The following is a 72,089-nucleotide window of genomic DNA, read 5'->3' as shown; positions in this document are numbered from 1 at the left end:
TGTGACTGGATGCGTCACTGTTCAGACAACCCCGACTTGATCCCAGGTTCTCAATTTCTTGAATTGTTTTTTTTTAATTCTAGTATTGAGCTATATTGCTATACCTCTTGTTGCTTTAATTTTTTTACTGCATGTCGATTATTTTTGTTTTTGTTTTTGTGGTTGTACTCTTACTTAGTTACTTGTTTTTGTGCGATTGAGTAGCATCCTTGATCTGTTATTCATCGTTTATACTGGTTATTCGGAGTCTAATCGCTTTGACTTGTTCCCTATTCTTGCTGTGTCGTTTGATTTTAGGAATTTTTCCCCTAGTGTTTTCCTAATGTAGCACTTCCGATTTTGTTGCCTTGTGTTGTGACTAGGAATAATGAATTAATTTGAATTGATTATTATCCCTTATAATATAGTGGCTATAGTGAGCAATGATAGAGTAAGGTCATGTCCTCGGGTTTGATGGGGGTAGGGGCCAAGGGTAGTAAGGGGGTAAGGAAACCTCTAGGTTGCGATTTGGATTATGAAATATAGGGACATTGACGAGAAAGTCCATAGAATTACCGAAGATTCTCCATAAGACGAAGATCAACATAGCCTATGTCCAGGAGACTAGATGCGTAGGGACTAAGGCACGTGATGCTCATAGATATAAGTTGTGGTACTCGGGGGGATGAAGGGGAAGAACGAGGTAGCAGCTTAGTCAATAGGGAAGTTAGAGAGCTAGTGGTAGAGGTTAAGAGAGTGAATGAAAGATTGATGTCTATTAAGATAGTTGTGGGAGGATGTACCTTTAACATAATTAGCACCTATGCGCCTTAGGTGGGTTTGGACGAGGAGGTTAAAAGGAGCTTCTAGGATGACTTAGATGAGTTGGTGCGGGGAATACCGCACACCAAGAAACTTATCATAGGAGGATATTTCAATGGTCATATTGAGACGCCATCTGGGGTTTATTACGGGGTACATGACAACTTCGATTTTTATGTCTGAAACGAAGGAGGTACTTCACTATTAGATTATGCTAAAGCATTTGATTTGGTGATTGCTAAATCATGTCTTCAGAATAAAGAGGAGCATTTGGTCACCTTTCAAAGTATAGTGGCCTTGATTACTACTACTCAGGAGGTGCAATAGTATTTTATTCACGAATTGTTAGGTCATCCCGAGCGAGATTCTTACGACCCAACATAGGCTATTGGTTATGGAATTAGCGATCATGCGGATAAGGAAAAAAAGGGTTGTGGTTGGTCTACCTAGGATCTGGTAGGGTGCCTTGACTAAGGACAAAACCCAGTAGTTGGGGAGAAGCTACTGGCTATAGGGGCCTAGAGGAGCAGGGGGGACGCGAGTTGTATGCGGACCATGATTATGAATTGTATTAGAGAAGCTACGAGAAAGGTGTTAGGGGTCTCGAAGGGATTCATTGGTGGACATAAGAGGACTAATGGTGGAATGAAGAAGTATAAAAAAAGGTGAAAGTCAAGAAAACGGCGTATTTGAAGCTATTAGAGAGCGTAAATTAAGTGGAGATGAGGGCTAACAGGGAGTGGTATAAGAAGACTAAGAAGGGGGCGAAGTTAGCGATTACTGAGGCTAAGACTGCGGCTTTTGGATGTTTGTATGAGGAGATCAGGGGATATAAGCGAGGATAAGAAGCTTAACAGGCTATCCAAAGTGAGAGAAATAAAGGACTGTGATTTGGATCAAGTGAAGTTCATAAAAGCCGAGGAATGTAGAGTTTTGATGGATGAAACATAGATCAGGCAGAAATGACAGTCATACTTCTATGAACTCTTGAATGAAAGAGGAGGTAGGAACATTGTGTTGGGGGATTTGGAGCACTCCGGGAGTCATCTATATTTTGGGTTCTATGGGCACATTAGAGTAGAAGAAATCGAGGGGGCGATGCATATGATGAGCAGGGGCAGGCTTGGAATGACTCTCTAGGTTATTTCACATAATTTTAGGACGATGAAGATGCCTGAGGAGTGGAGGTGGAGTACAATAATTTTGTTGTACAAGAACAAGGGTAATATCCAGAATTGCAATAATTACAAGGGTATGAAGCTACTTAGTCATACGATGAAAGTTTAGGAGAGGGTAGTGGAAGGGAGGGTGAGGAGGAGTGTGTCTATTTTCGAGAACCAGTTCGATTTCATGCCGGATCGTTCGACTACGGAAGCCATTCATCTAGTGAGTAGACTGGAGGAGCAATATAGAGCAATGAAGAAGGACTTGCATACGGTGTTCATTGATCTAGAGAAAGCATACGACAATGTCCTGAAAGAGGTCCTGTAGAGGTGTTTGGAGGCTAAAGATGTGCATGTAGCTTAAATTATGGTGATTAAGTACATGTATGATGGATCTAAGACACGAGTGAGGACAACAAGAGGTTTCTCAGAACGCTTTTCGGTTGTGATGGGGTTACATTAGGGATCGACCATTAGCCCGTTCATATTTTCTATGGCAATGGATGCATTAACAGGACATATTCAGGGGACGTGCCTGGTGTATGTTATTTGCAGATGATATTTTGATTAACGAACGCGGTGTGGTATTAATGAGAGGCTGGAGGTTTAGACACAGACTCTTGAGTCTAAAGGTTTCAAATTGAGTAAGACTAAGACGGAGTACTTGGAGTACAAGTTCAGCAATGTTACCTAGGAAGCGAACATGGATATGAGGCATGATACACAAGTCATCCCTAGGATAGAGAGTTTCAAGTATCTTGGGTCTATAATACAAGGTGATGGGGAGATTGATGAGGATGTCACGCACCCTATCGAAGCAGGGTGAATGAAATGGCGGCTCGGTTTTGCTGTCTTGTGTGATAAGAATGTACCACTGAGACTTAAGGGTAAGTTCTACAAAGTAGTGGTTAAACCGACCATGTTGTATAGGGTAGAGTTCTGGCTGGTCAAGAACTCGCATGTCCAGAAAATAAAAGTAGCTGAAATGAGGATGTTGAGATGAATGTCTGGGCATACCAAGTTGGATAAGATTAGGAATGAAGTTATTCGAGATAAGGTGGGAGTTGACCCCTTGAAGGATAAGATGGGGGAGGCGAGGTTGAGATAGTTTAGGCATGTTAAGAGGAGAAGCTGTTACACCCCATATTTTCATACATGAAAGTACGCCATAAGTAAATTGATGAAAGCTTGGAAATAAGATGTTACATCCCGTAATTTTGTACGTTAGAGTTTCGTCGTAAGTTAATCAACGTGAGTTCGGGAATGAGGTTATTTTGAAATTATAAGCATTATGCTATTTCAAACAAGTGATAAGTAAATTCGTGAAGGGGAGAGGGTAAGCGAATCGAAGGAAATGAATTTCGTCGAAGTTTGACATTTTGGATAAAATACAGCCCGAGCTATAATACCCCGTATATGTTGACTAGTGCCAGACAAGGTACCACATGACCATAATAGTAATGTGTACAAAGTGCGTTAAAAGTGAATAGTATTTTAAGTAATTTGAGATAATTATTAATTATGTGGATAATTGGGTAATTTAAATTTTTTAGTGAGAGGTTAATTAAGTGATTAAGCTAATTGAATAATTAGGCATAAAATGGATAAGACTAAGTGCCCTAACGTGGCAACAAAGTCTTTAGACCATTATGACTCATATTTCATGAAAGTAACGACATGTTTAGAGGAGATGTTTGGCCAAGTCATCTTACAAAAGGGGCCCACACCTATAATAAAAAACATCCCAAATTTATTAAGAGAAAATTAAATAAGTTTGTTAAAAGCTTACGGATGAAGCTCTAAATTTCAAAAATCTCTAGGACTTCTAATTCACAAAGAAACATGAATTAGAATTAAGCAAAGTAACAGATTTTGGGCTAAATTTTCATACAAAGTTACATTGAGTAATAGCAACGGGATTTGCAATTCTAAGAGAGTACGATACAATCTTTCTCAAGAATATCATACAGATTTTTCCCTACTTCGATCCGTTGTAACGTGTTTTGTCGCAATTGACGTGTATTAGATGGATTGTCAAGAGAATCGGCTCAGGTATGTTAAGGCTAAAACTTTCTTCCTTTTGGCATGATCCAGTAACTATATGTGTTTGATAACGAGGCATAAAGAAAAATTCATATTCCGGAATTTCTGTACATTTTTCTAGTCTCATAAGTTACAGTATTCTCCCTTATCGGGACTTCACATTCAATTGAGTATTGTCTTCTTCCAGTCAAGAGAGCAGTGAGCCTATATATATAGTATTACAGTATTTTCATTACCATCAAGCTATAATCGATGGGCAGGCCCCTATTGGGCAACCTCTGATCAGATGGTAAGTTATACCGAGCCTGCTGTGGCCGAGCGCCTATGAGCGAGCCCAGTTAGCGGAGATACATAGCCTAGTATGGTCGAGCGCCTATGAGCGAGCCTACTACGACAGAGCAGTTATATCTATACCGAGCCTTATAAGGCCTAACAACTATTTTACTTACTATATTGAGAGAGTTGAGTCAGTATCAACAGGTGAGCATATCCTCAGATTATCTTTGACTCCTGGTTATTTTCAGTTATTATATTATCAGTTCAGTTTTAGCTTTCAGTATATTGTCTTACATATTCGGTACATTATTTCGTACTGACGCCCCTTTTCTGGGGGCGCTGCATTTCATGCGTGCAGGTTCAGACAGACAGGCGGGTAGACCTCCTCATTAGGTATTGCCCGAGTTCAGCTTGATCGGTAAGCTCCATGCCCTTCGGAGTTGCCGGGTCTAGAACTTTATGTACATCTTGTGTGTATATATATGTATATTTGTATATATGTTATGGGTAGGTCGGGGCCTTGTTCCGATCACAGTATATCTATCAGTAGAGGCTTGTAGGCATATCCTGTTGGTTAGTGCAGTATGTTGGGCTTGTAGGCCTTATATGTATGTTTGGTTGGTTTGTCAGTTGTAGTAATTATGACGGCCTTGTCGGCCCAGCTTTATATTGATATTTAGTCAGCATTAGCAGTTGTCTTGCAATATGGCCCATGGCCAAAGTATGACATCATATGTTCAAATCCCTTAGTCGCAAATCGGTATGCAAGGATAGGTAAGGCACCGGGTGCCGGTCTCGCCCCCAGGTCCGGGGCGTGACAGAAGCATAGAATCCGTAATGAGGAGGTGTGAGATATTAACATTGGTGGGTATGAGGAGCGGTAGAGGTAGGCCAAAGAAGTTTTTGGGAGAGGTGATTAGGCGGGATATGGCGCAGCTGGAGCTTATTGAGGACACAACTCTTGATAGGAAGGTGTGAAGGTCGAGGATTAGGATAGAAAATTAATAGGTAGCGTTTTAGTTTATTATCCAATTATTCTTAGATTGCTATTAGTACCATTTATTTGTTAACTTGGTTTCGACCCTCTTTTTATCTTATTGTTGTTTATACTTGTTGTCGTTACTTCTTTTTATTTTTTCTTTAGCCGATGGTCTTCCAAAACAGTTTTGCTGTCTTCCTGGGTAAGGGTAAGGCTACGTACAACTCACCCTTCCCAGACCCTATTTGGGAGAATTTGCTGGATTTATTATTATTGTTGTTGTTGTTGTTGTTTCATTATTTCTTGTTTAATATAATTGATACCTGAGTCTTTACAAACTTCTAAATTATAAAATAAATATTTTAAGACATAAAATTAAACTTTTAAAGTTTTAAATTTGAAATTTGAAATTAAGTGATAATATTTATTAATATATTGATGATTTCTCGATTTAGTAGTAACTTATACTATTTAGTAAGTTGGGTTAGGTGTCATCACGACTTGATGGGTTTCGGATAGTGACATAGACTTAATCGTTTAGCATTCCCGTCATGACGTCAAAGAGGGAGTTATTTTTGGTAACAATATATTAGAAGATATTCGTAGGAAGTTAGCCAAACTTGGCTACTTGAATGTGCCATTAAAGGCATTTCTGTGTCCTGCAATATATATTTTTAGTTTACAATATCCCGAACCTGAATAGTTTTTAATAAATAAAATTATTCACTTTTATCAAATGCTAATGTTTATGGGTGTAATTACCTCAAAATGCCAAAATAATTACCTTGTCTAGTGGAATAATCTCTTGGCTCGAAATAACCTCAAAAGGCCATAGCCCTAACTCCCCAAGCTCAAAATAATCTCTTCCCCTATCCCCCAGTCTTGTCAGGTAGTAATTATAAGCCTAGGAATCTGAACCCTCGCTCGCAACGCGAACCTCATTGTGCAAATTGTTTCTTGTACCTAGCAGCTTTTTCGCAATGCAAGGTCATTGAGCCAAGGGGTTGGCACGCCTAGGCCCCATATCGTGAGGGGCCTGACAACAACAAGAGTTTGCTGCACCAAACATTTGGCTCATGAACAGCTCTTGCGACTAATTTTGTAATTTCTTGAATCTGACCAGGTGAGCTTTTCGTGATTAGGCTCACAGTGCTCAAGAATTTGTTCTAGCAGAGCTGGCATTTACTTTCCAAATATCAGGTCCCTTGCGGCATGAGACCCTTGGAAGCTTGGCCTGATAGCCCTCGCACTTGAGACGCGAGCACAACAAGGAGCACCAGATGCTTGACTGAGTTTTGTTTTAGCTTTTTATCAATGTATACGATCAAAACCGGGCTAGCCCCTTATGTGACTAATCGAGACCAGAATATGATAGGTTAAGGTTCGACCTAGTATTATATCGAACCATGGTGCAAAATTAGATCGTCGAGTTCGTGACCCAGAGATCGATCAAAATCAAGATCGAGCAAGATCGAGACCGAGCAAGATAGAGATCGAGCAAGATCGAGGAAAACTTACCAAGCCAAATAACGAAAGACCGAAATATCTGCAATCGGTCGAGGATCACGGCGGAGATCCCGGCACGTATCAAGAAGAGGTCGATTAATTAGCTAATCATGAGATTTCTTACCTCATATAGAACTATATTAAGAGTAGGATTCCCCTACTATATAAAAGGGGTCTCATCATTTGTAAATCACATCATTTTTATGCAACACAAAGCAATATACTGTCTTTTTCTAGCTTTTATTATCTTGTTACTATGTTCATACGTCAATTGAAACATCTCTGGTTCAAGGGTGACTAAACTCGAGGGCCAAGGCTATTCGATTCGTGTGGTTTGCATTTATTCTTTTATCGTCAATTTCAATATTAATCTATTCTCTTAATTTGTACCAAGTTATATCATGTATCATTAAAATCACGTATAAATTCAATTGTTATCCGTTTTTAGGGTAAACAGTTTGGCACCCACCGTGGGGCTAAGTATAATAGTCATTACCTGGTACAAACTTTCGTAATACACGCTATTTTACACTTATTCTTTGAAGTATCTTTGATTCCAGGACTAAAATGTCAAACTCTTAGTCAGTACCTCTACGCGTTGACAATGATTTCGACCACCACGGCGAAAATGGTAACATAGAACCGGGAACGATGTACCCCCGGTTGGCCTTGATGGAGTTCCCGCTGTAGATCCAATCAACGTCAGCTTATATGTAGCTATCAACGAAAATTTGTCGTCGATCCTAAAGGCAGCGTCCGTGGAAATGTTCGATCAACCGCTCAAAGCGCACGTGGCGGTGAAGATAGCGGGATCAGCCTGCGGCCGATCTTCGAAATATTGCAGGCTCAGAAGGCAGCAATAGTCAAGCTCCAAAACCAGAATCACCCACCGAGTAGGGTCGAGCTCGAGCCGTCCCAGGAAGTTGTACACAGGGTCGAATCGGTTTTAAGAAAATCGAACGAGAGAGAATCAAAGGCTAATCCTGCAATCATGAAGATGCTCGAAGAACTGATAAAGCGAATTGAGTCGGGGAAAAAAAAGATCGATGCAAAAGACAAAAAGGTGGAAACTTACAACTCCAGGGTCGATCAAATCCCGGGGGCACCACCAATATTGAAGGGACTGAATTCCAAAAAGTTCGTACAAAAACTTTTTCCCCCGAGCGCGGCTCCGAAGCCAATCCCCAAGAAGTTTCGCATGCCCGAGATTCCTAAATATAATAGAATGACTGATCCGAACGAGCACATCACCTCTTACACGTGTGCTATCAAAGGGAACGATCTAGAGATGACGAGATTGAATCTATCATGCTAAAGAAATTTGGGGAAACCCTGTCAAAGGGAGCTATGATATGGTACCATAATTTACTACCTAATTCTATTGACTCAGTTGCTATTCTTGCAGATTATTTCGCAAAGGCACACGCTGGGTCCATCAAGATCGAAACCAGGAAGTCAGACCTTTTCAAGGTAAGGCAGAAGGATAACGAAATACTCAGAGAATTCGTGTCTCGATTCCAAATGGAACGGATGGACTTGCCAACGGTCGCTGATGATTGGGTTGTTCAAGGTTTCACTAAAGGACTCAATGTTCGAAGCTTAGTGGCTTCACAAAAGTTGAAGCAAAATTTGATAGAATACCCAGCTATTACTTGGGCCGATGTGCATAATCGATATCAATCAAAGATCAGTGTCGAGGACGATCAACTTGGGGCTCCTTCTATATCCGTTTATCCTATCAGACCCATCGATAGAATCAAGAGGGATATTGACCGAGAACCGAGATCGAACAGTATAACTGAGATCGTAGGAGCAACAGATCTAGGCAAAATTCTGCACGAAATGAAAGGAGAAGTGATCGAGGTTAAAGATCTCGAGGGCTCATGAGCAAGAATGGCTTTGATAGACCTATCAGACCCAAAGAGGCACCACGATTATCAGAGTATAACGATGTGGCTGCCATCGTATCGTCTATCGGATGCATAAAAGGTACCAATGGCCTCGAACTTTACAAACCAATCCAACACAAAGGTATCCCAACCAAATATGCAAATATCATGGCACACAAGGCCACAAAATGGAGGATTGCCGACAATTGAGAGAAGAAATAGTCTGGTTATTCAACAACGGGCACCTTCGAGGATTTTTGAGTGACCGAGCTAAGAATCATTTTAGAAATAGGGATTCCAATAAAAAAAATGAACAAGATGAGCCCCAACACATCATTCATATAATCATCGGAGGGGTCGATATTCCTCAAGGTCTGATGATAAAGCGCATCAAAGTATCAATCATAAGGGAAAAATGGACTCGAGATTTTATACCAGAAGGAACATTATCTTTCAACGAGTAGGATGCAGAAGGAATCATGCATCCCCATAATGATGCATTGGTAATTTCTGTACTCATAAATAAAACTCGAGTTAAACATGTGCTAATTGATCCAGGTAGCTCGCCCAACATCATTCAATCGAGGGTCGTAGATCAACTTAGCCTACCTAACCAAATCGTACCTATGGCCCGAGTGCTAAACGGATTCAACATGGCTTGCGAAACTACTAAGTGAGAAATAACGTTGCCGATAAACATAGCCGGTACCACCTAGGAGACCAAATTTTATGCAATCTAAGGGGACATGAGATACAACGTCCTGTTCAGGAGGCCATGGACCTACAACATGTGGGTCGTGCCCTCGACCCTTCACTAGGTATTAAAATTTCCAACACCAGAAGGGATTAAGACGGTCTACGGGGAACAACTGATCGGTGTCAACCCTGCACTACTACAAAGTAGCGAGAGTGGTCGAAGTAGCTTTTACCCGAGAAGGTCGGGATCGATTTTCACAGGGAGCTAGAAATAGGAATTGGGTTCCTATCTAAATTGGAGATGCGTAATTGCTCTTAATTGCACTTCTAATCGTAGTTGGTCTTTTGATTACTTCTAATATTATGCTAATAAGATGCTAAATTAAGCTAACAGTAAGATACTTGAAAGGTTGTCTAAATAGTTAAGAAGGCACTAGGGAAGTGACTTTCTCCTAGGTGGATACTTGACGGGTTCTCGAGGCTAAGGCTAGGTTGTCATGTTGGGGATTACGATATAACCAATGCACTGAACTTCTCACTCTATACCTCTTGGTAGTTTGAGTGATTTTGCCCTAATTGACTTTCTCAAGACCCATTGGGTATGATAATTTGTGCAAGCAATTTAGGTTCACGTCGGGTATTACTATCTCTAGGTTTAATCCTTTAATTGGGGCTATCAGTCTCTTGAATACACCCCAATTCCTTGTTGGACTAATTTTCCTAGACTCAAGTTCTCATTCTCAAGAAGAACCCAAGTCAAATAGGCACAAATTAGTGTTTGCAACCACTAATTCAACATTGAAACCATAAATTAGTCCAAATATCAAACACACATAGACATTCAAGCCTTAAAACACAAGACCCATCAAATACCCACACGAGGGTTGAGCCACAACCCTAGCTAATGGGTCTAGCTACTCATGATAATAGAAGAAAACAAAGAAATAGATGAAGATAAACCCATAATATTTAATTACAATCTAATACTAGAAGATTCAATGATAAAACTACTCTAAAATTACTCAAAATGGGTAAGGAACACTATTCACGAGCGCAACTGAGCGATAAATTACAATCGATGACCTAAAAATGGGAAAAGAAACTATTTATACTAGGCCAAATTTTCTAGACAAAAATACCCCTGCGGGGTAGTGCGGTCCGCACAAAATTGAGTGCGGACGCCATGAGGCTTCTTGGTTTTAATATCTGTTCTCTGAACTTGGCCACCGCGGGCCGCACAAAATGCACCGCTGCCGCGGTGGCTTCTGTTGCAGTCCGCACAAAAAGGACCGCGGACCGCATTGGTGTCAACCTCAAAATCCCCAACTCTTTGAACTCCAGCTTTGCGGACCGCTCAATATCAAGTGTGGCCGCGATGAAGCCAATGCGATCTGCATAAAATGCATTGCAGCCGCATTGCTTGAGTGTCTGAAATGAGCACCTCTCTGAACTTCCTCACTACGGACCGCACAGAATGGAGTGCGACCGCATTGGATCTGTTGCACTGTGCTTGGACTTGTTCTTGGTACTTGTGCATGTTTCACTCGTTTTTGAGCTAATTTTGACTAATTGTCACCTTGTTGACCAAACCTTGCAAACAAGTACAACATGTAAGCGTTTGGGACTATTTTGTACACATTTTAATTAAAACTCAAGTAAGAAGGAGTGTAAAATGCACCATAATCCCTAGTTATCAACTCCCCCAAACTTAAGTTTTTGTTTGTCCTCAAGCAAACAAAATAAGACTCACCCCTTAAGAGTAAATCCAAGAAAATTCAGCTGACCTAAAGTGACCTTATCTAGCATCAATTGGGACTAACAATTGCCTTCAATTCAAATGAATCATTAACAACATTCACTCTTTCAAGCATCATGGTTTTAGTGCGACACAAGAGCATCCAGAGTTGACTCAACCCACAAAAGAAACTCTTTCTACTATTTTGGTCATTGTGGAACCCAAACTCATACATCCTCAACTCTCCCTAAGCAAACCTCACCTTTAAGATTGAGGCACTCAGAACGAGGATAGTGGAAACACGCTCATCTCTCTCAAAGAAAGGTCACAAATCCGGATCTAAGTACCATAAGCTTGTCCCTTATGTGAGTCACCACTAATGTAAGCTTCATTCAACTCAAGATCATAGAGGGTTTTTGTGGAGATATAGTGAAAGTTTTTGGTTAGGGTAGGAAATGTTTGATCTAAGTAAGTTCCATCTCTCCTTTAGCACTTCATTTGCTTCATTTTGGCACACATTCACTTGACTTTTGAAGTCATTTGCTTCTTTCTTAGGGGTTAGAGAGACACACTGTCACTCTTTCTTGTTCATTTCAAACTTTTTCTCCTTTCTCAACTTTCCACACCTTTCATCTCTTTGCTTTTATTGAATCTCTTCATTGTTTTCTACATTGAACATTCTTTTTGTTTTTTTTTATTTTCTTTCTCTTTTATTGCCTTTCCTTTTCTTCATTTTGTACCTTTTACCACTTTGTTGCATTCCTCATCTCTCTCCCCAAACTTATGTTTTTGCCTTGTGCTAAGGAAAGATCAGGTGCCAGGAGAGGATATTTTTAGAATGGGTAAAGGCTTGTATATGGTTCTTAAAAGAAAAAGGTCTATGGCTCAAAAGGGTTGACTAAGGATATTATCATTGGTAGGCTACGGAAGTGTTCAAGATAACATTCGGATCAAGGAGAGCCTATAATCACATCTCAAGTCAAATTACACTTAGAATTTTGCCTAGACAAATATTTAGGGCATGTTCTAGACTAATGGCTAGGGACTTGGACTTGCAATTCAAATTCTCACCATGCAAGCCATGGGATTGCTAAAGAAACATAGTCGGGGGCCCACAACAACCTCAACTAAGATTTGAGCAACATAATGGTCCCGAAAAATCACTTGATGATTATCGGCCAATACAAGAGTCTCAAGGTCACCACTTTCACCATCCTATACACAACAATTTGATTTTGATCATATGATCAAAGGCAAATGTGTTAGGCCCAAGTGAAGCTTTGCATGAGGCACCCTTACCAACTAACTACTAAAAAGCAAAAAGAAAAAAGACTCAAACCATTAAGAAGGTTGTCATGCCATCCATCATTAGGAAGAGCCACCTGATTCACACAAATTCCACCTTTGGAAAGAACCATGGCATTAAGAAAACAAAAGGCTTATTGCAAAAAAACTCAAAACAAGAAGCTACGAACATAAAATAAGAAGCTATGGAAGAAAAAATGCAGAAAGTAAAATGAATATATACAAGAGGGGATTTAGTCGAATATACAATAGGGAGAATGAATATATACATAGGAACATAACTTTATAGACACACCAAAAGTAAAAGTATGAAAAGTGAAATAAAATGATAAAATTATGTACAATCCAAAGGTATAAAGAAAGCATAAAAGAAAAAATAATGTAATATATACAGTCATCCAAATAGGGCTACCCCCTCAAATGAAAGTTAGCATTGTCCTCAATGCTAACTAACCAAAATAAGCACAAAATAAGAAAGAGAGGAAAGAAAAGAAACTTCCTATTGGCCCTCCGTCTGCATAGGATCCTGAGTCTAGGTCCCTGGGTCCTCTGTATGCTCGGGAACCTGTGACTGGCTTATTGTGATCTGTGTCTCCACTAGGACCTGGGCCTGGACTGAGTCATGGGCCTGTACTGGACTATGGGGCTGGCTAGAGGAGCCTCCCTGCATGTCCTCCAACTCTATGATAGCATCATCAATACGGGGAATCACCATCTTCCTCTTGGGTGGCCTCTCTATCTCCTGCTCTGGTTGGGGATGGGCTGCTGGAGCTGGGTCATACAATAACAGATCCAGAGGCAAGTGATAAGCCTTCAACCTCTCTAACTCCACCCTTAAATCCTTCTTCGACTCCTTTGAAGCATGAGTCTTTCTCATTTTATTTGCCTCCCTAGCAAGCTCATTCAATACCTTTCCATGAGAATCAACAACATCCATGAGCTTCTTCTGGTTGTCCAGAAGCTCCTTTAGAGTGTCCTCCACTGACTGTGGGACCTATGGCGGAGGAGGTGTTGACTGGACTACCACCGAAGTAGATAGTACAGACAGCTTAGAAGTGGTTGTCTGCATCCAGTTGTTAATACTGGCAAGGGTCTGCTTCAAGCAGTGGGCAGTCAAAGGATATGCAGTGGATGAGGGGATCTCTGGAGCTGTAGAAGTGGAAGGTCCTACGGCCATATTTGCTGTGGCGGAAAGAGGCTGAGTAGGAGCCACTACTACTATTGGCTCTTCAGACTGGCCATTTGAAGTAGTGGCTTTGCTCTTAGGGTCCTTGGGGTTGTCGGGACCCTTGGTGTTGTACCAGGAGAACGATGCCTTTGCTTTCACTTTCACATCAAACCTCCTCTTTTCCACGTGTAGGTCCTCAAAGTACATGGTCAGGAAATTGGGGAAAGGGTAAGATCTATCACCTTCATTCATAACCTATGTAATTACCCTCGACATCACATTCCCGATATTGATTGGGTACCCCGCCATGATCGATGCCACTAATATATCCCGGGGGATAGGAAGTGAGTTGTCGTGAGTGGTGGGGTCTAGCCTGCTACACACAAATGTTTCCCACCCTTTTGCTTCGAAGTTCAGGGTCCTCCTCAGAATCTTCACTCCCGCAGTCAACCAATCTAGGGTGGTACCTGGGATTGCCAAGTACTCTGCTAACCAAGGACGAGCAGCCTCACCCAATGCCGCCTTTTCTAAGTAAAAGGTCTCATCCTCCTTCGGGAAGCCCAGGTAATCATTTATCGTCTTGCCATCAAATTTCACCTTCAAGTTCCGCACCTTACTCATTGTAGTGCCCTTTTTGATGTGGGTAACATTGGTGTAGAACTCCTTGACTAGGTGCTCATTGGCATCCTCCACATGGCCTATGAAGTAGTCTCAGCCTGCTCTTTCCCTGAATTGCCTCAACATATTGGGGTTGTGAGGCATGAGGTCCTTTGTAATGAATTTCCGCTCTGGTATTAGCTTTCTCTCGGGCTACCACTCTCTGAACTTGTGGTAGGCCACCTCACTCACAAATCTATCTTGCCATGCCTCCAAATTTCTGGTTCTCTCCACCTCTCCTACTTGGGGCTCACCCCCTCCTACTTCTTCTCTTTCTTCTTCTACGGGACCCTCCCCGGATAGTGAAGCTGTAAGTGAGGTGGAATATTTATTGCCACTGCTTGTAGCTGATCCCTCAGACGACTCAGAAGATATGCACATTGATGCTTGGGCAGTGGGAGAGCCTGGAGGTGTATCCCTCAATCTGTTCCTCTTCGGCCAGTCAGGAACATACTCTGGCACGGAGTCTGAGTCAGATGCCTCTCGGGAAGGCTCATATTCACTTCCGGATTGGTCAATAGCTCTAGCAGCAGCCTTTATGAGCCTTCTGGTGTTTTTGATGTTTTGCCGAGCTTGTGGGGTTAATCTAATCATTCTTTGTCCCCTACCCCGGGAGGACTCTCCTTTCCCTTTCTGTTTATCACCTCCGCCTCGTGATTTTATCATGATCTGCAAAGAAAATACAGTTAAACTTTGTTAGTGTTAGCAGAGTTAGTGGAGCATTGCAGAAAAATTGCAGACGTTCAGAAGTTGCAGATCACGGACTGCACAAAATGAAGTGCGGTCGCAAAGAAGCTACTGTGGACCGCACAAAATGCACTACGGTCCATACTGAGGTGGGGTTCAGACTACCCACTCTCTGATTACAGGCACTGCGGACTGCACAAAATGAATTGCGGTCTGCATTGAGGCACCGCGGACCGCACAAAATGCATTGCGGCCGCGGTCCTCAATTGTCAACTTTTAGAACTTTTACCACCGCGTCTACATAAAATAGCATTGTGGACCGCACAGAAGCACCGCGGACCGCACAAAATCCATCGCGGTCTGCGGTGAGTACCCAACAACAATACCAACCTAGGGTTCAAGTTTTTCATGTTTTTAGTCCAATTTTTCATCTATTCTTGATCCCCTAAGTATTTAATCACTGTTTTTAACTAACTAGGCCTAATTTAAACATGATTAAACAAGCCTATGCTACATAATTGAAAGAAAAATGGGAAGAAAAAGAAGAACAACTAAGAAAAATAAAAATTAAAAGAAAATGACAAAATTAAACGACTAAGAAGGAATTAAAGTTACCAGAAGTGAGATGCAAGCTTGATTAATGAGACTTAGCAGTTAAATTCACGCAAAAATGAGTGATGAACAGTAATTTTTAAGCTGTTGAGAGTAAAAGCTCGAAAAATTTAAACTGAGGGCCGCAGGTCCTATTTATAGAAAAAGGACCTGGGGCCCATCTCACCTACCCACCGCGGCCCATGGTGCTCAGAAACAAATGGCACTGGGGAGAAGTCCACTGCGGACCGCAAGAAATGCAATGCGGCCGCAGTGGTTCACCGCGGACCACACAAAATGCATTGCGGTCGCGGTGGCAAACTTCAGAGACTCCTCATTTTTGACCAAATACTATGCAATCCACATTGAAATGTTGCCCTCGCAAAGAGGCCTTTGCGGCCGCACAAAATGCATTGCGGTCCGCACAGCAAACTTCAGAGAGTGTGCATTTTTTTCATTTGGTCATGCACTGCATCAAAACAATCCTACAACATCTCACAACCAGTCAGTTCAAAAATAAATCTTATACTAAGGAGAGAATCAAAGAAAAACAAAAAGAAAGACACATGGGTTGCCTCCCAAGAAGCGCCTGATTTAACGTCGCGGCACGACGCAAGTTAGCATCAAATCACTTCAGATAGAGCAGTGCCACCACGTGGCTGTCATCAATCTTGCCTAGGTAGTGCTTGACCCTGTGCCCATTAACTCTGAAAACCTCCCCATTTTTGTTCTTCAAGTCAAGTGCACCAAACGGAGTCACAAACACCACTTCAAAAGGTCCACTCCATTTCGACTTAGGCTTTCCCGGAAACAGACGTAACCAAGAACTGTACAAGAGAACCAAATCACCCACTTTGAACTCCTTGCCACGAGCATATTTATCATGAAGGTACTTCATCTTGTCCTTGTACAAGGATGAACTGAAGTAAGCATGGAATCAGAATTCATCAAGTTCATTAAGCTGCTCCACACGAAGATTTGCTGCCACATCCCATTCAAGATTTAGCTTCCTCAAAGCCCACATGGCCTTGTGCTCTAACTCAACCGGTATATGGCAAGCTTTCCCAAACACCAACCGATATGGAGACATACCAATCGGAGTTTTGTAAGCAGTCCTATAAGCCCATAGAGCATCATCCAACTTCTTTGACCAATCGGTCCTATTTGCATTGACCGTCTTCGACAATATACTCTTGATTTCCCTGTTTGAGACTTCAACTTGGTCACTCGCCTGAGGATGATAAGGAGTAGAAACTTTGTGATTGACACCATACTTTACAAGCAAAATGTCAAAAGCTCTATTACAAAAATGAGACCCCCATCACTTATGATTGCACGAGGAGTGCCAAACCTTGTAAAAATGCTCTTCTTGAGAAACGCAACAACACTCCGGGCCTCATTGTTGGGTAAAGCCATGGCTTCAACCCACTTTGAAACATAGTCAACCGCCACAAGAATGTAAGTGTTCCAACACGAGCTAACAAACGGACCCATAAAATCAATGCCCCATACATCAAAAATATCAACTTCAAGAATGGTATTGAGAGGCATCTCATCTTTCTTCGAAATTCCACCCGCTCCTTGACATTCATCACACCTCTTCACAAGTTCACTCGCATCTTTGTATAAAGTTGGCCAATAAAACCCACAACTAAGAACTTTTGAAGCCGTCCTCACCCCGCCATGATGGCCACTATAGGGAGAGGAATGACAAGCCTCTACGATACTCAATTTCTCCTCCTCCGGGACACACCTTCAGATCACACCATCCATGCAAATCTTGAACAAGTACGGCTCATCCCAATAGAAATTCAAGCTATCCCGTTTGAGCTTCTTCCTTTGGTTAGAATAGAGCTCACACGGGATTATACCAGTCACATGGAAATTTGCAACGTCCGCAAACCATGGCATACCATTCACCAACACTGAAAAGCATTGTTCGTCGGGAAATGAATCATTGATCTCTAGGCCATCACGAGGCCTCCCCTCCTCCCAAGCAGGACAAGTGGTCCGCCACTTGGTTTTCACTACCCTCCCGGTCCACAATCTCCAAATCAAACTCTTGAAGTAACAAGACCCATCACATCAGTCTAGCTTTGGAATCCTTTTTTGTTATCAAGTACCGTAGTGCGGCATGATCAGTATGGACTCTGACTTTGGCACCCATGAGATATGGCCGAAATTTCTCCATGGCGAACACAATAAACAAAAGCTCTTTCTCGGTCACCGTGTAGTTCACTTGAGCATCATTCATTGTTTTGCTCGCATAGTACACCGGATGAAGCATTTTGTTCACTCTTTGACCCAAAACCGCCCCAACCGCAACACCGCTCACATCACACATGAGCTCAAAAGGCAAGATCCAATTGGGTGCGGTAATAATAGGAGTGCTGGTCAACTTGTGCTTGAGAATTTCAAATGTTTGCATACATCTTTCATCGAACACGAACTTGGCATCTCTTTCCGATAACTTGCATAAGGGATTCACTACCTTCGAAAAGTCTTTGATAAATCTCCGATAAAACCTCGCATGCCCTAGAAAACTTCTAACTCCCTTGACAGAGGTAGGGGGAGGGAGCCTTGAAATCACATCAATTTTTGCTTTGTCCACCTCTATACCATGCTTTGAAATTTTATGCCCGAGAACTATGCCCTCTTCCACCATGAAGTGGCATTTCTCCCAATTACGAACAAGATTGGTTTCTTCACAATGGGTTAACACTCTATCAAGTTTTTTCAAACATTCCTCAAACGAATCACCCACAACACTAAAGTCGTCCATGAACATCTCCAAAATATCTTCCACCATATCAGTGAAAATGGCCATCATACACCACTGAAATGTAGCCGGTGCATTACACAACCCAAAAGGCATCCGAGAAAAGGCAAAGGTGCTATATGGACAAGTGAATGTTGTCTTCTCTTGATCTTTCGGAGCAATCAAGATTTGGTTGTATCCAGAATACCCATCTAAGAAATAGTAGAAGGCACACCCAGCAAGTCGAACTAACATCTGATCAAGAAAAGGCAATGGAAAGTGATCCTTGCGGGTCACTTTATTCAACTTGCGGTAGTCCATGCATACCCTCCAACCATTGACAGTCCTAGTAGAAATCAACTCATTTTGTGAATTTGTAACCACGGTCATGCCACCCTTCTTCGGTACACATTGCACCAGCGAAGGTCAAGAGCTATCAGAGATGGGGTACACAACCCCGGTATCCAATCACTTAATCACCTCCTTTTTCACAACTTCTTGCATTGCCTCATTAAACCTCCTTTAATGTTCCAAGGAGGGCTTTGCATCATCTTCCAGAATGATCTTGTACATACAGAATGCGGGGCTTATCCCCTGAATATCAGCTAAAGTCCATCCAATTACCTTTTACCACTTTTGAAGCACCACCAATGTGGCATCAACCTACATGTTAGTAAGACAAGAAAAAAGAATAATTGGCAAAGTTGAACTAGGGCCTAAGAACTCATACCTAAAGTGTGGAGGCAACAACTTCAACTCCAACACCATAGGTTCCTCAATTGAAGGTTCTGTTGATGGAGTCTTCCTATTCTCAAGATCTAAAGAGAGTCTTCTAGGCTCGTAAGAGTAAGAGCCCATTCCATGTAAAGTATTCACGCACTCCACTCGGCATTCATCCTCATTTACATCAAGATTCAACAACACGATCTCTAGAGGGTCCTCCACATTAATCATTGCACTGGTATCATCAACTATCACTACTGTGACAAGGTCCACAAAAGAGCACACCTCAGAACTATTGGGCTGCTTCATTGACTTGCACATATGAAAGACCACTTTCTCATCACCCACCCGGAAGGTGAGTTCCCCTGCTTCCACATCAACTAAGGTCTTCCCAGTAGCAAGGAAAGGTTTTCCCAATATGATTGGAACTTCATAATCTACCTTACAATACAAGATCACAAAGTCAACTGGCAAGATAAATTTGTCCACCCGAACAAGAACATCATCAATAATACCCAGTTGTCTCTTCATAGTTCTATCCGCCATTTGCAATCTCACGGAAGTCGCCCTCGGTTGCCCAATACCCAAAGTCTTGAAAACTGAGTAGGGCATCAAGTTGATACTTGCTTCCAAATCACATAGAGCTTTAGCAAAGTCCGCACTCCCAATGGTGCAAGGAATGGTGAAAGCACCGGGATCTTCTAGCTTCGGGCCATTGAGTGCACTATTGCACTCACTTGGTGGGCCATCTTGATAGTTTCACAATCCATGGATCTTTTCTTTGTCACCAAGTCCTTCATGAATTTAGCATAGCCCGGCATTTGTTCTAGAGCCTCCACCAATGGCACATTAATGGATAAGCTCTTCATCATGTCAATAAACTTTTTAAACTGATTCTAATTTTTCTGCTTCGTGAGCCTTTGAGGATAAGGTGGAGGTGGCTTGGCAAAAGAGCCTTGGCTTTAGGCACAACAGTTTCCGGTATGTCTATTACGTGTTCCCTAAACGGGTTCACGTCATTCTGAGTCTCCACCTCGGCATCTTAAATATCAATCCTCACTTCTTTATTCACATTCTCATCAACCACATTTTCAACAACCAAAGTAATTTCATCTTCTTGCAACTCAACTTCATCACTCAAAATTGCTTTTTGCTTGGAGGCATTCACATCACCGCCTCTTCCACTTCTTGTAGTCACCGCCATCACATGATTGTTCCTACCATTTGGGTTAACTACCATATCACTTGTTAGTGCCCCCTTAGGGCGAGTATTCAAGGATTGTGAGATTTGGCCAAATTGGACCTCCAAGTTTCTAATTGAAGTATTGTGGGAAGCCATCTGAGCATCAGAGTCCGCATTCTTTTTCATCATCTATTCAAACATCATTTCAATTCTCCCTATTTCGTTGTTGGAAGAATTAGGACCTTGGGATGGAAATGGGGGTGGATTTTTCGGTTGTTGGTACATTGAGGGCCTTTGAAATCCTTGTCCCCGATTTCCTTGATTGCCATTGTTCCAACCTCCCTGATTGTTGTTACCACCCCAGTTGTTGTTGTCATTCCAATTACCCTAATTATTCTGATTACCCCACACCTCTCTATCTATAGATAGAGAGAGATCCGCTGTATGAGCAACCCGACTGTGCCTTACATGTGCTCTACAGGCAGCACGTAATCTTTCTTCCCAACAAGCCTTTTTTTTTATTTGGAAGACGGGCATTACATTCGGTTCGAAAGGCATGGTTTTTAGTATGTCTCCAGATAGGGCCCCACTAGTCCGGTTAGCTAGTAAGCGGTTCTTTCGGGCGTGGAATTTTGGTTGTTGTTCCCCCAATTATTATTGCCTTGTTGTTGTTTATTACCCCAATTGCCTTGGGGTCTCCATTGTTGTTGGTTGGAAGAATTGCCCCTTTGGCCTTAATAGTTGTTCACATATTGTACCTCTTCATTCTGCCCATCATAACCATCATCTTATAATCCACCACAATCATTGTCAAATTGATCTGAACTCCCTTGGTTCTATTGAACTCTTTGTCTTCTTTTGTTCACTAGTATGTTGACACCCTCCATAGCATTTACTTGGCGTGGATTTTGAACTTGTTGCATTTGTGCCTTTGCTAATTGGTTCATTGTTGTTGTCAGCTCTACTATAGCCTACCCATGATCATCTTGCTCCTTGTGCAAGTGAGTGACCGTGGGGTCACCCTGTGGCACATTGGCTCTACTTTGCCAAGCGGAGGACATGTCAGCCATCTCATCAAGAATGTCACAAGCCTCATCATACGACAGCTTCATAAAATTGCCCACGACAAGTTGGTTCACTATGCACTGGTTTGTTGTGCTAATGCCCCGGTAGAAAGTCTATTGGATCATCGCCTCAGTCATATCATTGTTGGGATATTCCTTTACCATGGTTCTATATCGCTCCCAAATCTCATGTAATAGTTCGGTGGGCTTGAAAGCTAAGATCTCATCTCTCAATGCTGCCATGTGCCCCGGTGAGAAAAACTTTGTAATGAACTTATCTTCCAACTCATACCAAGTAGCGATGGAATGGTTGGGAAGTCACTAAAGCCAATCCAATGCCTTCCCTCTAAGTGAGAAAGGGAATAGTCTCAACCGAAGTGCATCCTCGGACACATTAGTTTGCTTGCTACCACAACAGGTATCCACGAAACCCTTGAGATGTTTGTAAGCATTTTGATTGGCAGTGCCCGTGAAATACCCACGCTGCTCCAGCAATGTCAGCATCATATTGGTAATTTGAAAATTGCCCGCCCGGATTCGGGGTGGGACAATTGCACTTGCATATCCTTGGTTGGGAAGCACTCGAGGAGCCATTCTTGGAGGTGGCGGGGAGGGTCTGGAATATTATCATTGGCCTGGCGGCCTCTCCTTGGCCTTGAGGTACAATAGGAACATCATCATCAACATTGTCATCTACCTCATCCCCCGGCGGAAGATCTCCAAAAGGTGCGTTGTTTGCTGCCATTTTGTACCTGAAGTTGTGACACACACAGATTAGTAACATAGAAGGAAAGAAGAACAATACACAAAACTATTTAAATAGATAGCCAAAACCGTTAGCTCCCCGGCAACGGTGCCAAAAAGTGATCGGTGCCAACCCTGCACTACTACAAAGTAAAGAGAGTGGTCGAAGAAGCTTTTACTCGAGAAGGCTGGGATCGATTTCCACAGGGAGCTAGAAATGGGAATTGGGTTCCTATCTAAATTGGAGATGCGTAATTACTCTTAATTTCACTTCTAATCATAGTTGGTCTTTTGATTACTTCTAATATTATACTAATAAAATGTTAAATTAAGCTAACAGTAAGATACTTGAAAGGTTGTCTAAATAGTTAAGAAGGCACTAGGGAACTGACTTTCTCCTAGGTGGATACTTGACGGGTTCTCGAGAATAAGGCTAGGTTGTCATGTTGGGGATTACGATATAACCAATGCACTGAACTTCTCATTCTATACCTCTCGGTAGTTTGAATGATTTTGCCTTAATTGACTTTCTCAAGACCAATTGGATATGATAATTTGTGCAAGCAATTTAGGTTCACGTCGGGTATTACTATCTCTAGGTTTAATCCTTTAATTGGGGCTATCAATCTCTTGAATAGGCCCCAATTCCTTGTTAGACTAATTTTCCTAGACTCAAGTTCTCTTTCTCAAGAAGAACCCAAGTCAAATAGGCACAAATTAGTGTTTGCAACCACTAATTCAACATTGAAACCATAAATTAGTCCAAATATCAAACACCCATAGATATTTAAGCCTTAAAACACAAGACCTATCAAATACCCACACTAGGGTTGAGCCATAACCCTAGCTAATAGGTCTAGCTACTCACGATAATAGAAGAAAACAAAGAATAGATTAAGATAAACCCATAATATTTAATTACAAGCTAATACTAGAAGATTCAATGATAAAACTACTCTAAAATTACTCAAAATGGGTAAGGAACACTGTTCACGAGCGTAGCTAAGCGTTAACTTACAACCGATGACCTAAAAATGGGAAAAGAAACTATTTATACTAGCCCGAATTTTTTGGACAAAAATACCCCTGTGGGGGTAGTGCGGTCCGCACAAAATCGAGTGCGGACGCTACGAGGCTTCTTGATTTTAATATCTGCTCTCTGAACTTGGCCACTGCGGGCCGCACAAAATGCACCGCGGCTGCGGTGGATTCTGTTGCAGTCCGCACAAAAAGGACCACGGACCACATTGGTGTCAACCTCAAAATCCCCAACTCTCTGAACTCCAGCTTTGCGCACCGCAAAATATCGAGTGCGGCCGCGATGAAGCCAATGCGGTCTGCACAAACTGCTTTGCGGCTGCATTGCTTGAGTGTCTGAAATTAGTACCTCTATGAACTTCCTCACTGTAGACCGCACAGAATGGAGTGCAGCCGCATTGGATCTGTTGCACTGTGCCTGGACTTGTTCTTGGTACTTGTGCATGTTTCACTCTTTTTTGAGGTGATTTTGACTAACTGTCACCTTGTTGACCAAACCCTGCAAACAAGTACAACATGTAAGCCTTTGGGACTATTTTGTACACATTTTTAATCAAAACTCAAGTAAGAAGGAGTGTAAAATGCATCATAATCCCTAATTATCATAAACCCACCGTAAAGGAGATGTTTGTCGTCGATGAAGTATTTTCGATATCAACGCTCTTGTCCGCAAAAGAGTCAGATTCGAAAACAAAGCAGGAAGCCAAATAGCAATCACTGGTGCCAGCCTCGACCCAACCGGACATAAAAGGGGACTGACGAAGATGACGATTACGGGGTGTCTCGATCCTTTATGGTCCTCGATGATTCTGATGCTACCAAATCAACGGCCAAAGAGCTGGAGATGGTCATACTTATCGAGCATCTTCCCGATCAAAAGGTATACCTGGGCACGGGGTTAACTCTCGAGCTCAGGAAAAAACTCTTTCAATTTCTTATCGCTAACATGGATTATTTTGCTTGGTCCCATCTCGATATAACAGGGATCCCACCGGAGATCACTACTCACAAACTGAGCCTGGACCCGAAATTCCATCCGGTAAAGCAGAAAAGGAGACCTTAGACCGAGGTCAAGCACGCCTTCATCAAAGACGGGCTAACTAAACTCCTTAAAATAAGGTCCATCCAGGAGGTCAAATACCCGGAATGGTTAGCAAATGTAGTAGTCCCTAAAAAGGGGGACAAACTAAGAATGTGTGTGGATTATAAAGATTTAAATAAAGCATGCCCCAAAGATTCTTTCCATTTGCCTAACATCGATCGCATGATCGATGCCACGGCCGGCCACGAGATCCTCAATTTTATCAATGCCTACTCCGGGTACAACCAAATACGGATAAACCCGGATGATCAAAAAAAGACCTCTTTCATCACTAAGTATGGCACATACTACTATAACGTAATGTTGTTTGGATTAAAAAATGTTGGTGCCACTTACCAACGACTAGTAAATTGAATGTTCGAAGAACAAATAAAAAAATCCATGGAAGTTTACATTGACGATATGTTAGTTAAGTCCCTGCGAGCATACGACCATTTAAAGCATTTGCAGGAAACCTTCAGTATATTGAAAAAGTACAACATGAAGCTGAATCCAAAAACAATGCGCATTCGGGGTCAGATCAGGTAAATTCCTCGGGTTCATGGTGTCCAACCAAGGAATCGAGATCAACCCTGAAAAGATCAAAGCTATCGAGGATATCACGGTAGTGGATAATGTCAAGGCTGTATAAAGGCTAACCGAGCGCATTGCAGCACTGGGGCGATTCATCTCAAGGTCTTCCGATAAAAGCCATCGCTTTTTCTCGTTGCTAAAGAAGAACAACTTCACATGGAGACCGAAATGCCAACGGACTTTAGAAGAACTTAAGCAATATTTATCGAGCCCGCCATTGCTTCACACGGTGAGGGAAGACGAACGACTATACTTGTATCTACCAGTATCGAAAATAGCGATAAGTCGAGTCTTAGTCCGGGAAGAACAAGGTACGTAATTTCCAATTTATTATGTCAGCAGGACCTTAGGTGAGGTCGAAACTAGATATCCTCACCTAGAAAAATTGGCACTCGCTTTGCTAAGTGCCTCTAGAAAACTGAAACCATATTTTCAGTGTCATCCTATATGTGTTGTGACAACCTACCCTTTATGAAATATAATACATAAACCCGAACTCTCGGGATGATTGGCCAAATGGGTCGTAGAAATCAGGGGGTACGATATCACATATCAACCCCGAACAACCATTAAATCTCACATTTTGGCAGATTTCGTGGCTGACTTTGCGCCGGCCCTAATACCCGAAGTCGAAAGATAGTTGTTGGTAAACTCAAAAACGTCTTCGAGAATCTAGACCCTCTTTACGGATGGTGCCTCGAACATAAAGGGGTCCGGACTTGGCATCGTACTGAAGCCATCCACAGGCAATACAGTTAGACAATCTATTAGAACTGTAAAATTAACTCACAACGAGGCCGAATATGAGGCCATGATTGTAGGTCTCGAACTAGCCAAAGGCTTGGGGCGGACATGATCGAAGCTAAGTGTGACTCCCTCCTTGTAGTAAACCAAGTTAACGGAACATTCAAAGTTAGAGAAGAACGAATGCAAAGGTACCTAGACAAGTTATAAGTAACATTACATCGGTTCAAAGAGTGGACTTTGCAACACGTGCCTCGAGATCAAAATAGTAAGGTCGATGCCCTTGCAAACTTAGGGTCATCGGTCGAAGACGATGAGCTCAACTCGGGGGCAGTCGTACATATCATAAAGTCGGTAGTATAAGAAGGTCACGTTGAAATAAACTCTACAAGCTTAACTTGGGATTGGAGAATAAATACGTAGAGTATTTGAAGATCGGGAAACTTCTCTCAGATCCAAAGGAATCAAGGGCCCTGCACACAAAGGCAACCAGATTCAGCTTGACCGAGGATGGAACCTTGTTCAGGATAATGTTCAATGGACCACTAGCAATATGTATGGGACCAGGATATACCGAATATATTCGGGAAGTTCATGAAGGCACTTGCAGAAATCATTCAGGCATCGAATCATTGATTCAAAAGGTGATCAGAGCTGGTTATTATTGGATCGACATGGAAAAGGATACGAAAGAGTTCGTACAAAAATGTGACAAGTGCCAAAGGTATTCTCCAATGATTCACCAACCCGGGGAGTTGTTGCATTCAGTCTTATCGCAATGGCCATTCATGAAGTGGGGGATAGACATCGTCGGCCCTCTTCCATGGGCACTAGGTAAGGCTCAATTTATCTTATTTATGAATGACTATTTTTCTAAGTGGGTTGAAGCAAATGCATACGAGAAGATAAGGGAGAAGGAAATCATCGACTTCATTTGGGACCATATCATATGTTGGTTCGGGATACCGTCTGAAATTGTATGTGACAACGAAAAATAGTTTATCCGCAGTAAAGTGACCAAATTTCTCGAAGATCATAAGATCAAAAGAATCTTATCAACACCTTATCACCCTAGAGAGAATGGACAAGCCGAATCAACCAATAAAACCATAATCCAAAACCTTAAGAAAAGGTTGACTGACGCTAAGGGAAAATGGAAATAGATCCTGCCCGAAGTTCTTTGGGCATACCGCACAACTTCGAAGTCCAGTACTGGGGCTACCCCATTCTCATTGGTTTATAGCGCCGAAGTTGTGATACCAGTCGAAGTCGTGGAATCGAGTATCAGATTCTGATATGCAACAAAGGATTCAAATGACGAGGCCATGAATGCAAGCCTGGAGCTATTGGATGAAAGGCGTGAAGCCACCCTTATTCGATTGGCCGCACAAAAGCAATGGATCGAGAGGTATTAAAATCGAAGGGCCAACCTTCAATACTTCATTGTTGGGGACTTAGTACTAAGGAAGGTCACACTAAGTAACTAAATCCGAACGAAAGGAAATTGGGTCTGAACTGGAAATAACCATACCAGATTCTCGAGGCCACAGGGAAAGGATCCTATAAGCTCGGAATGACAAACGGAGAACAACTACAGAACAATTGGAACGTAACTCACCTAAAACAATATTACTGCTAAGATACGACCCCATTTCATTTCTTTTTATTTTCGAACTAACAATTGAAAGTGGTCGACAATGAGCAGCATGAAGTCTTTAGGTATGAAAGCATGCATTGCACTCTTTTTCCCTTGAACCGTTTTTGTCCCAATTGGGTTTTTCGGCAAGGTTTTTAATGAGGCAATGGTGGATCGTGCTAACTTAGAATAAAAGGCCGATCATGAATCAGTGTCGAAGACAGCATTAACAATATCTGAGGTTCCTCTACATTCAACCTCAGATACTGGGGGGCGTTACCCTTGGATATCGACTTTTGCAAGGAAATTACTTCGTAATAGAAGGGTCTCGATAGGAAGGATTTGTTGTAAGGGCCAAACGGTCAAATGAACCATGCCCGCGTAAATTGGTCGAACCTTGGCATAAAATATGTATGTATGTATAACTGTTTAGCACAAGAATAAAGACAAGTACTTTCCTTGCAGTCATCTTACGTTTAAAAATTTCCCTTTTACATCCATTAAAGAATTTCATACTTTCGATCTCCTACAAGAAATGAGCTCAAGGGCCAATTATAAATAGAATTTGGATAATCACTCTCTCACTCGGGGACGGCCGTCCAAAAACAAACTCGAATAGGTCGAGCTATTAAACATCGGGGACACAAGACCCATTAGGCAACCCCCAAATTTTAAAGGCCATGGCCATACCCATTCAGGGATTGTTATCTTAGGCAAGCCTGGATAACTCAGGAAAGCAAAGTCACTAGGCTACACCCGAATTAAAAGGCTACGTTCATATTAACACCGCTCGAAGACGTCCAAGAACCGTAACAAAAAATAGGCCTTTAAAATTTTCATAACTGGTTTTAAAGGCTACCCTTGGCAAACTATAATCCGAGTTACTTACTTTGGGAGAAGATTTTCGGTAATACCGAACCTCCAAGATGCCTCAAAAATAAGAATAATGTGAAAACAGGGTTTGTTCGAACTTTCACAGCCTAAGTTATTTTATGCTAAGGCATTCCGACCTTTGTGAATATAAGTAATAAAACAAAGGAAAAATTTGAAAACCAAAAGGGAAAGAAAGCCTTATATACCCAATAATCTTTTTACAAAGGCCAGAATGGACTAGTACAAAAATCTACAATGGCCAAAACGGCCCCAAAAAAAGATGCAAAAAAATAAAAGATAAAAACATATAAAGGCCTAAGTGCCTGGTCTTCATCGGAGGCAGCATCTCCGTCCTCGAGATCTTTCCAGCCTTTAGACTCGCTTAAACTCTCGGAGTCTTTCTTGTGGAAAGGCCATCTTCCGGGCCCTGGCTTCATTTGCTTTGGCATTCTCAATTTCAGCCAGTATATCAAAATCCTGAGCATGGACTCCCTCAAGGGCTTCCCTTCGAGCATGCCACCTTGCATGATCCACCATGCTCTTGTCCTATGCCTGGATGGCCTCGACATAGACCTTGAATTAGGCCACTTTAGCATCAAATTTGGTATTATCCACGGCCACCTCATATTTGGCTGCCTCGAGTTCATTGGCCAAGTTTGCCTTGTCAGAAATAGCCAAGTCCAATTAGGATTGAAGCTCCTCGATTTTCTTGACCTGTACAGAGGTCTTCTCTTTTGCAACTCAGAGCTGGGTCTCAACCGACTCCAGTTGTGCTTGGACAACTTTCTTTTTTGAGGCTAAGATGTCCATATTTTTCTTGAACTCCTAAGCCTCAATTTGAATCATATCCACCTGTGCCTGAAGTTGACCGATCTGTTCAAGCCTCTGCCGGACGTGCAGGATTGGATCATTAGTCACTATCTTCAATTCGTCTTTACTATCGTGAAGCACTCGAAATACCGCTCGACCATCTTGGCATGCTCACTCCAAGCCGCTTCTAACTCAGCTTGAAGCTTCTCACTCAGAAGCTTGTAAGTATCCTGTTCTCGGTAAGCTCCTGAACCTCAACCTCATACTGGTTTAAATCCTTCCGGATTCAGAGGAAAGCCTCATGATGCAATACCAAGGCCTGCAAGCACAAAGAGAGGTATTAGGATTATTTACAACTTCAAATTTAAAATAAGTAATAAAGTGACACTCGAAGTTACCCGATTCAAAGCATGTTGGGCCTCATTGAATAGGCAATGCACTTCCACCGCGTCCATCACAGCCTGGTCCTCCTCGGTCACCAAGCAACTGAGATAGCTAGCAACCCCCATGAGGGCAGAGAAAATCTGGGCATCCTCCGGGACTGAAAAATTATCGATCATATGCGGTCCGAGTTAACACTTGGGGCCGGTAATGGATCCACCAGTTTTGGGCTCGATGAAGACCTAGTGGCACCCAATGACAGTACCTTCCTCAGCATCGACAAGTCACCAAGTCCGGTGATATCTTCTGAAGAAGTGGACTCTAATCCGTCCAAGAAGTGGTGGATATCAGTCACCCACTGAGGCCCCTCGTAGGAACAGCTTTCTAACATACTGGCCTCGCGAATCATGGCGCCTGAAATCTGAGGGGACCCGGTAATGTCGATCGCCCCAAGCTCGTCTCTCAGGGCACCTTCCTCTGCTCGAGAAACGTCGCCCATGTTCTCTCTCTCGACCCCCCTAGCTTGGGGCAGAGTGGCCTCAACACCTTCTGGTTCGGGAGCTTCGGCTAAGACTCTCTCATCGGCTTCCTCATGTCGGGACAGTCCAATTTCGACATCATCTGGTTCAGAGAACCCTTGTATCACAAAACCTGCCCGCACACGGGACACCAACTTGGATTTCTCTTCTTCTTCTTCTTTTTCGAACTCATCCCTTAATCGGTGGATTGAGTCCGACGATAGAGCGTATGTGCTTTCATTGGGCTTCCGCGACCTCTTCTTCGGTTTCTTCTTTTCCAAGTTCGGGGAACTCGGGGCCCTTTTTCTCTTCTTTTCATCATCCTACCTCGGAGCTGGAGACTCAAAAGGCACATCCTTCTCACCAGATGGAGGCCTCATGGCAACATCTTTGGGGAGACCTACAAAAGAAAACAGAACGATAAGAATATGACTGTATGAGGAGGGAGTTAAACATTATTACATCAAAAGCGAAAACTTATCATGATTACGGGACTCCCATCAACCCTTCGATAATTCCATCCAAGCACGCTCGGAATATGGTCTTTGTGACACAAGGCCCTCGACCCATTACTTGAGTTCAGGAACTACGTCCGACACCTGGGCCACAACCGCAACACCAAAAACATCGATAAGGAAGGAGATAAGAGGTGAAACAACAAGATTGAACCTTCAAGACGAAGTACTACTTACGTTTCATGTTCCATTTCTCGAGAAATGACATGCCTTCGGCAGGAATCAAGTTCGAAGTCTTTATTCGAATAAACCAACCCATCCAACCTCGATCCCGAGCCTCGTCTATACTCGAGAACGGGGCCCTACTGGCCCGGCGAGCAAGCTTGATCAGCCCCGTTTCATAGAGCTGGGGACTTTATTGGCGCATAAGGTGATCGAGGGTAAAAGGATATCCCTCAATTTTGCTTACGAAGAATCGGAGGAGATTCACTATTCTCCAAAAGGAAGGGTGGATTTGACCAAGAGTCATGACTTGCAGAAGGCAATGATGATAGGGTCTAAAGGACCCGATGTGAAGGGGTAAGTGTAAACACTTAGAAAACCCTCTACGTGGGAAGTGATCGATTCCTCGGGCGAAGGTACCACCACATGCTTATCTTTAACCTTAGTGAGAAGATCATTGTTAATTGTGCATATGAACCTCGAGACCGGCTCATATCGACCCGATATCAAGGAGGTCTTTTCAACCTTAAAATTGGAATTAGTAGGGCACCCTGCCAGAACGAATTCCTCAGGGTGAGGTTCCGTTGCAGCCGCGTCGCTGGCGGGTCGTGATAAAGAGGCGATCTCCTTTTGCGGTACAGTCTTAGAAGTTTTCACCATTGTAGAATAGAAGAAAAGGGAATTAGGATGGTATGCGGTTTGCTAAAAGTTCAAGAAATTTGGATGCAAGAGTTGCGAAGCAAAGGGATTTTTGAAAAAACAAGAATATGAGGAGCTTTGAACGTAAAGTTTGAATAAAGAAAAGTTAGGGTACTTATAGCTTGCTCGTGATGGTTCAGAACCCATAGTGGCTGATCAGCAACTGACAGGCATTTAATGCCTTGGTAACTGGACCGACGGGACATTTCGGTATCCATTTGTTGCTTATGTCATAGTCGGGTGTCTCAGTGACCGTTCGTCGTTTAAATCATGGCCTATCGAGAAAGGATTTGGAAGTTCATATCGTTTCTCGTCATCTTCTCATTGAGAAACGAGGGGACTATTTGTATACAGTCAAAATGGGGCTCGCGCCTTGTGTGACTGATCGAGACTGGAATATGATAGGTTAATGTTCGACCTCGTCAAGTTCGTGACCTAGAGACCAATCAAAATCGAGATCGAGCAAGACCAAAACTGAGCAAGATCGAGGGAAACTTACCGAGCTAAATAACAGAAAGCCGAAATATCTGCAAACTGTCGAGGATCACGGTAGAGAGCCTGGCACGTATCAAAAAGAGGCCGATTAATTAGCTAATCATGAGATTTCTTACCTCATATAGAACTGTATCAAAAGTAGGACTCCCCTACTATATAAAAGGGGTCTGATTATTTGTAAAGCACATCATTTTTACGCAACACAAAGCAATATACTGCCATTTTCTAGCTTTTATTATCTTGTTACTCTATTCATATATCAGTTGAAACATCTTTGGTTCAAGGGTGACTGAACTCGAGGGTCAATGCTATTCGATTCGTGTGGTTTGCATTTATTCTTTTATCGCCAATTTCAATATTAATATATTCTCTTAATTTGTACCAAGTTATATCATGTATCCTTAAAACCACGTATAAATTCAATTGTTATCCGTTTTTTAGGATAAACAATCATCTTTGACCATTTCTACCCTTCTTTCATCATCTTTAACCACTTCCACCATTCTACCCTTGTTCACGTGAATCCGTAATCCTCGGGTAAATTATAGATATGATGTACATAATTTGGCATATATATATTATATGATGGAACCCATGATCAAAAGAGATGAAATGGTGCACTAGTTTTGATCTCTTATTTCCAATAGCCTAAGGCCAGTAGATCAATTCCCCCACCAACTTTTTTGTTTAATTTTTTTTAAAAAAGTAATGATGCATCTATCCTCCGAAAATTCTAGATCCGCCTCTGACTCTCATCCAGTTATACCATATATATATTTCAATTAATTACCTGGTCACGCTCGTGTGTATCAATATACACCTCGAGATATTTTAATCATTCATTAGACCCTTAATTAGCCGTAATAAAAGTTTAAAATTTATAATCAACACACAGTGATAAAAGTATTACACTTTTCTCATACCTTGTTATCTATAATGTGTCGTAATAATATGTCACTTGTTTTTATACACAGCTAACCACTAATAAATACATTAAATGTTTTTATTAGGCAAATACTTTTTATTAAGAAAGTTTATACGAAAAATACTCTCTCCAGAACAAATGCATTAAAAATCCAATTTCCAGGTCGATTGCTAGAGAGTATAATAGCATGTTTGGCCAAGCTTCTAAAATCAGCTTATTTTGAGGGGAGAAATTCAAAAATAGCCAGATTTACAAGTAGTCATTCAAAAATAGCCACAATTTCAAAAGTAATCGAACTTTAGCCACTTTTCATGTAAAGATAAATCTGAACTAAAACATTGTTCAAAATCCGAAAAAATACTCCAATACAATACACTGGAATCCAGTATAATATATATATTGGAGTTCCAGCATAACTATACCGGAACTCCAGTATAATATACTAGAGTTCCAGTATATTATACTGGAACTTTCCGCGTGTTGGAGTTCCAGCATAATATGTTGGAAGTTCATACACAGGTGCACCGATCTCCAGTATATTATGCTGGAACTTTCCGTGTTGTAGCAAAATAGTGACTATTTTTCAATATGTTACGCCCCGTAATATTACGTCGATATTTCGTCCCGCAGTATTATATTACGATGATGTTACCTCCTGCAGTATTATATTACGATGATGTTACGTCCTGCAGTATTATATTACGATGGTGTTACACCTTGCAGTATTACATTACGATGATATTACGCTTCGCAGTATTAAATTACGACGATGTTGTACCCTGTAGTATTGTACGTTGAATTTATTGTATGGTAATGGACATCAGTCCAAGGAAATGATTATTTGAAGATTATAAGGATTATGCTATTTCAAACAAGTGATGAGTAAATTCATGAAAGTGAGAGGGGAAGCAAGTAAAAGAAAATGAATTTTCGTCCAAGTTTGGCATGTTGGGATAAAATTCGGGCTGAGCGTTAATACCCGATATTTATGGACAAGTACCATACAAGGTACCATATGGCCATGATGGTAAGGTGTATAAAGTATATTAAAAGTGAGTAGTATTTTATGTAATGTGAGATAATTCTTGATTATGTGGATAATTGGTTAATTATTGGTTAATGGGAGATTAGCAAATTAATTAAGGAATTAATTAATTTATTGAATAAGGATGATTAATCTCCTAATGTGGCAGCCAAGGTATCCTGATTTTATAGCCCAAATAAGTGACTCTTAAATCACATTATAAGGTGGCAAAACATGGAGGAGTCTTTGGCCAACTAAGCAAACAAGTGGGTCCCATACCCAAAAGACTAAAGAGAGCTTTTTACTTCATTTTCAATCTCTACAATTCAAAGCTAGCTTCAGCAAGATAATGTTACAAATGTAACGTGTGTTCTTCAACAAAAATTCATACGAAACTATTTATCATAATAGCAACGGGATTTTGCGATTTTAAGGGAGTACGGTGCAATCTTTCTCAAGAATATCATACGGATTCTCCCCTACTTCGATCCACCATTACGTTGTTGTTGCAATTGATGTATGTTAGAGAGATTGTCAAGAAAATCGGCTCAGGTATGTTAAGGCTATCCTTTCTTTCTTTTGGCATGATCTATACGACACAAACGAAACGTGCAAATGCACAATTTTCATAAATGACTCTATTCATAGAAATACTAGAGATGCTTATGTTCTTGATTCCCCATGTGTCAAATTATTCTATCATCTGCTCATGGGTCTCAGAAAAATATGTAAGTTGAAAAAGTTTACTTCATGATATTATTCAAAGGCATAATGGTCTTATGACACTCTAAGAGATTTTATTGATGTACTTCTCATGCATTGCATTCATGTACATTGACACATGACCAGATGACGTTATATACGCATATATATGTATATAATATGGATATGGGATATAGGTAAAGGTTACGGCATTATATACGCACCACCACCTGATCAGCTGGTATATGTTGATGATTTGCCCACAGTGGCCGAGATGATATGATGGGATGCCCTCAGAGGCTTGATGATGTTATGAACACATGTACCTATGCACGACATGACATTCATATGCATATGCATGACACTATGAGTATTTCATCATTTACAGAGTTATTCAGAATTTCATGGTTGAGTCATTTACTCTATATTTCTTCCATGTCTGTTATGTACTTATTTATGTGCCTTACATACTCAGTACATTATTCATACTGACGTCCCTTTTGCCTGGGGACGCTGCGTTTCATGTCCGCAGGTCCCGATAGACAGGTCAAGAGCCCTCCAAATAGACTATCAGCTCAGCGGAAGATGTTGGTGTGCTCCATTTGCTTCAGAGTAGCTTGTTTGGTTAGTATGATTTAGACGTGTATTATTTGGTATGGCGGGACTCTGTCCCGACCTTTATGAAGATTATGTATTCTTAGAGGCTTGTAGACAGATGTCATGTACGTAAAAGATTGTATGACCTTGTCGGCCTATGTTCAGTATACGAGTGGTTATTTTGATCTTACAGGCCGTATGTCTTATACATAAGTTAGTATCACATGTTGTATTCTACTTATCTCATGGCCGCCTTCCGGTTCAGTTATCTATGATAGTATGACATGAAAAGATACGTTATGTTGGTGCTCGGTTGAGTAAGGTTCTGGGTGCCCATCTCGGCCCATCAGTTTGGATCGTGACACAATATCTTTGCAAACGCTGGCTATTTTTGAATGACCAGTCCGAAAGTTGGCTAGCCCGTGCTATTTTTACTATTTTGAGAAGTGTTTTCTCAAAAGTACTTTTTTAAAAAGTGCTTTTGGTGAGAAACAATTTGTGTTTGGCTAATTAATTTGAAAAGTGCTTTTGAGCAGTAATTAGTGTTTGGCCAAGCTTTTGAAAACTGCTTCTAAGTGTACTTTTCTCAAAAGTACTTCTCAGAAAAGTTCTTTTGCATAGAAACAACTTTTTCTGCTTCTCAAAAACTGCTTCTACTTCTGCTCAAAAGCATTTTTTTTCCTTTCAAAATCTTGGCCAAACACCTCAATTTTTAGCGAAAAGCGCTTTTGGCGGAAAAAGAAAACACTGTTGGCCCAAAAAAACTTGGCCAAACTGGCTATAAATCTTTTCATGCATCATCTTCGTAGGCGTTTGGCCATGAATTCCAAAATAAATTTTCAAATTTGAAATTTCACTAAAATTTGAATTGAAGATGAAGTTGTGTTTGGTTATAATTTTTGTAACATATTTGGATGTTTTTTTTGCAAAATCATAAAATATGATTTATACCCCATAACTTGTAAAAATATCTAAACCGTCTCAATTTAGTTATATTACTTGAAATAAACAATCAAACATGCTATTGTTTAGCAATATGGTAGCCGTCACAAGAAAATGGTTCATTATCCGATGCAATAGCTTCATCTGATAGTCGAGAAAAAATACGTGGGTAGTTGTAGGTTAATAATTGATGGGATCATTTTATGAATTTTAAAAGTACAGGGTAAATTTGTAAAATTAAAACTAGTGAAAATACATTTTCAATTAAAAAACTGGTAAGAGCCACTTTTTCAAATTTGAAAATGCATTTTCAAGTGAAATTGGAAAAATTGGTAAGAAATGTATAACCAAATATTGTTTTCAAAATTTTTTGGAAAAAAGCAAAAATTTTGTATGTCCAAACGGGCTCCTAGTGTAGGATTTTTCCCACAAAAGATTCTCATTCAGATTTTAAGATTCTCTTTGGCTGGCAAGTTTTTATCAACCTTTTTAAGGAATTCAGCTCCAATTTAACTCGTACGATTTGTAGCTTTGGCAGTCTATCGAACGGGTCTTTATTTTTTCAGTATTTTAAATTTCTTGTAGTATAAGGATCATCGCATCGGTCAAAAAATAAGAAAGGAAAAAAATTGGGTAGCACACTTGTTATGACGTGGAGGTCCCAATGATGTGTAGCACTCTTCTGATGACGCGCAGCACCCAATAGTCTCTCTCCACGTCAGCAAAACACGCAACCGGCCAATTCGAGTCACCATCTTTATCTCCGGTTCCTATCACCTTTCCTTATGTGCAACAGGTTCCACCATTAACCAGTCAAACTTCACCCCCAATATAAATACCTGTACCTCATTCCACCACTGAACCTCAGAAAAAAGAGATCGAACAAATTGGAACGCCTGAAGCTGAGTGGTTTTTGATCATCAAATAGGAAGAGGCGATGTTTGTGTTGGATTGGTTCTACGGAGTGTTAGCATCACTAGGATTGTGGCAGAAGGATGCGAAGATATTGTTTTTAGGACTTGATAATGCTGGCAAAACCACTTTGCTTCATATGTTGAAAGATGAGGTTCTTTTTCTCTTTCTCTCTCTCTTTTTTTTTTTTGTTGGTTTTTCCCCTCTTCTTTTTATCACAATAAACTATAATCACATGACTATATAGGCAACACTAACTAGTTGCGTAAGCTTATTTGTTATATTAAGTATGTCTGCTTAGAGACTTAACTATCAAAATTTAAGGAATTAATTTTCTATTTTTAGAGAACCTCTAGAATCAAATGGGTCTTAATAGATGGAAAAATCCCAACTTTTATTTGTCTTAAATGTTAAACTATTTATTATCCCAAGGTTGGCCCCATAATTCCAAAAAAAGAAAGGACTACCTGGGCGAAGTATTATTGATATGTTTGTTCACATGTGGAGCTAATTTTTAGTGATAGAGATAATAAAAGTATTTTATATTTAGGAGGTTATTGAAACCAGTTCAAATGTTTTATTGGTATTATATTGTGCATGTTAACATTGATGCAGAGATTGGTGCAGCATCAACCTACGCAATACCCGACATCAGAGGAGTTGAGTATAGGTAAAATTAAGTTCAAGGCTTTTGATTTAGGAGGACACCAAATTGCTAGAAGAGTCTGGAGAGACTACTATGCCAAGGTGAATAATTTGCATTGTTAGAGCACCAGTTTACTCATTTATAATTGGGTTATTTGCAACTTATTTTGTTTACTTACCTTTAAATGTTGAGCATGGGCTAAAGCTTTTATATTTATCAGCTATTCGATTTAAAATTTGCTCGAGCCTGTATATTTCAAAAATTTCAGCAGTGCTTTATAAGTTGAAATGATATTTGAGTTTGATTTCTAATAACATAATTTGTCTTATCAACCGCATATATATTTGTAGATAGAGGGCTGATCATATTTCCTGTTTGGTCATATTACTGCACTAGTGCACTTCTTTTGGCATTGCTATGTGCTTCATTTAGGGATGAGAGCACTCTTTCACAGCTTGAGTAGTGAAGAACAAGGAATAGAGATGCTCGTAGTTGGTTATAACTTAACGGTTATCACTATTTATTGTGTTTCCTTGTCAAACACGTTCCTATTGCTGAAGTATCACTTTAAGGTAGAACAAATATAACAATTCTTTTGAACCTTGTTTGGTACCAGTTGTCTGGTATTGGTTTGACCTTGTCTGGGGTCTCAATTTAGGAGTAGGACACTCAGTAATATATACTAAGAATGCAGTTCTTTGTTTGGTAAACATGGATAAGCTGTATAATTCACGCATGAAATGGCAAGAAGTATATCTTAAACATTGGAAAAATAGTCTTATGATGAAATAATTACCAATTTTAATTATGATAATGTCACAAAAGGACTTTGCAGGTGACCTTTGAAGATAGAAGTCATCAGGAACATGAAAGATTTGGGTTTAGGCTAGATTCTTTTGTGTAGTGGAGAATTTTTAAGAACTTGCACTGTCAAGTCATATGTAAAATTGAGATTTTTACAATGCAGTTCTATGGAACATTATGTTGTTGAGGATTTAAAGATTCCTCAACAACTAATGCTCTCATATTCAAGTTTATGTTGACCATCGTGTTGAATGTGTATATAGTTACTCTCGTGTTTTAAATATATGGCAAGCTATGGAAAATTTTGTGTTGTTCTCTAGTTGCTTATGACATCAATCATTTTGGGATTATGGTGGATCAGTCAAGTTATATGTGACATTTTGGCTTTAATAAAGGTCAAGTCTGTGCACCATTAGCTTCAAGGTTTTTAGTAGGTCAGTATTGACATGGATATTTGCAAGTCTGTTGTAATAGTTTCCGAATCTAGGCTTTCCATACTCTACTACTGCTTGACAAGCACGTTTTTCCATTTGTAGGTGGATGCTGTTGTTTACCTTGTTGATGCTTATGACCGAGAGAGGTTTCCCGAGTCAAAGAAGGAATTAGATGGGCTTCTCTCAGATGAGACATTGGCAAATGTCCCATTTCTCATTCTGGGAAACAAGATTGATATACCATATGCTGCTTCAGAAGACGAGCTGCGTTATCACTTGGGCCTAACTGGTGTGACCACTGGCAAGGGTAACGTCAACCTCGCTGGTACAAATGTCCGTCCAATTGAGGTGTTTATGTGCAGCATTGTGCGCAAGATGGGATATGGTGAGGGCTTCAAGTGGATGTCGCAATACATCAAGTAGGAGAGTTTACCACAAAGTACTTCTTGGCAAATTTCATCTTTGTGATTCCAACCCATTGGTGGGGAAGGGGGGGCAAGAACAAAGAGAATTTTTCCCAATCAAGAAGGTATATGTTGGACTTGTGACAGAGGACGTATGTCGGGTTGTACTGGATAGAAAGACTAGTTTTTTAGTATCTTCTTTCTAGTTATAGGTTATCTTCACTCTTTCCGTGTCTTTGTAGATCTTATCTCTCTGTATATAATGCCCTTAGCAGAAGGGAAAAAAAGATATACAGAACTGTGTGTTCCAAGAGTGACTGGTAGAAACTATGTATGAGGAAAGCACAATAACTAAAGCAGGTAATCCTCTCATCCTCCTGCCATTTTTGGCTCGTTTCTTGGGTAAAGTCGGGCGTTGTCAACACCTCTTGAGGGGTAAATATTTTAGTTTTATTATTTATACAGTTTAGGTTCTTAATTTCCTTCAAATGCAAGAGATGGCTAGCCTAATCTAGTGCTCCTAATGCCTTCTATAAAAATTAGGTTATTTATAGAACTTCAACGCATGCAGGCTTGCTAATATCTAGTGGGCGTTTGGACATAAGAATTGTAAAATTCCAAAAGAAAGTGAAAAGAATTTTCAAGTAAAAAAAAAATTGAAAATGAGAGTTTTGTTTGGACATTAATATAATTTTGAGCTATTTTTGAAGTTTTGTAAGTAATCTGAGTGAAAAGTTCGAAAAATATTTTTTTGGAGTTTTTCAAATTTTTGAAAAATTCTAAAATGTGTCTTCAAGTGAAATTTGAAAATTTATGATAAAAAAAATAAAAAAAATTTGAAAAAAAAAATAAAAAATTTCTTATGTCCAAACGGGCTCCTAATGCCTTCTATAAATTGCCAATATGAATAACTACTTATAGTGGAGGAATGTTAACTAATCATCCATTAGCTTCCTTCACATCAGGGAAAATATTTCTTCACTCGGACTATATTCTAAAGTAAGAGATTTGAGTATTCCTCCTGCCAATCCCTTATCTTCGGCAGGATGGATGCTATGTGCCCATCGTTGGCTGCGCTTGTAACCACTAGGTGAACATTACTTTGCTTTTCTGATACTTGTTGGGAATCCTTTGATGTTCATGCCACACATCGAGTGACGTGGCATGAGAAAACAAATCCAAGACCATTATAATTATACTGTTGTTCTTGAGTTTGTTGGACTTCCGAGTGACTTCCAAGTATTTCTCCATAAGTTTCAAGCATTAAATTTCAAAAATGAAAGCAAATCAAAGAATCAAAATTATTTATTTGTGCCATTTCATCCAAAATCAATATTCAAGACTAGCATTGAGGTGTTTATCATGCTCACGTGAACTTGACTATGAGGCCCATGCCCCATTTGATAATAGAAATGTCAAATCATCATATCATGAGAATCAATACTGCATATTGAACATCATCTTAGTCAGGCAAGACCGAGCAAGCTTAACCTCTTAACCATAGAAGCGACATGTCAGTTTTACTCCTCTAAACAGGTTACTGCAAGTGACAAACAACCCACGCTTTTCTAAAACATTTGGAGGGTCGAAGCTAGATGATAACTCAATCTACCAATTTACAAGATCTCTACTAATGTACAAATCGATTTGCAAAAGAAGCACACATAGCGATGTAATCGATAGCATGATGTTTTTTGGAGGGGGATTGTTTGCCTGGGTTACCGATCAATAATGCCATTGTAGCTCCAAATATTTCAGGGAAATACTTTTATCTCATCTTCTTAACCTATCTGGATATCAGGATTGAGAAGAGAAGCCCTTTCGTATTCCAGCTGCCAAAACAGAAAATATGGTAAATATCAAGAAATGAGTTGCACATTGAAGTTTGTCTCCCTTCAAAAAAAAAGAAAATCAAAGGAAGTGCTCCCTTACCGTAGCATTATCATGTTCCAATTTCATCCTCCTATATTCTTCTTGTGCTCGCTTTGAACGGAACATGGCCTGAACTCGTACAACAGACCTTTCAACACGCTCCTCAGCTTGTTTCCTACTGGCTCGGAAGAAGTCCTCCTCCACATCACCATCAGGCTTGATATCCACTGCTTGACTAGATTGAACCTGAAGACCACGAAAGCCTTTTCTCTTCAAACGCCATCTCAACACTGCCTTTTCAAGCACCCCAACAGACCAAACTATCTTGCGATACTGCTTCCGGACTTGGAAACCACGGAACACAGCCTGCATAAACCAGAGGTATGTTCCACTATTTAAATTTGTCCTGTCTACTTAATAAAATTATTTATCTTTTCAAAAAAAAATGTCTACAGGAAGAGATGTAGCAGTATCAACAGAAGAGTTACTTTTTCTTTTTCCTAGGATAAGTTGATTTCAAGAAATATTTGATAGCATAAGGTAGCATATTCAAAACAATAAAAGCATCCTTTGCAGGTTTATTGCTATATTGGAGATTTGAGGAAATCAATGTGAAGATAGCATGGTTTGATCTCTTCTTCCAGTTAATGAACACAGTGCCCACCTCATCTCAGTGAGCAGATCACTTGAAATTTACAGCAAGATGGAACATAATTCTAACTTGGATCAAACAGACAAGAAGTATTTTGAACTTCAGCCCTTTTGATGGAAGAGGTGGCTCGAATTCATCATCCAGACTTCTGAGAAAGAAACAGAAAATGGGCAACTTACTTGAATTTTAATTGCATGTCGCCGCATGTTAAGAAAATCTTTCCGCATTTTCCAACTACGGAACCTATATTGGATTCGCGCAGCAGCAGCCAGTTTTTTCCGCGACTCATAATTGCGGAAAGCATGCTGAATCTTCATAGCTGCAACTATATTACGTGCTTCCATCTCCGGATTTGAAGACTCGACAGCTTTAGTCTGTACTTTGAATGAATGTTCTCTGAATGCAGCCTGTATACGTGCAGCAGCATCAGCAGCAGTACGATAAGCTGCCAAAGTATCCTTAAGATATAGCTCCTCCTCCGTGAAGTTTCCAGGGTTTATATGTTCAGTAGTGGTCTGCAGTGAACCACTAACATTTCCAGCCAAGGTCATATCCTTAAAGTGTGCAACTAAAGCCTTCTCCGCAAGATAAGCCCCCAAACCCTCAAAACCATTTTTAGATGCAAGATCAGCAGCAGTGGATCCACCAGGGTTCTCTGAAGTAGGGTCTGTCACCAAATTTGGTTTTGCACCGGCGGATAGAAGGGTTGCAACCATTTTCTCCCTGATAGTCGAAAATCCCAAAAGTAAGTAACCAATATGCTGAAAATTGTAATATTCAAAATAAAATTACCCTGGTTATGTTTTCATTTCATTAAACATTTTTTCCTTTGTTTGGTTGGGGGAGGTGGGAGGAAGGTGGAGGAAAGGGGGTGGCGTGGGTAGACATTTTGGTGGACAGCAGTAGACATATACTTAAATAAGAAGAAGCTTCATGATTATTATTTTTAAGCAATCAAATAATAATGATTTCAAAATCCCTTAGCTGCACTAAGGATTACCTTCCATAATGAGCAGCCCAGTGAAGAGCTGTCCAACCATACTTGTCCCGGTAATCCAATGATAAGCCTGACCAGGAAAATGGATATACAGCCCAAGTATAACCTAGGATAGCACACAAATGGATAACTCCTTGACCTTGCTCGTCCCACTCTGAGGTTTTACACCCTCCAATAACTCTTTCTAACAGCCATTCATGAAACTTTGTTTGCAAAGACAGCTCGAACAAGCAGTCTTTTGCATGTGGGACAGGGAGTTTCCTGTCTTCAATTGATTTGATCAAATATGCCCAATTATCAGTAATGTGCGAACATTTTCGAACAAATCGCTTTGCTTCTTTCAGGGAATCTTGGTGTACTTTACTGGAAAAAATGCTTAGGCTCTTAGATGTAGAGAAGAGCAAATGAGCTAGCCTCATTTGAACTCTAAATTCATCCCAACTAGACTGTTCCTCCAGAGGAGCTGTCCATTTGCATGCTGAAGGAGCTCGAAACTCATAGGTCATGACTTGACTGATTGGTGTATTACCGTCGAAACTCAAATACAAACTTACCAGTCCAGGGGGTTGAGGTGAAATTACACAACGATATACCCCGGACTGCACAAATTCTGCAGGAAAACAAACATCTGCACATACGCAGAACAAATTTGACTTTGCCAGTTGCGATTGTGCTCCTGGAAAATGCCCAATCACTAAGATCTGCAATGATTTAGACAAAATATAAGTTTTGAGATCATAGCTCAAAAAAAATGTGTGCATCTAGAAACTCTTGCCTCCACTCAGTAATTGGCTACTGTTTGATTTATATCTAAAAGTTTAAGAAGTGAATTCTCTCTCTGATAACTTAAGTGAAACTGAATTTAGCCACAGCGTGGAAAGCTGAATTAAGTTATTTGTTTATTTAATTACATTCAACACGTAAGCTAGGCGTTGACTGTCACTCAATGTTATGTTATGTCAAACCAGGACATGTCTAATGAGTATTAATATTCCATTAGTACAATGAGATTGATAAATTTTCTTTTTTCATATATGAATGCAAATAGAACTTCTTAAACCAAACATGGGAATGGGACATTCCTTCTCTCTTATCGCGAGAGAAGGTTATGTTTTTGTGAACTGATGCTATTATAGCAAGGTAGCAAGGCTTTGAAGAAAAAGAACCTTTGTTTCTTCACTTGAAAGAGCCCAAGTTGGAGAGATTTCGGTTATGTTGAATATCTGCTGCATTACATATGATTGATCGATAGTTACTGAAGATTCAGGAGTCATCATCTCATCTGCAGATCCTGGAGAATCACTTATGAAGTAGTTAATCCACCGTCCAAAGCTGTCCTGAGTTTGGAGGCCATCCTTGTTCAGACTATCAAAGGAATCACCTGCACCCACTGTTGTTACTCCAGGCTCATTCTTTCGAAAATTTGAAGTCATCTGACCATCCCCGGAATGGAAGGGCATGTCATTTGAAGGATTAAAATTTACAGTATCACTTCCAGCCACTTGGCAAACAAAACTTTCTAAAGATGCTACAGGTACTCTCGACACAGATAAAGAGCCATCCTGCAAATCACCATTATTAGTAGCCATACAAAAGAAATAAATAATAAAAATTAATAGTACTATTTTTCACATGGAATCCAAGTAAATAGGAAGAAGTTAAATTATTTCACGGCGGAACTTGACAATCGCTAAGGATAGACTTAAAGCAGAAGTTAGAGATTAGGTTAATTAGATGGACACAATGTAAAAGCCAATTTTTTATATCTGAAGGCTTTTGCCAGCACAATCCTTACAGGTAGTATATAGAATAATGCGTGCATATCAACATTGACCCATATATATACATATAAAATCTAATAATGAGTATTGCACAGTATGAACAACGAAAAAGTGAACACATTTGTTATATCACTCTTGAAACGTTGGAGACATAAAATTGCGTCCAAAATTAAAATTATCTAAATTAAAAGGTTAAATCATGGTGCCCATGGGAGTAATGAAAAAGTTGTTTGGGAATATCAAATTCTGCAGAACACCAGAACAGATGACTCAGTGGCTTGACAGTTAAAATTTGCAGAACACGGACGGAACAGATAACTCATTGAACCTGACAGTTCATGTTATTTAAAAAGGAAAAAAAAGAGTTTGAGAAAAACAAGTTAAACATAAATCAACTAAATAGACAATTACTGAAAAATAATTAGCGTACCAAAGTTATTTTCATTAACCCATCGTGTAATTAGATAATATTGATTTTGGTGCTAATTTACCCTTCAAGAGTTTTCCTTATTGCCTATGAGAAAAATATAATCTAACTTACTAAACAACATTACTTTCATTAAACTTAATCCTGTAGTATCAAAATTTTGAAATAACGAGAAAAGATGAGTTAGAGAAAAGAAGGATCTGTGGAGAATTGTACTAGTGAAGCAAGCAGCATATTAGAACCGCTTACGTTGAGGCTGTAACCATTAACTTCAATTTGATTTTGTTGCCCGACTGAAGCCCTTCCTCCCGCTATACATGGATACAAAAGGAAGGATACATGATCAATGAATTAGGCAAATGATCAGATAACTTTCTCACAGGCTACAAGCACCAATTTTACAAGAATACACAATACCTTCTTGAGTTGCAATTAGCTTGTTGGGATTGTCAGGTGCCAAAAGCTCATCCCACTCAAGTGTATTAATCTCAAGAAGTCTCTGTTCATGATTTTTGGCGGTCACATCCCTGTTAGGCTCTGCAATCAGTAAAAGACAGGAATTAATTGAGCCAATTCCAAAGGAGAAAAAAAAGGTTTTTTCTTATTGGGACATTCCAAGATTACAGCAGGTTCGACATCTAATAGCATAAGTAGGACACAATCTTGTTGCACGATAAATTGCTCAGAAGTTCCTAATAATAAAAATATCCCATTATCTTCAAGAGTGATATTCTGTTGTTTTATTTATGAAGCTACAACTTAGACAGAAGGATTAAACATGATGCTTATGTCTCCACTCATAGAAGGCTCAGTTCAGGCAGTTGAGATTCTACTAAATAAAATCGTAATAAGATATCATTTCTAGAAAGCCCACTCTGCAGTACCTAAATGTGCATGTTGGCTGGAACCATACGTCCGTTCATCTACGGAATTACATTTTTCTGATAAAACCCAACCAGATGGATCAGATGGATCTGAACTGGAATTGGAATTAACCGGGGTAGCTGGAGAACCCTTGGCAACAGAGGTCGCTGGGGAGCCCTGTGCCTGCACGGTAGACATAGACAACAACTGAATTAAAACATTCGATATATTTACAACTACTTAAAGAGGGACTTATTCCAGTACGGGAAAAGGTTCCATTTTTTTTTTTGGGGGGGGATGGACAAAATAAATAATCTTATTAGTAATGGGAAGATCTCCCATATACAAGCAGTATACCAAAAAGCAGAGAGTATACTACATAATATGATTCTCTACAAATGGCACCTGATCTTATATACAAATTGGAAATTCATGAGTTCACCAAAAAGAAACATGGAATGCGGTGCTATTCCTCAAGTATAGATAGTCGTTCTCTATCCATTCAAAAGCTCTAATATTTCTCTCCTTATATAAAAGTTTAGCTAGAAGTGCCTCCTTTACTGTGCCCGACATTGCTCATTGCAGCTCTAACCACTAACATCTCATACCACAAGCAAGGTGATAACCACCTGAAAATGTAGGAGGAGGTGATCCACATCTTCATCAGAGCATTTGCAGATAATGCAACAACTAACATATGTAATCCTCTTTCTCCTCAAATTCCCAGCTCTCAGGATTGCTCGTCTTGCTGCCCACAAACAGTGTTATCAAAAGCGAAAAGCGCAAAAATCTCTAAGGTCTGTTGGGTTTTAAGCGCAAATAAAGTGTGGGCTTTAATGAAGAAAACCGCAAATAGAGAAAAACGACAAATATGTATGTGTTGTTCAAGACTAATATCTACAAGCATGATTGCCCAATATATGGACAAAGAAACGGAAGAAAATTTACGACAAAGTGAAATATCAATTGTTTAGTATCGTTTCTTTAGGATTACGTCCATTGGCAAGGAAAATTATGCCTTAGAGCCTTGATGACAATACTGAAGCGCCCACTAAGCGAGGCGAAGCGCTCAACATATTTTGAGCCTCGCTTCAGGGCTTAAGCGCGCCTTTGATAAGACTGCCCACAAAGTAAAAAGGCACGCTTTTCCCGATTCCCCACAAATCCAAACCTAAAAAGTGCTGAAAGTTCGACATATACAATAACATGTTAGTGCTTACAATCACATGCACAAGATATGTCAGTGTGTTATCTCAGTCAATTTTGACATAGGCGGAGTTACCAAAAAGCAATTGTCCTTGGGTAAGTAATTGAAGCATGCCAGATCCAGCTCAGATAAGTGCATAACATACCATTATACAGAATTACCAGTCTGGAGGTGCACTTCCGCTCCTTTTTTTTGGGATAAAGAAGTTATACTCACCTTCCTTTTGTTATCAACTAAGAGGTGAACAATTCACCACAGAAAGTCGGTTCTCTTCCAGCTTTTGAACAACTAATATATATTATCTATCATTGTTCTTAATCAGGATCATATAGAAAATGAAAAGGAAAAAAAATGAATACAAATTCACACTGCATGAAGATTATACCACCATCACCATTGTTCCCAGTTCCCTCTTCACTCCCCACCGCACAACCAAAAAAGCAGGAAAAAAGAAGGAAAAACAAACATTTCCAGACTAGATCCATATAAGTGATATCTACTAGCTGGGAATAGGTTTTAGGCTTGTTGTAGAAAGTATATATATATTTGACTTGTTTTTCACTTCTATTTTATTTGGTATGATGATGATATGAGTTGAGCTTAAATGAAGTGAGGTTTCATATGACCGACCCAACTTGTTTGGGACTGAGCCGTAGTTATTGTTTGTAAACATTTCCAGACTCATACAAAAAGTTTTCTCTGATTCATCTCCCTATCCAATCAATGCCTGTCCTCCTGCTCACTGCATGAGATAGCAGAGGAACAGAACAGCAATCTGCTACAAACTTCAACGCTTCAACCTTGTGTGACAGACAAGGTGTATCCTACTCAGGGCACTGACAGTGTAGATGGACTGAAAAACAGGAGAAAGGATAATCTACATACATAATGCCAATCGTCGTCTACATAGATAAAAACCACCTAACATATCCCTGCAATGAGGGATGACACCACATATAATACTGCTCCTGCTGTAGTTAGCAAATCTCGTCCCTTCACACTAGGAATCTCAGAATGCTACGATATATAGATACATTTCTACACCGCATTTGGGTGGTAACGAGTTAAAAAATGTGAACTGTTGACCAAACTGTTTAATAACAGTGTTGAATATGTGCTACTACTTGCTATACATTATTCAGATGGCCAGACAGGCTTGACGTACTTTTTCTTTCTTTTTTTTTTTTTTTGAGAAAGGTAAAAGTCAGGCTTGACGTACTTCTAAGTATGAAATAGTAGAGCCAAAGAAATTGCTGGTATATATCCCAAAATAAAGAAGTGCATAAATGAATAATAAGTTATTTGAACAGGAAGTCTAAACAAGGACAACAAGAAACTGGAACGTGCAGACATGGATATGTTTTGAAGAAGGATCTTTTTTCATAAGTGATATGTATTGAGAAAGTTACCAAGATAAAGGAAACAAACCTCCTGAGTTTCGCGATAATGAACAAGGACTATGTGTTCAAGGGACCTGATAAAAGCACAGAAATGGAAAAAATCAAACTCAAAGGATACAGGTTGTTTCGTGTAAGTGGAAACTGTATGCAAATGATTTATCATTGCAGTTAACTGGAAAAAAAAACAAAGGGGAAACCCTTTATTGGCTTGATGCAAGCATCAAAAAAGTGTATTTCATACTTGTCAAGTAGCCAGTAACATCTCCGAACAAAGGTCGGGTGATCTTCTCCATGTGCATAGTATACATGAATTCGTTCTTCATTACCAACCTGCACTAAGAAACAAAATGGATTTGACCAGCACAGAAAAGATTGCAAATCCCACCTCATGATCTTGAAATACATATCTTCTGGAAGAGAGCAAATTAAATTCAGAAATAGAGAAGAGGACAAAAGGACATGGATGGGAAGAGTACAAAATTGAAACCAAAAAAGTGCATCTCTACTTTTCAGGGGAGACATTCTATTGTATGCATTGAGCAAAAAGATTAACAACTCTTATGCATCAGGCTATAAAAGATAATTCACGCTTGCGAATTGCAAAAATAAAGCACCCATAGTTCTGGTGTAGGAATGACAAAAGAAACATGCTATGAAAGAAGATATAAAAAAGAATGAAAAAATATTTATACTAACGCTACATTTAATATATTAACCAAAGGTTTCACAGAAAGCTAGTTAGACTTTACCAATTAAAACTAGGCATGGATGGTTTTCAAAATGACTACATCCTAAAGCAACTAGGATTACAAGAAACTCTCCTTAGCTAGATGTATGCAGATTAAAATTTGTGTATTGCATTGGGTCATTTTGCATCTAGCTAGGTCTGTTCAATCATTTTTCGAGCGCCCGAGAAACAAAAGCACAGCAGTATCTACTGTTAATACTGGAGATGGTCTTAGTTCCATGAGTCTTTGGATACACAATTGTTTGGTTATGCGGTTTTGGTCTCTGGTTAATACCTAATGCATAATTATCTCCAACAATGATAAAGCTGATCATGGGCATTCTAGCTAGTTCCTGAATGAGCTCCACCATTTCAGCACAAAGATGCGTTTATTCTAGCCTCTTCCAGTCATGTAGCCGCAGTAGATGAAAAATTGACAGGCCATGTACAAACTTGTTGCGAGGTTCAGCACTGTGCGATAAGAAGTTTCATTGGATTCTGTGGGTTAGTGTGACAGTAAGCTCTCGCCCGCCAACGTGATGCAATATAGGAGAGAATGTGATTCAAATGTTCATCTATTTCCGATGTCTCACATCGATTATGTCTAAGTCTGTATTTTGCACCACTCAATGACTTCTACTACATGCAGTAATCAGCCTCAACATCTTGAGTCCAAATCCAAAACAATAACAAAAGGGGTGTGACTGAATATTTGGCCGTATAAACTTTAAATCTGCCTCCCTTATCTTCTGCCACTTAAAACTCGTGCATAGCATGAGATAGGCTACAATTTTTTCTCGATAAGTCTAAGGGAGCTGTATCGACAACGATTGCCAACCTTGTACACGGTGGGAACAAAAAAAGCCAAAAAAGTAGTGCTGTACAGAACAAGTAAATTCGTAAAAACATTTAGCAAAGGTTGCATACAGGATTTTACGATTAAGCCACAGAGATAAAGTGGAGCAGAAATTTCTTATATCATCTTAAATTCAGGTGTTAGATTTACATCAATGATACTTATAACAGAAAAGAAGGCGAAGAGATTTCAAAAGCAACTATAACCAGAAAAAGCAGAAACCAGAAATATAGCAGAACAGCAATAACGAGCACCTCCCATTACATGTATAACAAGCAAGCTAGCAAAAAATTATGGGAAGTATGACACACTCAGGATCATTTGACACTCACTTTTAAGTGTTCGTGAGCTTCTTTTACTGTTTTCCCGTCCTTTTTCTTCTTCCAGTTATGACCGTCTTTCCGGAAATTCCTGAGCATCTTACGATCAAACAACACGATTGTGCCACCTGTTGTAGTGAGAAGATTACATAAATCAACAGAACCTAACATGTCCTAGAAGTTCACTTTACTGATGTCTTTTTTTAAATAAGTAAAATATTATTCACAAGTAATCCCAAGCACTGAGTTCATTGCTGGGTATTACTTTGTTTACTGAAGTCATGTTCCATTTCATTTAATATTACACTACACAAAACAAGAAAGAAATCATCGCAAGACAAAGACCATAAAAGGTAGTCGCTTAGAGTGGCATTACTCGTCGGCAAGTTCACAGGCTTGACAAAGATGTTGAAGTACTTGTAGTTGCACAATATTGCATGAATCTCATTTGGTCGGAGCCACCTCATCTTCGCTTCTTCCATTATACTGGGAATATCCAAATCTGTGCAAGCAACAGAAAATATCACTTTTAATCAGCAAGGATGATTCAAGAAAGTAAATCAACCAAAATTCAAAAACTACAAGCAATAGCAGAAAGGTCAGCGCCAATTCTGATCTGAACGTAACAGTGTTGTACCTCTACACGATTACTTTGTGCATCCATCTAGTCATTATAAAATCAAGGGACCTTTTCTCGCCATCACTTTGCTCTCATTTTCCACGAATTCAGGAGCTCGTAGTTTATTTCCATAATGATATGGCGTCCTAACTATCACAAAAGGACAAAGAGTTCTGGCTTCACTCACATTTAATTAATAACTTGTTAGAAACACTTTCACACTAGATGATACTTCATTCACCAAAGTGGTCAAGGAAGCAACATTTACTTTGTTCTCATTTCTGAGCCGAAGGTCTATCGGAAACAGCCCCTTTACCTTTCCAAGGTAGGGGTAAGGTTTGTATACACACAACCCTCCTCAGACCCCACTTGTGGGATCTCACTGGATTTGTTGTTGTTGATTTTTGTATTATATTGTTGTTGTTACTGCTCTTTTTTTTTGTGACTTCTTCATTATTATAGTTTCCTTTCAATACTATCGTGACTTTGTTTTCCTTGAGCCGAGCATCTATCGAAAACAACCCATCTACTTGCACAAGGTAGGGATAAGGACTGCGTACACACTACCCTCCCCAGACCCCACTTGTGGGACTACACTGGGTATGTTGCTGTTGTTATTGTTGTTCATTTTATGGTAAACTAATTTCCTTTTTTTCTTGATATGCAATTTCCGGATTGACACAAATCAATTACTGAACCGTGCAAAGCAACATCTATCTTCATGTCTAACTTTAAAAAGGACATTAATTTAATTTATGAAAATCATAATAAGTTAATATGTCTACTAGTTGGGAATAGGTTTTAGACTTGTTAGACAATCCTTCTATATATATATATATAAAACTTATTTTCACTTTTATTTTATTTGATGATGATAATATGAGTTGAGCTTAAATGAAGAGTGAGGATTCATATAGCGGATCCCAACTTGTTTCGGACTGAAACATAGTTGTTGTATAATAATTTAATATGTCATTCTCATGCACTTGTCATATAATGGTCGATGAAGCACCCAAGAATTTGGCCTAGCGGTCAATAAATGAGATGAAAACCATGGGAGACCAGGGTTCAAATCCCCATAGAGGCAAAAAAAAGTGGTTTCTTCTCAAAGCCTTAGTATAAAGAGTAACCCGGTAACTGTGTTGGTGGAAGGTAATACTTACCCGGTTAAATACTCTAAAGTATGCACACGTTCGCCGAAAACCACAGTTCTCCAAAAAATGGTCGATGAAATTACTATTCAGGAAAATTTATCATGCTGATATCTTTTAACCAGCCCATCAAGTTGCCAAGTCTTCTTCTAACTTTGATCCTCAAACCTCAAACCTCAATCTCATACGATTGTTTAGTCAAAATCAAGGAACTCCTTGTTACTTCGATAAGAACTGATCTTGTATTATAATTATAATATAAATTAAGAGGCTTAACGCATGGCAGAGAGATTTTCATGAAATTTAAATATGGAGCAGCAGAAACATCACTTAACTATAAGTATAGTTCTTCAGGCATCATTTTTTTCAGGATAGATTGAAGAAATGCAAATGACATAATACAGCTTATTATGTTCCTAGAGCATAGCAAATCCCGATTCTGACTTTGCAGTAGGTTGAGAATCGTGTGAAATAGGTACAATTCTTAACTTAGTTGTTATAGTGATAATATTCCAACAAACTTTATATGCCACATTCCGAGGAATTACTCTTAGCATTATAAGTCTTACATGATCCTACCTTTAGTCTTTTTGGTACCTGATTCAGAGTCAACCCCTAAGTTGCAATAAAACTGCTCTTTTGTCATACACAACCAAGCATTTTTGCATAAACTAGCAAAATCAAAGTAACAGATATAATACCTTGCAGAGTGTGGAAGCCATGAATATCCGACCCAGCGAGTTGTCCTGCTCTGCTGCTTTCCATAACGCAACAAAACTCAAAACCCCACCAAACTAAATCATTCAAAGTTAGAATCTTTACTCCAAGAACCAATACCCCATCTAAAAACCCATGAAGTTTTTGAAAATAATAAAGCTTTGTGAATGATTAATCAAAACCCAGATATGCTGCTTTCACATGACATAACAAACATCCAAACCTACCAAAGTTGGAATCTTTACTTCAAGAACCACAAACCCATCTAAAAACCAATAAAATCCGTGAGCTAATTGTTGAAAATAATGAAGCTTTTTCAAAACCCACCAAACTAATCATTCAAATTTAGAATCTTTACTAAACAACCAAAACCCCATCCGAAAACTAATCAAAACCATGAAAAATTATGAGCTAATTCTTGAAAATAATGAAGCTTTGTAACTGATCAGTCAAAACCCAAATTCAGATATGAGTCAGCCTATGACCAGTAGTTCTATTCTACAATGAAAGCACATCAATGGCTGCTTTTTTTGTCTGCACAAAGTGTCAATATATAATATAATATTGGAGTAACCTAATCCCCAAAAAAATTAGTCTAATTTTGGGTGGAATTCGATTGGCTAATGGGGACAGCATACGGGTCGGATCAATAAATGTCCATATCATTCGTACGAACGATCGATCCAAGGAAAAGATTTGTTGCAGCCGAACCGAACGGAGGCTGACACGTAAACTATATCCGGGTACACGTAGACCCCATATGACTTTTCCTTCTTTTCTCTTTCAACTTTCTAATGAACTCTCTAAAATACTTATATCCATTTATTAAATTAAAATAACTTTCAATTATGAATTCACTTCACAATACTCTGTTTGTTTCAATTTTGACGACACACTTTACTTATTAGTTCATTCCAAAAAAAATGACACATTTCTATAATTAAAAATAATTCAACTTTAAACTCTTTATTTTACCTATTTTACCCTTAATGAGAAGCTTTTATATTCGTACAAATATTATGGACCCACAAAGTTTTTACCCCTTAAACTTTTCATACCACAAGTTCAAAAATCTTCTTTTTTTTTTCTTAGAGCCCGTTTGGATTGGCTTAAAAAAGTGGCTTTTCAGCAGAAATAGCTTTTAAGCCAAAAAACAATAAATTGGGATTGCTCGGCTTATTGTTTTTGGCTTGTTTTAAGCAATTTTTAACTTATTTTAAGCACTTTTTGACTTTGCCAAACACTGAAAAAAGTTTAAAAGAGCTTAAAAGCTAATTTGACCAGCTTAAAAGTCAATCTAAATACCCTTTTAAATTTCGTGCCGAGTCAAACTAACTCATCTAAATTGAAATGGGCGGAGTATTAATTAATACTGCTATCGTTTGTTTTTGTGACTGTATTTGAATTTAAGATGAAATAACTCTTAGCACGTATCAAATGCACTATTACAACTTGGTTTTTTAAATATGTCATGGTTATTTTATAGTTAATAGTTTTCTGGCACATGTGTATACCGAGTCATGTTACGATTTTTGTAACATAATATTAATATTATTAAAATAAAGTTTCAAATAAATAATTATATTTTAAAATGTGGTATACATTTTTGTGAATGAACAGTGTAAATTATCATAAGTTGACTTTGAAAGTTCGTTCCAAATAAACACTTAACTTATCAAATAGATAATTAACTTAAGCCAAACAAATTAATTGTTACTCAAATTTTAGGGTAAACAGTTACATTCATAGATTATTTTGTTTGGCTTAAGTTAATTATCTATTTGATTTAATCCAATACCAATTGATAAATAAGGAATTAAATAGATAAATTAGAGAATAAAATAGATCAAATCGGTATGCAAGCCAATCTCGACCTCGATTTGTGATAGCCTCGAGGTGTGATAATAAGAATAGCAAATGAATAAATAACCACCAAAATAAGCATTCACACGGACGAAAAAAACACGAGACGCGATAATTCAACTCAGTGAAATAATGATGGATACAAATGATTGGGGTCCCCCTTTATACAGTAGGGGAGTCCTAAATAAGGTACACTTCTAATTATAGTAGAAAATCATATTAACAGCTATTTAACCGCTATAGACTAATCCTTTTCGAGATTCACGCCACGATCTTCGGTCCGTTGCGGATATCTCGCCCTTTCCGTTACTGCTTTATATCGGCATGAGTTCGAAGCATGCCCCCTTTTTGACCTCGATTAACGATGTTGACCTTGATCTTGGAAAGAAACCTCAATCCCAGACTCGACGTCCTGGCCTTTCGATGTGGTATTTTTTTCTCCATCGAAGGACGAAATCGGACAACCCCTATTTCTACCATATACAGATAGTCCCCTCATTTCTTAGAGTAAAATGATAAGAAACGACTTGAGCCTCAATTTTTCGAAGACCTTGATAATGACTTCATCCCCGTGACATAGGCGGTTGAGGTGACCAAAACGTCCTGTTGGTTCAGTTCCTAAACCATTAATACTTGCCAGCGATGGATGGCCACTAGCGCCACCAAACCGTCGCCGTGAATATATAAATACATGTTCTTCATTTGAATCAAAGCTTTACTTTCACCTTCACCAAGTTTTCTAAGTTTCTTCCTCTCTCCATCTCTTCTCTTTTACCACCCGTTGATTCAATCTTTCAGTAACAAAAATACCAAACTCCACCTCTTTCCGCTTCCTTCTACCTGAACCAATGGCGAAAACCTCTAAAACCGTCCAACAAAAGGAGAAGGTTTCTTCCTCATTTTCCCGGTCGACCGGTGATAAAACGTCGGTGGAACCGCTCCCTCACGAGTATGTTCCCGGCCCTTATGTTTTTAAAAATGACTTCAAAGTCGAGAACCTTTCTCGGTGAATGGTCGATGTGAACACGTATGAGGTATATTTGCTCGATGACGGTGAAACAGCTCGAGGGTGTGAAGAAAGACTGCAACTGGAGGGGTTTCTAAGTGTCTACACTTACCCCTTCACATTAGGTCCTCTTGACCCGGTTATCGTTGACTTTTGCAAGACGTATCAGGTTACCCTTGGCCAGGTACACCCCTCTTTCTAGCGCATAGTGATCATGCTCCACTTCTTCTCAGGCAAGGACAAGGGGTTGGAATTCACTCTTAGCCACCTCATACGGTTGTATCGACCTCGATTTGTGAGGATTAATCAAGCTCCAACGCTGATCAACGAAGTCCCTTTTTGCGAGCATCGATGAGGACAAGGACCGGGGTTGGATGAGCCAGTTCATGCGGGTAAGAACTTGCGACCTTATCCCGGAGGAGAAACTGTCGTTCCTAGAGAAGTGGAACCCCGATCGTAAGTGACGTTTTTACCCATTAGCTTTCGTACTCCGTTTTTTGCTTTATGTAATGCCTTCATCTATTTGGCAGCGGTTGCTTGGATTCCATACGCGATCCTTGACCTCGAAGACTGGGTTCAGAAGTTGGCCTCGAATTCCTCTCATGCTGAGCACTGCTGGCGTGACTTGGCAAAGGGCAGATGAGAAAGCCAAGAATCATGGTAAGTTCATCCTGTAAGCTGTTGGTGCCCTTTTTCTGTAACGTTTCTTTTTTACTTATACTTGATTCCATTTTATACAGGCTTCGGGATATCGTTAAAATGAGGCCGGCCCCGCCTGGGGAAGAGGTGTCTCCCAAACTGGCTAAGGACAAGAAAAGGAGAAGGGCCTCACCTTCTGATACCCCGAAGCCTAAGAATAGTAAGGCTCGTAAGCCAAGGGACGACTCTGCCGCTTTGTTTGGTGACATAGCCCAAAGGCTACGAGATGAAGAAGAGTAAGGGGACGATGATGGCTATGAGTCAGTGCCTCAAAAGAGGGGGAAGCGTTGAAGCTTCAAAAGCAGCTGGGACGGTGATGACCGAGGAGACTCACCCTTGGACCGAAGAGATCTCGGAAGGTACTCCGAGCAAAGTCCCCGAGTTATCGGGGGTCAAAGTTATTTCCCACCGTGATGAATAGCCGGCGAGTGTGCTTGAAGGGTCAGGTTCAAAGGCTCTTCGGAAGGGAGAGAGCGCCCCAAGTGACTTGCTTGGGGCAATCAATATTGAATATTCACTGCCCGACCTTGATTTCTCTGAAGGGAAGTTTCGGGAGGCTCGACTATGGAGACCCTCGATATGGGAATGGCCCACGATGGGGAAGACATATTCCGTGGCTGCCTTGTGGGGGTCGATGATGTTTCCAACCTAGATTCGACGATAGTTTTTGATGAAGCACATCATCTCCTAAACCAGGTAAACTTCATTCCCCATTATTAGGTTTGTTTTTATTTCCTTCTTACTGATTTCTTTCCTTTCTCCATAGGCTACGATGCTTCATCGGGAAGCGTTTACCAAGTCCCAAGCCGAGCTGAACTGGTGCGAGGCTGATCTCAAGAAGCTTACTGAGGAGAGATACGCCCTTAAATGCCTCTATGTGAAGAAAGAAGAGGAGATCAGGGACCTCCGAGCAGACTTGGCCCAGGCTCGTAAGAAAGAGGTCGAGCTAGATTAGTAGGTAACTATCCTTTTGAAAGAGTACGGTCTCGACTTAACTGTGGAGGCTAATACTTCAATATCTCAGTTGTAGCAAAAGTTGGGAAGGATCGAGCTGCTCCGAGGGGAAGTCGATCAGATCAAAGCCGACTGCAATAGGTGGAAGGAGAACATGGACCGCCTTGCTGCAGAGAAAGAGGCTGCCTTGGCGAAATTGTCATTGGCTGAGGTCCAACTTTGGGGCGTCAAAGAGAAAAGCTCAGCCCAGGCCAAAAGGATCGAGGAGCTTGAAATTGAGCTTGGTGAGGCTAAGGCAGAGGTCGAGAAGACAAAGATCATGGCTGATAAGTCCATAGCCGTGTACCTAGCAGACGCCGAGACTACTCAAATGCATCTAAGGGAGGCTTCTAATCGAGAGAGGTGGAGCAATAACTTGGCGAAGTGCCAATCTCGGAGGGAGACCCCCGAGGAAATCCACGCTCGAGGTTATGACCTCTCTAAAGAGATAGCTCAAACTAAGGGCTTGAAGCTGACGCCAGGTTGCTTATCTCCTCCGATGATGACGATGACGATGACGATAAAGGTAGTCAAGGCGGGTCGGACAACGATGAGGGACCCTAAGGAGAAACTGCCCCCGAGGGAGAAACCAGCCCCGGGCATAGTTAGGATTTTATTTTTCCTTTTCTTTTTGTAAGACCCCCATCGGTCCTTTGTACATATTTTTGCCCATAAATATATAAAGAAACTTTCCCTTTTGAATGTCTTCTCAAATTTTATCTTCGACCATGTTTCTTGCCTTGTAAAATTTTAGCACGTTCTTATGCTTTGAACAGTGCATTCGAGACTTTGGTTTTCGGTGGCTTCCTCGAAGTCACAACAGTCGAGTTCGAATAAGGTTCGAACTTGAGGCATAGGCCCTTTAGGGTTTGTGTCAGATAATGGTGAGTCCTCGAGCCATAGTCAAGTCATTCTTTATTTGGGCTCGGGATAGTCGAATCCTTGGGTTCGGATGGAGTGAGAACAAGATCTCAAAACTCTTAGTGTATTAACCCTTAGGCTCTTTAGATCGGGCTGATATGGCCTCTAAAAGATGTTATTATCCCCCTCTTTCGGCTTAAAATACTTAGTAAAAATTTCTTTATGCCTTAGCATGTATTTTTTTACCCATTGGGTTTTTTGAGGGTTCGGTGTCGATTGAAGCCCTTCTGCTTTTTGTGCCTTAGCACGTTTGTGTTATATCTCTTAAGGTTTTCTAGGGCTAATTTTATCGAAGCCCTTTTGATTATTTGTCGAGGGTAGCCTTTTTTAACCGATTTTTCAAAGAATTTGAAAACCTATTTTTATTACGGGATTCGGACGTCTCTGAGCCGCATCAATTTGGCCGTAGCCTTTGGGTATGCCTTTTTTAAAATCTTTATAATCTACACAAATTCTAAGTTTGTTCCCTTTTTTAGGGACTACGACTACATTAGCTAACCATTCGGGATATTTTACCTCCATAATGGATCCTATTTTGAGAAGTTTAGTTACCTCGTCCTTTATGAATGCGTGTTTTACCTCGGACTGGGCCTTCTCTTCTATTTCACCGGTTTGAACCCGGGGTCAAGGCTTAGCCGATGCGTTGTTACTCCAGTGGGATCCCTGCCATGTCTACATGGGACCAAGTAAAAAAAATCTATGTTATCAATAAGAAATTGACTAAGTTTTTTTCTGAGTTCGGGGGTTAATCTCGTTCCAGTTATACCTTTCATTCGGGCAGATACCCGATCAATATAACCTTTTCCATCTCTTCGATCGTTGATTTGGTAGCGTCCGAATCTTCGGGAATGATAAAAGTTCGAGGAGTTAGAAAATACTCTTCTTCTTCTTCTTCTATCCCTTGCATCCTTGATTCGGTCGAGGCTGGTGGCTTGATTGCTATTTGGTTCCTGTTTACCTTTGATGCTCGACCTTTCTGAGGTTGATAACATCGATATCGGCGTTACCTCATCAATCGCAAACATTTCCTTTGTAGCATGCTACTCCCTGCATACTGTTTTTACACCATCCGTCATTGGGAATTTCATCATTTGGTGGAGAGTCGAGGGGACTGCCCTCATGTTGTGGATCTAAGGCCTTCCGAGTAGGGCATTGTACCTTATGTCGCCCACGTGGAATTTGGTATCTTGATTGATTCTAGCCACGTTCACCGGCAAAATAATCTCTCATTTAGATGTTTCACTGGCCATATTAAAGCCGTTTAAGACCCGAGCTGCAAGCACAATTTGATCTTGTAGGCTGAGCTGCTCCACGACCCTTGATTGGATAATATTCGCCGAGCTACCTGGATCTACTAAAACTCGCTTAACTTGAACTTTTTTTAATAATACAAAAATTACCAGAGCGTCGTTGTGTGGCTGAGAAATGCCTTCTGCTTCTTCGTCGTTGAATGATAAGGAGCCTTCGGGCACATAATCTCGAGTTCGTTTCTCCATGGTGATTGATAACTTGGTGCATTTGAATATGGGTCCCTGTGGAATGTCGACCCCACCAACGATCATATGAATGACATGTTGGGGTTCCTCCTATTCATTTTTCCTGTTGGCGTCCCTTTCTCTGAAATGATTCTTGGCTCGATCGCTGAGGAACTCTCGAAGGTGGCCTTCATTGAATAGACAGGCTACCTCCTCTATTAATTGCTTGCAATCCTCGGTCTTGTGTCCATGCGTGCCATGATACGTGCATATCAAATTTGGTTTCTTTGGGAAGGATCGGTCTGTATGGGTCTGGGCTACCTAGTATCTTTGATCCTTCCAATTGCCGATACAATGCCCGATGCCTCGATGCTAAAGTTATATTCCGATAACCGAGGTGCCTCTATGGGATCGGCACGCTTATCAAAACCACTTTTGCTCATAAGTTCCCGAGAACTCTATCATCGATCACTCCTTCGATCATTTCGGGTGAAATTGCATCTTGAACCACTGTTCCTTCGGTCTGCGGTATATGGTTGACATCGTTCTCTATTTGACCTTGGCTCCCTATCGACGTCCCTTTAGGTTTTAACCGCTGACCTGTTTGGATGTACTGAACAGGAAGGGGCTCCTAATTGGTCGTCCTCGACCCTGATCTTCGATTGATATCGATTGTGCACATCTGCCCCTGTTATAGCTGGATACTTGACCAAATTTTGTTTTAGCTGTCGTGAAGCAATCGAACTCCGATCGTTCAACCCTTGGGTGAAATCTTGGGCGGCCCAATCATCTGTGACCGGTGGCGTTCCATTTTTGAAATTGGGATATGAACTCCCTCAACATTTCGTTATCCCTTTGTCTTATCTTGAAAAGGTCCGATTTTCTTGTTGCGATCATTATGGCCCCAGCGTGTGCCTTCACGAAAGAATCTACTAACATGGAAAATGAGTCGATGGAATTTGGTGGCAGGTTGTGATACCAAATCATTGCTCTCTTTGATAAAGTTTATCCAAATATTTTCAACAAAACGGACTCAATCTCTTCATCTTCTAAGTTATTTCCTTTTATTCCGCACATGTACGAAGTGATGTGTTCATTAGGATCAGTAGTCCAGTTGTATTTAGGTATGTCTGGCATACGGAACTTCTTAGGAATGGGCTTTGAAGCCGCACTTTGAGGAAAAGTCTTATGCACGAACTTTATCAAATCCAAACCCTTTGTCACACCTCCTTTTTACTACCCTCGGAAGGGTATAAGGAAGTTTTTCCAATTTAAGTGACAATCGAAATGAGATTATTTATTTAAAAATCAGAGTCGTCACTTGGGATAATTTATGGTGTCCCAAGTCACCAGTTTAAATCCTGAATCGAGGAAAGTTGACTCTGTTTTATAGTCCGCGAACACAGAAATCCGGGTAAGGAATTCTGTTAACCCGGGAGAAGGTGTTAGGCATTCCCGGATTCCGTGGTTCTAGCACAGTCGCTCAACTATTATTATTGGCCTAATTATCTGATTTTAAAACACTTTTGTTCTAGGTGCCACCGGGTTTTGGTTTCTAAGATTCCCACTAAAATCAGTGTAGCCCGCTATTTCTTCAAGCGTAGGGGTTAACTCAAAATCAGCAAAATGGAACACATTATGTGCTGGGTCCCAGAAGGGTATCAAAGACTCAATTATATCCTTCCTCGGCTTGATCTTCAGAAGCCCAACAAGACCACCCAAAGCTTTTATCGCAGTTTTTCTGCTGATTTCTCCCAAGTCATTCCACCACATATGTAGTTCTAACGGGATTTCCTCGCGGATTGTGAAAGGTCCGTTTTCAATTATGCTCATCCTGCACATTTATTTAAGGTGATTGATTAAAAGACTGTGGTTAACTTTGACTCAAGAGAAAAGCACCAATTTTCACAAAATTTAAACAAAAACATTTTTGCGCATACAGCCCTTCAGCACCTCAATAAAGACAAGAAAAAGAAAAAAAAATTAGGGTTGTTTTTGTTAATCAACCAAAATTTTGAAAAATGACTCCAGGTGGCTATTCTTGCAAAAACAGTCTTCCGGCGTTTTTGGGGCATTTTTGGCTATTCTGGACAAGAATGGCGCCACCTAATTTATTTATGACAAAATAGCGACACTTCATATTTTTTTGGGTTATTTTTGCAAAAGGGAGTTGGACCCGATGAGGGTTGCCTACGTATCCCACATCCGGTGTGAATCAAACTTGCGTAGTTCAGGCAATTTTGACGCAACAGAAAACACAAAATTTTGAAATAACTTTTTTTTTCTTTTTCTGAAAATTTCGGTAGAGTTTCGGGGTATTTTGGACACCAAGTTTTTCACAGGCAGGTAATTTTCTCTCTCTCACCTCAATTTGGTTTTTCTCAATTTTCTCTCCCTTATTCTAGAAGCCGGTCAACATACAATCCGAGTCAAATAAATGCGCAAGTAGCAAGTAGAAATGCATCAGGATGGTCTTTTAAATTTGGGTGCACCTATCCTAGACAGACTCAACCCCTGTGTTGAGTCCCCAAAGTCAAATGCACGTGATGCAAACAAGCGTTCCTACTAGGGATCCGACATGAGGCTATGTTATAGTAGGTTTAAAAACCTGGGTTTATTTGTTCTAGACCTGGCTTACCCGAGCGGACAGCTCGAGCCGGGGGGAGGGGGCAGCGTACCGGGAATACAAAAGCTTCACCGGCTTTGCAACTTGTCTGAACCTCGTTCTAAATTTGGGATATGACTCTAACAGAAAAGAAGTCACACGAAGTGCACACTTCCCAGATAATTTAGAAGACTCAGAGAGAGGAGGGTTGCGTATCAATTTATATACAGTTCAATAATATCAAAGCGGTAAAAAACAACATTAAGCACATTAGGCCCAAGCATGTAAAAAAAATCAGAAAATAAATAAAGCCAAATATAACAATTATTCTAAGCTCGAATTCTTGAATCCTGAACCAGAGATTCTGGGTTCGTTCCCCAACGGAGTCGCCATAGCTGTCACGTCTCCTTTTTACTACCCCGGAAGGGTATAATGGAGTTTTTCCAATTTAAGTGACAATCGAGACGGGATTATTTATTTAAAAATCAGAGTCGCCACTTGGGATAATTTATGGTGTCCCAAAACACCGGTTTAAATCCCGAATCGAGGAAAGATTGACTCTATTTTATAGTCCGCGAACACAGAAATCCGGGTAAGGAATTCTATTAACCCGGGAGAAGGTGTTAGGCATTTCCGGGTTCCGTGGTTCTAGCACGGTCGCTCAACTATTATTATTGGCCTAATTATCTGATTTAAAAATACTTTTAAACCTATGTGCATTTTTGACTTTAAACCGCTTTTATTTATTTAAGGGAAATTCAAGGTTATTTAAAACACAACGCGAGCCACGCTACATGAAATGCACCCGTGAGTCATGACGCGTTCTATTTAACCTTGTTGGAAATTAAAACCGGGTCACATGAAATGCACCCCCGGACTTTAATAGCCATGATAATTATATATTCAACGCGCCTAAAGCAAACTACGAAGTTCGAATTAATAACTAAGTTTGCGAGGGCCATGGAAAGTTTAATTGATGGCACGCCCCGATTTTAAGAGTTAAAACAATTATACGAGGGCCATGAGTTGTTTATTGAAATGGCACACCTCACGTCTAATTTTCAAAGGATATTTGAACTAATCTTTTGATGGCCATAAATTATAGCTTGCTTAATATGGCACGCCTCAAGTCATATTTCAAAAGGGGCTGATTAATTAATTAAAGGACTTAAAGGAATTTGAAATTATTTCAAGCTAATGTTCAAGCCAACTTAATAATTAATGGGCTAACGTTAAAAATAATCAAGTATTTGGCTGAAGAGGCCTGGGCTGACGATTCCTATTTACAAATGGCCTCAAGTCCAGGCCCAAAGTGAGCCCAAACTTGGTGAAGAGATGAACGCGGATGGGTACAAGACTCAGGATCGAGTCCCTGTAGAACAAATGGACATTTGGATCACAAGAGCCTTTGGCTCTAAATTAACTTAAACAATTTCCGCAAAGTAGACATGAAATGCATTATCTAATTAAGATGCAATTATGCAGAAAAAATTGAAATACTATTCGTTGAAACACTGAAATTACTGCCATGATTTCCTACATAGTGATGTTTTATTGTAGATACTCTAAACACTCAAACTGGAGATCAAAATACATCATCATGTTACTGAACTTGTTCAAATACCAAACCAACATCTAAAAAAAGTAAAAAAAACCATAAAATAATTAACTATAACCTTACAATCAATACCAGCTTGAACAAATATGAACAGAACCTAGCAAGGAGAATTCTTCATCTAACTTAGGAGTATGGAATTTAAACCTCGACTAAACCCTTCTCTAATACAAGACAATAGAAAAAATCCCACAAGCTTAACATGCAACTAACTTGAAATCTAAATAGTCACACCAAACTCTCAGCACAATTACATGCAAGCCAGAAGCAATTCAACAACATGAGAAGGCTAATATAATATGCATAAGATTAATATGTTACAAAATATGAAAGAAATGGAAGAATTCAGGGAAATAAAACTCAATAACATCTTGTATTCATCATGTTTCACATTTGAATTGCATGTTTATACTTCATATGATATCCATAGCTCACGAAATACCTGGAAATCTAGAGAAAGCAATGAGAATGAGGGATTAGCAACAACAGTAAATCAGCTCCTTCAATCCATACTCAAAACCTAGAAATTTAATAAGATTTCCAAACTTTAAACCCAAAAGTGAAAACCAGTTGACAGTAATCAAAATTTTCTTGTGTTTTCTAGTTCTGAAATTCCTATCAGTGTGTATTTTCAGTCTTTTTGATGCAGAGAAAATGAGGCTTTTTTAAAATCTCCTTTTCTAGTGAGGGAAGCATCCTTCTGTATAGGCCTCTAAAGCCATGTGCCTAAAAACAGAAAAAAGGAATATTTCCAGCCTGCAAAGGCATCTTTTGCAACTAACTGGTACATCTAGCAGCCTCTAATTGGCTCCAGCACTTGTGCTGGCAAATATTGGGTCAGCTGCCCTCATTCTAGAAACTTCTAATGCATAGCCTCATTTCTACTTTCCAAATTAACCCTGTTAAGTTCCTAATTATTCAACTAAGGTCCTGGAAGTTCTAAAACTATTTACGAATTGAGGCAAACATCACAATGCAGATAGACATGAGTGAAAACAATTAAACAGTAAACACATACTGAAAAAGATGAAAACCTGGATCAACTATAAGATGAACTTCAAAAAAAACCTAGCTTCTAATGCCTAGTGACCAATTTGATTATAACTAAAAGAAAAATGGAGCATTCAAATCACTGAATCAAAACAAAAGAAAAACCCTAAAATCGAGAATCATGCACTTAGAGACATGAATTATAACAAAAATAAGAAGAACAAGAACATCAAACTAACCTAATCAGATAAACAAGGAAATCACTCGAGCGAGTGACCTTAATGGCCAATAATCTAAAGTACCAGACCAACTAATAACTAAAGAAGAAAGACGAAACATCAGAAACAAACAAAGTAAAGCAAAAAAAACCAAAGAAGGAAAATGGGGTGACGACTAACCGAACAAAGCTTAGAAAGCGATGGAATCCAAACAATTGACCAAAAGGTGAGGAAACAGGAGCCGGCCAAACAGCTGAACCTCTCAAAATCGAACCAAAATTCATATTAGCCAAGGCTTCCAATGAGAAAGCTTAGCTAACACGAATCTCGATTGGTATTGAACTCCGGGAGCCAAAGAGTTTCACCTAAAAGAGCTAGGGTTTTTCTGATTCGAAACTCGAGGGATTTGAGAGTGCTTTTTCAGGAGTTAATGATGGATTTGGTAAGGATGGGTGAGGGTGGTTGTGTGGTAACAATCTGAAGATGTTTGGAGAGATTAGGATTTAAGGCACTCCGGTCTTCGATCTAAGATTCGAAGGGCTCGACTATGATTCGAAGGCAGCGGGTTTGGGGTTGAAATTTGGGATGAGGGGACGAAAAGGATTCTAGGGTGTGGTTTTGAAGTGGATTGGAGTTACTCCGCCGCCGGAGACGGTGAGGAATCTTAGGGCGGCGCTCTAGGGTTTGGGTTCAAAATCTGGGCAAGGTAAAATGAAGCATATGGAAATGGGGAGGGGGGGGGGGAGATCGTTTAGGACATTTAAATACATCTAGACAAAGTAGTTCCTAGCCGTTCGATGAGTGAAAATCAATGGCTGGGATAACAGACCTCAAAAACGGCATCGTTTGGTCATAGTGGGAATTTGGACCGGGTAAAGGCATGGGTTTTGGGCCGGATCTGAATGGGTATGGGGCAAAATCATTTGGGCTGTGACAAAAAGGCCCAAAATCAGCAGCCTTTCTTATTTTCTTTTCTTTTTCCTTTAAATTTCCAATTATTTTTTTTTCTTCTCCAAATTAATTTAAAACCAAAATGGACTCTTAAAACTAAATTAATTTACCAAATTAAGCTAATTACTAGTCATAGTATTTACAAAAATTAAATAACTCCTAAATTAAAAGAAAAACTATAAAATTAAAAATTAAAAATTAAAATGCAAAGTGAGTTATTTTTTAAGATTTTTCATTTTTCTATAAAACAAATGATTACTGATTAATTCTAGAAATGTAAAAAAAAATCCTAAATGCAATGCATGATATTTTTTTCATGGTTTAGATAAAAATTAAACATGCGCAGAAATTCAAATAATTAAGAAAATTTTACAAAAATTCCTAAAATGGCAAATAATTAACAGAAAACCTATTTTCTCGGGATTTTATAGGAGTAATTCATATAGAGCAAAAATCACATGCTCACAACTGCCCCTCGTTGCTCGGAAACACGAAGAGTTTTCGTGCAAAGATAAAGTGAGCGGATACGAGTGATTTTTGCCCGTTTGAATACTCCGTGGGAAGCATTTTTGAAAGATTTGACCGCACCCTGCTTCCGAAGTTGCCTACATATCCTTGGCTATAAAGGAATCAGGTTAGTATAGTTCAGGAAGTTTCAGTAGCTGGGACTACTAGGAAGCTGTAATTTCACTGTTGCTGCTGCTGCTACTGCTTGCTAAACTCCTTATCGCACCAAGACAAAACAAAAGAAGCTAGACTAAATTATGATCTATGAATTACAATAATTCTATCTATATCTTCAAACTTGATCTTACGGTTTCTGCTGCTCTATTGACTTGAGGTTCCTTTGTTGCTGTCTGGAATTGTATTTTGAGGTGCTTTTCCTTTTGTTTTTCAGGTGGGTGCCTGATTACTGAACTTGACCCATCTTCCTTTGAACATTGCTGCTTTCCCTTTGTTCTCCAGGTGGGCGCCTGATTACCAACATTTGAATTATCTTTCTTTCCTCCGACACTTGACTTGTTTTTCCTTTGTTTTTCAGGTGGGCACCTGATTGCCGAACTTGCACCGTCTTCCTTTGAACATTGCTGTTTTTCCTTTGTTCTCCAGGTGTGCTCCTGATTACCAACATTTGTACTGTTTTTCCTCGAAGGTCGAACTGCTTCCCTTTGTTCTCCAGGTAGGCTCCTGATTACCAATACTCGAATTGCTTTCCCTTTGCTCTCTAGGTGGGCTCCTGATTACCAATACTTGAATTGCTCTTCCTTTGTTCTCCAGGTGGGCTCCTGATTACCAACACTCGAATTGTTTTCCCTTTGTTGTCCAGGTGGGCTCCTGATTACCGACACTTACACTGTTTTTCCTCGAAACTTGACCTGTTTCCCTTTGTTCTCTAGGTGGGATCCTGATTACCAACACTTGAATTGCTTTCCCTTTGTTCTCTAGGTGGGCTCCTAATTACCGACACTTGAGTTGGTTTTCCTTTTATTCTCCAGGCGGGCTCCTGATTACCAACACTTGAATTGTTTTCCCTTTGTTCTCTAGGTGGGCTCCTGATTACCAACACTTGAGTTGCTTTTCCCTTTGTTCTCCAGGTGGGCTCCTGATTACCAATGCTTGAATTACTTCTCCCTTTATTATCCAGGTGGGCTCCTGATTTCCAACACTTGAACTGTTTTCCCTTTGTTCTCCAGGTGGGCGCCTGATTTTCAAAACTTGAACTTCTTTTCCTTTTGTTCTCTAGGTGGGCTCCTGATTTTCAAAACTTGAACTGCTTTCTCTTTGTTCTCCAGGTGGGCGACTGATTACAACAGAATAAACAAAGGAAATTTTTGCCCCAGTTTGGTAGCTGGGCACATATGTTAATTGAGTCATGTTACCAAATATCTCTAAGAATTTGAAAGCTAGATCCCATTATCCAGGAGGGTCTTGAGAATTCCTAGTTAACTGACAGTTTTTAAAGCTAAATGATATTTCCTAAAGGTATGACTTTCGCTAAATCTTGTTATCTGTGAAGATCTTAAACTAAATCCCATTACCCAAGAGGGTCCTGAAAATTAAAATCAAATATCATCTTAAGAGTGATAACTTTTAAGGCTAAATTATATTCCTTATGGCAGAACTTACGCTAAATCTTGTTATCTAAATGAGGTCTTAAAACTAAGTCCCATTATTCAGGAGGGTCCTGAAAATTTCGAATTGAATCCTTATCCTAAGAATGAAAACTTCAAAGCTAACTTGTATTTCCTCAAGGTAAAGCTTATGCTAGATCTTGTTACTGAGGAATGTTTTGAGTTTTTAACTAAGTCCCATTGTCCAGGAGGGTTCTGAGGATTTACGGTCGAACCTGTCCGGTACTTGCTTCCCTTACGGAGGGTTTCTCCAAAACAAACAAAATTTTCTGCCCCTGTTTCAATCAAAGAAAAATCTTGTTAGTTTAAAATATGGTGGTTAGTTTGTGACATTCTTGCTGAAGGCGGCCTTCGCTGCCGTGCATTGCTTTGACTAGTTGCCTTGAACTGGCCAAAAACTGTTTGACTTTTTGACTGACTCTCAACCGCAGGACCTTGGATGTCCTGAGTGTTCTACACCCAAACCGTTGTTTTACATTTCTGACCTTTCTATCTAAACCTATGTATTTCCCACAAGATTACTAAACCATTCGTCCAATGGAACTTTCACTAACACCTTATTTCTCACTTTACATCATGCTATCTCTGGTATGCTTTGGCCGCACTTTGCTTTGTGCAATTTTGGAAGTTGATAGTAAGCTTTGAAATCCTTTCTCACTTGCTCAAACAAATTGACATCAGAAAAATCTTAGAGAAATAAACTCAAAAAAAGTGAAATGCAATGAATTCGAGAGTTAGGAATAAAGAAGAAAATCCAAAACTGGATGACTGTTTTAGGGAAAAAAAAGAAAAGAGACTTATCTGAGCAGAACCGCTGGCACCAATGATCATGACATGCATTTCGGATTAATCAGCCCAACCTATTAAACCAATCACCTTTCAGTCGTCATACTTTATGCCCCGAGATCTCCAAAACCTAATTTCTTCGCCAAATCACTGACCTTATACGGCCTGCGGTGCCCTGACGGGTTTCCACCAACAAACCTCTCTTATTTGTTCACCTCTCAACTCTCGTCGCCTTACGGTGCCCACGAGGGTTTTCACCAATAAGACTCTCTCATTTTAATTTCTCTCAGCTTCCCATCGCCTTATGGTGCCCGTGGGAGTTTTCACCAATAAAACTCTCTCATTTTCATTTTTCCTGCTCAAAACAGAGTGTTGCCCCTAACATGAATCACCCCTACTTGCTTGACTTGACATCTCTCAAAGACTGACCGGAAGGTCTTTGTTTGGACCATAATGTGGGCTTTTGGATAAGGTTAGAAAGAAAGGATATTAAAAGGCTCAAATAACTTGAATGAGTTCAAAATTACAACTCTTGGAATCAAATTTCTTATAACAACCACAACTTTCTGCCCCAGTTTCTTTGCTTGGGGACTTTGAATTTTTATTTTGATGGGACCGAACCGTGAGGTTGCCTACGTATCCTTTAAAGGAATCAGGTCGAACGTAGTTCATGACATATGAATTACTTTGTTGTTGTGATTTTTCTCTTTTCTTTTCTTTCTCTCTTTTTCCTTTTCTTTTCTTTTCTTCTTCTTCTTCTTCTTCTTCTTCTTCTTCTTCTTCTTTTTTTCCTTTTATTTATTTTTTCTTCTCTTTTTCACTCTTTTCCATTCTTTTCTTTCTCTTTGCTCTTTTCTTTTCTCTTTTTCTTCTTTACTTATCTTTTGTGCTCATGTTTCTGAATTTTGCTACCGATTCCAAAAGAGGGGTATGAAAGGAAATAAATAAGGCTCAAAGGGGTAACAAAGGATAAAATGTTTAGATAGCAGAACAAAATGCCTTCATCATTCCAATCTTCAAAACATGTCAAGTACAAACAAACACAATTTAAACCAAAGAATCATACATAATATCTTTTGACTACATCAGAATTGATAGCTTTATCTACACATTTGCCTTCTATATCTATTAAATACAAAGCACCATTGGACAACACTCATATTATAATGAACGGCCCCTGCCAATTTGGGGCAAACTTGCTTTTTGCTTCAGCCTGATGTGGAAGGATGTGTTTCAATACTTGCTAACCTACTTCAAATTTCCGGGGACACACCTTCTTGTTGTATGCTCTCGCCATTCTCTTTTGATACAGCTGGCCATGACACACTGCTGCCAATCTTTTCTCATCAACCAAACTTAATTGCTCTAGATGGGTTTTGACCCACTCATCATCATCAATTTCGGCTTCAGCAACAATCCGAAGGGATGGAGTTTCAACTTCCGCAGGTATCACTGCTTTAGTACCATATACCAACAAATAAGGAGTTGCACCTACTGAAGTACGATCAGTAGTGCGATAACCCAACAAGCAAAGGGCAACTTCTCATGCCATTGCCTGGAACCTTGCACCATTTTCCGAAGTATCTTCTTTATGTTCTTGTTGGCTGCCTCGACTGCTCCATTCGCCTTGGGGTGGTATGGGGGTGGAATTGCGATGTGTAATCTTAAACTGTTGACACACTTCCTTCATCAGATGACTGTTAAGATTAGCACCATTATCTGTGATGATCACCTTTGGGATTCCGAACCGACAAATAATATTTGAATGAACAAAATCGACCACTGCCTTCTTGGTCACAGATTTGAAAGTTTTAGCTTTAACCTACTTAGTAAAATAGTCAATGGTCACCAGAATGAACCTGTGTCCATTGGATGCTGCTGGATCGATTGGTTTGATGACATCCATACCCCAAGTAACAAAAGGACATGGTGCGGACATCGTGTGCAATTCAGATGGTGTAGAATGAATCAAATCTCCGTGTACCTGGAATTGATGGCATTTGCACACAAAACTGATACAATCTCGCTCCATGGTGAGCCAATAATAACCTGCTCGAAGAATCTTCTTTGCCAGAACATACCCACTCATATGCGGCCCGCAAACCTCGGAATGTACTTCGGTCATGATAGTTGTGGCTTGTCTAGCATTTATGCATCTTAACAGCCCAAGATCCGGAGTTCTTTTGTACAAGACTCCCTCGCTTAAGAAAAATCCACTAGCCAAACGTTGAATTGTTCTCTTTTGATCACCTGTGGCTTGTACCAGATACACCCCCATCCTGATATAATCCCTAATGTCATGAAACCATGGTTCACCATTGAGTTCTTCCTCAACCACATTACAATAGGCATGCTGATCACGAACTTGAATATGTAGAGGGTCAATATAAGCTTTGTCCGGATGGTGTAACATTGACGCCAAGGTAGCCAAAGCATCGGCAACCTCATTATGGATCCTTAGAATATTCCTGAATTCTATTGATCGAAACCGTTGACAAAGATCATGCAGACATTGTCGATACAGTATAAGCTTTAAATCTCAAGTCTCCCATTCTCCTTGAATCTGGTGCACCAGAAGGTCTGAGTCTCCCAAGACCAAGACTTCCTGGATTCCCATATCTACAGGTAGCCTTAGTCCCATAATGCATGCCTCGTACTCAGCCATGTTGTTGGTACAATAGAAACGTAGCTGGGCCGTAACAGGGTAGTGATGTCCTATTTTAGAAATAAGCACTGCCCCTATCCCGACACCTTTCGTGTTAGCAGCTCCATCAAATAAAAGTTTCCAACCTGGTTTCTCAAACTGCTCCACCTCGTTAATATGCATCACCTCTTCATCGGGAAAATAAGTTCTCAATGGTTCATATTCTTTATCGGTCGGGTTCTCGGCCAAATGATCGGCCAATGCTTGGGCTTTCATCGCGGTCCAAGTCACATATACGATGTCAAACTCTGCGAGTAAGATCTGCCACTTTACAAGCCTTTCTGTGGGCATGGGTTTCTAAAAAATATACTTCAAAGGATCTAGACAAGAGATAAGGTAAGTAGTGTAGGATGACAAGTAATGCTTCAACTTCTGCGCCACCCAAGTCGGGGCACAACACGTCCTCTCAAGGGGAGTATACTTAACCTCATAATATGTGAACTTCTTGCTGAGATAATAGATGGCCTGCTCTTTCCTGCCAGTGATGTCATGTTGACCCAATACATATCCAAATGAGTTATCTAAGACTGTCAAATAAAGAATCAAAGGTCTTTCTGGTTCTGGTGGGACCAACACGGGTGGGTTCGAGAAATACTCCTTGATCTTGTCGAATGCTTCCTGGCACTCATTGGTCCAT

The 72,089-nt window shown here is 40.0% G+C and overlaps 2 protein-coding genes across 3 annotated transcripts; one reads left to right on the top strand and one right to left on the bottom strand.

Moving 5' to 3' along the window:
* Positions 1-36,531: 36,531 nt before the first annotated feature.
* On the top strand, positions 36,532-39,393 carry LOC107806533 (GTP-binding protein SAR2). Its single transcript, XM_016630699.2, has 3 exons — positions 36,532-36,770; positions 37,232-37,363; positions 38,603-39,393. The coding sequence occupies exons 1-3, from the start codon at positions 36,642-36,644 to the stop codon at positions 38,921-38,923; spliced, it is 582 nt and encodes a 193-aa protein (XP_016486185.1). The 5' UTR covers positions 36,532-36,641; the 3' UTR covers positions 38,924-39,393.
* Positions 39,394-40,196: 803 nt separating this feature from the next.
* LOC107811137 (calmodulin-binding transcription activator 5) lies at positions 40,197-53,279 on the bottom strand. 2 transcript variants are annotated; one of them, XM_075244579.1, is made up of 13 exons: positions 52,479-53,279; positions 50,384-50,509; positions 50,020-50,135; positions 48,346-48,434; positions 48,133-48,178; positions 45,518-45,680; positions 45,051-45,170; positions 44,883-44,944; positions 43,592-43,987; positions 42,429-43,126; positions 41,608-42,151; positions 40,837-41,142; positions 40,197-40,736 (listed from the first exon to the last, which is right to left on the bottom strand). In XM_075244579.1, exons 1-13 carry the CDS (start codon positions 52,540-52,542, stop codon positions 40,686-40,688), a joined length of 2,781 nt encoding a protein of 926 aa, XP_075100680.1. In that variant the 5' UTR covers positions 52,543-53,279; the 3' UTR covers positions 40,197-40,685. The 2 variants fall into 2 exon arrangements, with proteins under 2 accessions (XP_075100680.1, XP_075100681.1); XM_075244580.1 differs by having other exon boundaries at positions 48,346-48,439; positions 52,479-53,019.
* Positions 53,280-72,089: the final 18,810 nt, after the last annotated feature.

The sequence above is a fragment of the Nicotiana tabacum genome, chromosome 22, assembly GCF_000715075.1.
Source record: "Nicotiana tabacum cultivar K326 chromosome 22, ASM71507v2, whole genome shotgun sequence".
Taxonomy (NCBI): Eukaryota; Viridiplantae; Streptophyta; class Magnoliopsida; order Solanales; family Solanaceae; genus Nicotiana; species Nicotiana tabacum.
The sequence above is the reverse complement of the archived record's forward strand: the minus strand, read 5'-3'. Positions and strand labels throughout refer to the sequence as shown.

What these genes read in the sequence shown, in the direction of transcription:
- LOC107806533 (XM_016630699.2), top strand. Translation starts at nt 36,642, where the DNA reads ATGTTTGTGTTGGATTGGTTCTACGGAGTGTTAGCATCACTAGGATTG. An exon ending in TTCATATGTTGAAAGATGAG is followed by an intron (nt 36,771 to 37,231) that starts GTTCTTTTTCTC and finishes ACATTGATGCAG; the next exon opens with AGATTGGTGCAGCATCAACC. An exon ending in GGAGAGACTACTATGCCAAG is followed by an intron (nt 37,364 to 38,602) that starts GTGAATAATTTG and finishes TTCCATTTGTAG; the next exon opens with GTGGATGCTGTTGTTTACCT.
- LOC107811137 (XM_075244579.1), bottom strand. Translation starts at nt 52,542, where the DNA reads ATGGAAAGCAGCAGAGCAGGACAACTCGCTGGGTCGGATATTCATGGC. An exon ending in GCTAATTGCAACTCAAGAAG is followed by an intron (nt 44,945 to 45,050) that starts GTATTGTGTATT and finishes ATCCATGTATAG; the next exon opens with CGGGAGGAAGGGCTTCAGTC. An exon ending in GACATGCAATTAAAATTCAA is followed by an intron (nt 41,143 to 41,607) that starts GTAAGTTGCCCA and finishes TGGTTTATGCAG; the next exon opens with GCTGTGTTCCGTGGTTTCCA.